General features: G+C 46.9%; 1 protein-coding gene across 1 annotated transcript; it reads right to left on the bottom strand.

The window, feature by feature from the left end:
* Positions 1-6,774: 6,774 nt before the first annotated feature.
* LOC121458912 (aldehyde oxidase 4) lies at positions 6,775-38,740 on the bottom strand. Its single transcript, XM_041668299.1, has 28 exons — positions 38,647-38,740; positions 38,421-38,565; positions 38,114-38,206; positions 36,194-36,345; positions 34,460-34,553; positions 32,570-32,679; positions 31,285-31,469; positions 29,169-29,331; positions 28,437-28,529; positions 27,586-27,755; positions 27,166-27,280; positions 26,200-26,322; positions 24,482-24,578; positions 23,024-23,148; positions 20,751-20,884; positions 19,599-19,686; positions 19,212-19,298; positions 18,846-19,037; positions 17,577-17,804; positions 16,444-16,539; positions 13,923-14,051; positions 12,228-12,302; positions 11,809-11,861; positions 11,280-11,394; positions 11,078-11,143; positions 10,269-10,454; positions 8,264-8,431; positions 6,775-7,086 (listed from the first exon to the last, which is right to left on the bottom strand). The coding sequence occupies exons 2-28, from the start codon at positions 38,560-38,562 to the stop codon at positions 7,033-7,035; spliced, it is 3,333 nt and encodes a 1,110-aa protein (XP_041524233.1). The 5' UTR covers positions 38,563-38,565; positions 38,647-38,740; the 3' UTR covers positions 6,775-7,032.
* Positions 38,741-67,432: the final 28,692 nt, after the last annotated feature.

Here is a 67,432-nt window from a genome sequence, read left to right as displayed (position 1 = left end):
ATGGCTGGGATCCTTCTTGTGTCTCAGGACTGAACGTTTCCTGATCACCTGATAGCACCCTTGCTTCACGGGCAGTGTTCATTATTCCTGCTGTTCTTCTTTTCCTCCTTCTCTACGCAGAGTCTCATTGTGTAGCCCTGGTTGTCCTGGAATTCACTCTGTAGACTAGGCTGGTCTTGAACTCACAGAGATGTGCCTGCCTCTCCCTCCAGAGTGCTGGGATTAAAGGTATGGTCTGCCAGGCTTGTTCCCCCATTGTTTCTTCTTCTTCGTCTTCTTTATTTTTTTGGTTTTTCGAGACAGGGTTTTTCTGTAGCTTTGGAGCCTGTCCTGGAACTAGCTCTTGTAGACCAGGCTGACCTCGAACTCACAAAGATCTGCCTGCCTCTGCCTCCCGAGTGCTGGGATTAAAGGCATGCGCCACCACCACCTGGCCTTCTCTTTACTTCTTAACATTGTTACTGGGTACCATTTCTTTTTGCTTTTGCTTTTTCTACTTGAACAGAAGCTCCATGAAGGTGGGGATGTGATGCTCAGTTCTCCATCACATGACCAGGGCCTGTGAAGTAATTATTAGATGATCGGACAAGGTTTCCCCACATCTGCAATGACTACAGACTTTCCTCTGTCTTTACTTGGTTGCTCCCACTCTACTGTTTGCTGCCGGAACAGAGGGGACGTCCTGAGGAAGAGACAGTAACCCTGGAAGGTGAATGAGTGTTGAGCCCTGAGAATAGAGGATACAGGATGGGGAAGAGGAGCCATGGAGACTTCTGCCCTTCCTATGGTCATTTTCATTGAAGGGGAAACAACGCACGAGTTGCTTTAAGGGTTCACATGCTGTTCAGCCCCCTCCCTTTTGGGTGAGGGCAACTTGTATCTGCAAAGAACACAGGGTTGCCATGCTTGGGAGTTTCCAGGCTGCCGGTGATAGAAGCATATGTATTGAGGAGCCCCCAAAATACTGATTATGATAAGCCCTCCAAGGATAGGCCTTCAGAGGAGGAAACACTTTGTGCACTGAAGTTGGATTAGGGTGTTAGATTCAGGAGGTCTGAAAGTACTTAGGTAAACAAATGGATTAAAGTTTGGGAAACTGAAAACTGACCTAAGTTCTCCAGAGAAGTGTTTTTCAAGCAGAGCAAACTTTTGTTTGCATGAAGTCTTGGGATAGAAACAGATTGGGGGAAATGGTGCGGCTGTAGTCAGGGTGAGGCTACAAGCCTCTGGCTTTCACCCCTGCCACAAGCTCCCATGGTGTCCGGCTGCTCAGTTTGGAAACTGTCCACTTGAGAACGAGCAAAAGGCTCTGTGGTGAGCGGGCGAGATGCACATAGTTCTTAAGTCTTTCTTTACTCTCGGGTCTTACTTAAGACAATGGGATAAAGCAACCATTCGCTTTCCATACTTTTAAAATCTTTTAACCTCTTATTTATTCTTTGACCATTTTAACCTCTTATTTATACATTTGTCTACAATGTATCTGGATTTATCCCTACCCCAATCTCCCTCTCTATTCTTCCCACCTATGCCCTGAACGCTACCATTCCCACGTTTATAGCCTTAACTTTTCAGAATTTTGTAACCCACTGACTCCAATTAGAGGTACTAGAAGACTAAGCAGTCTTGGCTTGATCTCACGCCCTAAGGTAACATAACTATGCAGATAACCATAACTGCTGTGAGTTCATGGGTATAATGCCCGAGGCATGTTGATAACATAGCCCTTTTCTGAAATGTTCCCTGGGCATTGTGGGAGGGGTTTGATATAGATGCCCCATTTATGGCCCAGCACTCAAAATCACTTATCCTTAGCACTTTGGCCAGTTAATAATCTCTGCCTTGACTGCTGTCCAACACGGAAAGGCAACACTAGTCTGGGAGTACAAAGAGGGAAAAGGCAGTTAGACAACATACAGATTTAGTTAAATAACAGTAGGATATAAATTTAGTTAAACAATAGCAGTAGGCTCTCTCCTAGAGCCTATGACGTCTGCTGCCACGGGCTTCTGATCAGCTTCACTTACAGCACCAGGTGTGAATTCCCTACTGTGGGGCACACCTGAGATGGAATGAGAAGACAGTGGGTGACCCCGTAACCGTCATGCCACCATTACATCACGGGCACATTTTGCTTGGCACGTCAGTATTGAGGTGTCTAACGCTCACTGTCGGGATAATACCACTGAAGACTTATTTTCCCAGGGGTCTGCATGGGGCTGTGGAAACAAGCCAGCAGTGGGGAAATTTTCAAGTCAGTTTTGAGTTTGACTTCTCTATGTCTATAAAAAAAGTATGTTGCATCTTCAGTAATGTATACTGTACTTCTCTAAAGGTAGACTCTGTGTGTGTGTGTGTGTGTGTGTGTGTGTGTGTGTGTTTAGCTGGTGACGGAACCCAAGTCTCTCTCTCTTTTTTCAACACAGGGTTCCTCTGTAGCTTTGGAGCTTGTCCTGGAACTAGCTCTTGTAGACCAGGCTGGCCTCGAACTCACAGAGATCCACCTGCCTCTGCCTCCCAAGTGCTGGGAGTAAAGGCGTGCGCTACTACCGCCTGGCTGAACCCAAGTCTCTTATGAGACAAGTACTTTCCCACTTAGTTACATCCTAGACCAAAATTTCTCTGCTTTTCAACGGATTGCTCTATGTGGTGAGTGAAACTTCTCTATTGACCCAGGTGCTCGAATGTGTGCTGTTGAAAAGGTCCGGCGATTTGTATGACATGACCAAAGCCCATTAAATGAGACGTTTGTCCTCTTCCCATGTTTTTTTTTTTTTTAAATGGTTACTAAGTACTTACCAGAATAGTACCAGATTTACATTGCACCTACAAACTGGTTGATTTAAATGTATCTGTAACCAAAAGATCTATCGAAAATGCCACATGCTTTGCCTGAGTTTCAGAAGCTGCTGAAACTTCATTGTAGCTATTTTATTTCCTCTGAGCAGGAGTCTAGAGATTTGAATGTTTCCAATTTCCAGGCTGGGTTGGAGATAAAAGACTTGAGGCCACTTGCAACCCCCAAAGACAAATGGTCTGTTTTACAAGGTTCTCAGAACTCCCCCCCCCCCCCATCTCTATCTCTCTTTTTCTCTGATGGAATTTCATGTATTTTGCTGTTCAGAGTGTGACTTTAAACTCCTGATCCTCTGGCCTCCCCTCCTGAGTGCCAGGATTATGGATGCTTCCTGCCATGCTCAGTTCGTGCAGGGGCTGGACCCAGGGCTCCATGACTAACTAGGAAGGCACTCTCCTAATTGGACCACATCCCCAGCAAGGTAAATTTTCCCTGAGGGAAAATAGTCATCTTGACACTAAGATCTCTAACAGTAGAGGGCACAAACCTGTATTTTCAGGGGACTGAGAGGCAAGAAGTCCTTTACTGGTTTAAATGCATCATCAAACAAAAAGCAACCTCATTAGTAAAAATGAAGGGAAGTCTAAATGGATAAGTTCAGGGTTTTTAATAATGTATAATATGCATGTGGTGGTGGTGCAAGCCTTTAATCCCAGCATTTGGGAGAGAGAGGCAGGCAGATCTCTGAGTTCAAGGCCAGCCTGGTCTACAGAGAGAGTTCAAAAGCTCTCTCTCTCTCCCTCCTTTCCTCCCTCCTTCCCTCCTTCCTTCCTTCCTTCCTTCCTTCCTTTTTTTGTTTTTTTGAGACAAGTTTTCTCTGTGCGATGGTCCTGGCTAGCCTGGAACTTGCATTGTAGACCAGGCTGGCCGGTCTGCCTCTGTCTCCCAAGTGCTGGGATTAAAGTCACGTGCCACCACCACCTGGCTCAGGATGACGTTTTCACACATGCATGTATAAATTCTCAGGAGGAGTGGCCCCTCACGAGCCCTCACCTGAGAAGATGCTGAGGGCTGACCTCCTGTGGGTCTAAGGGAGCTAATCACAGCTGCCCTGAGTCAAGAGTGCCAGCCTGGAAGATGGCGCTGCACTTCCTCCAGCTGCTACAGTCTCTACATACTTTCTCCTGGAATGCTACCTGAGGTGACGGAGATGTCCCGTTCATTTACATTTAACGAGGTCTTTCCAGTCTCTCTAATTTCTGCCCAGCGCATAAAGAAGCCCTGAAGAGCTAGCGCATGGGCACAGACACAAAGAAGCCCTGAAGAGCTAGCACATGGGCGCAGACACAAAGAAGCCCCGAAGAGCTAGCGCATGGGCGCAGACACAAAGAAGCCCCGAAGAGCTAGCGCATGGGCGCACACAAAGGAGACCTGAAGAGCGGGACTAGCACATGGTAGCGCATGGGCCCAAACACAACCATGTAGAGGGTGACATGCCGGATACATCACGTCCACATAAAACAGTAGCTGGAGCTACCTGCTCTGCCAATGGCCTCCCCAGCATTGGGCTCTGAGCTGGGTTTCCGGTACCACACGTGAATCTACTAATGTGGACTCCATCAGAGAGTTGTTCCCTGAAAGCAGACCTGCCGCTACTGATCAGTGGTCTCGTCTCCTGGGTGATGTTGCCAGTGATGTTGCTCTGAAGAGCCGCAGCTGAGACCCCCAGTCTCACCCCCAGCGCCTAGCACAGCTCCCTCAGAGGGCTAGCCTCACAAGAAGGCTTTCATTCCATTTTCAAATGTCTTCCTCTGTGTTCTGTGACCAAAGCGTGTTATGTAATCAGATTATTGTTGTTGTGCAGATGTAATGAGTTTGCGGGTTAGGTTCCAGGAAGTGTAGATTGTTGGGGGGAATTAAAAGATTAAATACTTAAAGGCACATGTAAACACCCACACCTTGGAGTGGGATGCAGCAACTGGTGAGCCTTCCTCTTGCTGGTCTGTGCTTTCTATTTCGGTGTAAATGTGGTATATGCGTGTGTGTGTGTGTGTGTGTGTGTGTGTGTGTGTGTGTGTGTGAGAGAGAGAGAGAGAGAGAGAGAGAGCATGCACATGTGTGCCTTCAAGGAGGCCAGAGGAGTGCACTGGGAATCCTATTCTATTCTTCTCCACCTATTTCTTTAGGACAGAATTTCCCACCTAACTTAGTGCTAGGCTGGGAGCCAACAAGCCCCAAAGCTTCCACAGTGCTGGGGTTGCAGCAGCATGAGCCTGGCTGGCTTTCTTTGTGGGTGCCAGGATCTCAGGTTTTTATGCGTGCACAGCGAACACTCTGAGCCCTCTGAGCCACCTCTCTGGCCCCCAACCTACTTTTTTGACCTGGTCTCAAGCATGCTAACAACACAGCTCCAGTCGTTTGTGTCTACAGAGGTTAGATAATGGGAAGCCTTACTGCTGAGTCCACAGGTCCTCGACAAAAGGCTAAAGTTCCTAAGAGAGCTCCTAGATGCATTTCCTTGGGAAAGATGCAATGTAAGAAGGGTAGAAAGGGGGCTGGAGAGATGGCTCAGTGGTTAAGAGCACTGTCTGCTCTTCCAGAGGTCCTGAGTTCAATTCCCAGCAACCAGTTCAATTCCCAGCAACCACATGGTGGTTCACAACCATCTGTAATGAGATCTGGCGCCCTCCTCTGGTGTGTGGGCATACATGGAGGCAGAATGTTGTATACATAATAAATAAATAAACCTTTAAAAAAAAAAGAAGGGTAGAAAGGAACCAAAAAGAAAAGGAGCCGAGTGGTGGTGGCACACGCCTTTAATCCCAGCACTCAGGAGGCAGAGGCAGTTCGAGGTCAGCCTGGACTACAGAGTGAGTTCCAGGATAGCCGGGGCTACACAGAGAAACCCTGTTTCGGGGGGAGGGGGAGTTGGGAAGAAAAGAAAAAAAAGTAAAGGAACTTTGTGGATTTGTGTTATTTTTGGTGGTTCTGACTTCACCCTTTATCAATTAAGCCCAAACCAGAACCACATAATCGTGACCCTGGATTGATGCTCAGCTCAGTGTGGTCTTCTAGGAGGGGAGATGCTCTATCATGTACAAAGTTCACAGTGAGCATTGCCATTAGGAAGCTTCTGATGGTGTTTTCCATCTGCTTTGTGTTATCATGACAAAACACTAGAGGCTTGATGCTTCATGAAGAAAAGAGGTTTATTCTGGCTCCTAGTTTAGAGGCTTGGTCACATGACTGTCCATCTGGTGAGGACCTCCTCTCTGTCCTGGGAGCTGACAATGGCTCATACAGGCAGGGAGGAAGCAGGAGCTGAGGAGGGGCCAGGCATGGAAACACCCCCATTCCTCCCTCTCAGCATCCATCCCCTGACTCCTCACTTCTGGTTAGACTCCGCATCTTTCAGTTGACACCGCCACCCTGGGGACCAAGCTCCCAGCGTACACATTTGAAAGGAGCTGCATTCAAACCAGCTCAGATGAAGGAGGCAGGTGTCTGCACTGTGGGGGGCCTGAGTGTAGACACAGCTCTCAGCCAGGAACCCAGAGAAAGTCCCCCCCCCCCCACCGCCTACCCCCCCTGCACATCCAGATTCCCCAAGGGCTTAGGATTTGCCCTTGCGACAATGTTCACACCTCAGGCAGTGGCAGACACTGTAAAGTGGGGTTTTCGGGTGTGCTGGTTTTGGGAGACTCCAACTCAGAGAGTTTCAGGATGGGTAGTTTTCTTGGGTTTTGAGCAAAGCTGTTGGAACAAAACGTAAGGAGACCCTCCTAGGCTACCCCAGGTTAATGGAACATTGCCAGGTTTAAAAACTTCCATGATACAGATTTCCAGGATAATAAAAACTAAATCAGAATTTGATTCTTTTTTAATTTTATTTATTTATTTATTTATTTATTTTTGAGACAAGGTTTCTCTGTAGCTTTGGAGCTATCCTGGAACTAGCTCTGTAGACCAGGCTGGCCTCGAACTCACAGAGATCCGCCTGCCTCTGCCTCCCGAATGCTGGGATTAAACACGTGCACCACCACCCCCTGGCTCAGAATTTGATTCTAAGTTTTGTTAACCCTGTTTGGTGAAAACCTGCACCCTAAAATGTAACCATGCAATAACCTAATCACAGACAATTACTCAAAGTAGAAAACCATGCTTGGCAAGCTCAAGTCAATGCATGCTGCTCCGATGCTGTGTGTTTGTTTATTCATTTCCTCAGAGGCACGAGGTTAAGACACATGGATGGACCAAGGCGTGAATGTTGAAGGGTCATCTCTGGGAATCTAAAAAGATCAAAATAAAGAAGGTTCTTGTTAGCAAGTATTATTCCACAAAAAATGTTATGATCTGAAGGCCATCTGAAAACAGAACTAAGTTGATATCAATTTTTCTTTTTATCAAAGTTATATAATTTTTCATATTTACTTCAACCATCCAGTCACAGGTTTATCTTCTTTTTTTAAAAAAATATTTTTATGGTTTATTTAACTTTATTTTATGTGCATTGGTATGTAGGTGTCAGATCCCCTGGAACTAGATCTTCAGACAGTTGTGAGCTGCCATGTGGGTGCTGGAAATTGAACCCACATCCTCTGGAAGAACAGTCAGTGCTCTTAACTACTGAGCCATCTCTCCAGCCCACACAGGTTTATCTTCTTAATACATATCTCACACAGGTGCTTATATTTTTGAGGTAGGGTTTTCTGCAGAGTTGAGGTTGGTCTTGAATTTGTGATCCTTCTGCCTCAGCTTCCAGAGTGTGGGGATTACAGGTGCCTGGATTTTGTCTTTTCTGTTTGCTTTTGGTGTCGGGGATGGAATCCAGGGCCTCTTGAATGTGCTCTGCTGCTGTGCTATACCCCAGCTCTTACCCTCTAAACTGCTAATGTTTGGGGTGACCTGGAGCCATGTTCAGCATTGCAGTCTCCAGACCACACTGTGCTATCGGATTTTATACCCATGATTCACTGGGGCTGCAGGAGGCAGGGCCGTGAAGAGATGTTTTCTGGGACCATCCTGCGTGTAGGTTTTGCAGCTGGCGAATGGAACCGTGTCCTATCTAGTACCTGGTAGCACGGCACGGGAAGGTATGCCTAGAAACCTGGTCATTTCCTTTCAGTTACTTCTATGTGTTTGCTTAACGGATATTTGCTGTGTCATTGAGCAGGCCAGAGATCTTGTAAGTGAGGTAATGAAAGGCAACATCAATTGCATTTTGATAAAATATTTAGAGAAGCAATCAGCCACATCCCCTTGCTATTAGCGCTCTTTTTCTTTAGAGCCTGAAGCAAGCCAGCGCTTGCAGACATTTGGAGGTATGCAGGAAATGGTGAGTGAAGGCCGGAGGGGAATTTTCATTGGGAAAGATGGACGTGGCTGTGATGTTGTCATGGTTACAATATCCATATCCAGAACACTGAAGTCCACCCATGGGGTGAGGACCATACAGACGTCCCTTACCATGTCGGTAAACTGATCTGTGCAGCTCATACGAATCACTTCAGGTGTCGCCGGGCTGTTCATGGGGAAGGTGCCACTCATGCCTCTCTCCCTGCGAGCAGCCGTCACCGCGTCGTAGATGGCAAACAAGACTGAGGACCCTAGGAACATTCCAGCCTCACCCAACCCCTGAGAAAAGCATACAAAGTAGTTAGAAATGCAAGATGCGTTAGGTTTAGTTTACGTGCACACACAGACACACATAGACACAGACACACAGACACATAGACACAGACACACACACATACACACACAGAGACACAGACACACAGACGCAGACACACACAGACACACACAGACACAGACACATAGACACAGACACACACACAGACACATAGACACAGACATACACACAGACACATAGACAGACACACACAGACACAGACAGACACATAGACACAGACACACACACAGACACATAGACACAGACACAGACACACACACACACAGACACACACATACACATAGACACAGACACACACACAGACAGACACATAGACACAGACACAGACACATACACACAGACACACACAGACACATAGATACAGACACACATACACAGACACAGACACACACAGACACACAGAAACACAGACACACACACACACAGACACACACAGACACACACACACAGACACACAGAAACACAGACACACACACAGACACACACAGACACACACACACCTCTTTTCTGGCTTTATCACTGGAGTATATCTGAGTTATTGAAACAAGAGGGTTCTTATGAGGACACCTGGTGAAAATGCCATTGCAAACAGGAAAGCGGGCATCCAGAAACACATGCCTTCCTACCGAGTAGATCCCGGAAGACCATGCCCTTTGTGTCTTCGAGGGTACCTGTCTTTTCATTAATTTTTTCTCTTGCGGTGTTGGTGGCAGAACTGAGGCCCTCGTGTTGGCTGGGTAAGTGCTCTACTACTGAGCTACCCCCTGGGCACCCAGGTTGTTTGCCTTTAACTCAAAGCCCAGATGGAATGACCATAGTAGAGGGTGAAGCAGTTGGCTGTCCTCACGCGGCCTCCTTGGCACCAGCTGGGTGTGTTTGAACAAACGGGGTGAGGGCATTATGCGTCGAATGATTCACCAGCGAGCCTTAAAACATTATTTTTCTTTATGCACATGTATGTGTGCCTGTGTGTGGCTATGCCGCATGTACGAGGATGTCTGCAGAGGCAGGAAGAGAGTGTCCGGTGCCCTGGAGCAGTGACTTAAAGCATGGGGTCAATACCTCGAGCACCAGCAGCTGTGGACATGAAGAGTGAAGAGCCAGAGTGGAGTTAGCTGAGAGCCCACCCCGGTTTGTAAGGGTGTGGGAGAGACTGCAGGGAGATGGATTTTACAGGACAGGAGTGGAGGCTGTCAAAGAGGGAGACGTGAGATGCTGGACTTTGCTAGTGACCGCGGTCTAGTGGACCATGATGCCCAGAGACTTCTCTGCAGACCTCACTGGATTCCAGGTTGTTTCATGTTTCGGGGTTAAGACTCCACTTGTGTTGAAGAGTCTGTGAGATCACCCCTCTGCCTCGGGGACTTACAAGTCGAAGGAGAAAGCAACTCCAGAGGCCCGTTTCATGATCTCTTGACACAGGAGGCTGTTATGGGCTGAATTCTGTCTCTCATTAAACACGTGTGTTCAAACATTCTCTCAGTCCTTAGAATGCGGCTGTGTTCAGAGATAAGGTCTCTGAAGAGGTGATTAAGTTAAAATGAGGCTCTTCTGTTAGACCCTTGTCCAGTGTGAAAAGGACACAGAAGAAAGCCGAACACAGATTGGCACAGGTGACCATCAGTAAGTTGGAGAAAGTTGGACAGAAGAAACCAAGCCTTCCCATGGGGACTTCAGGGCCACAAACCTCGACGTAAGCCTCCAGGTTGTGGGATTTTTGTTAAAGACAAATATCGCTGGGGTTTGCTATCTCCAGTGAACAGAGAGCTCACCCTTCCTTACCTTGGACGAGTAGATGGCTATGGGGTTTCGCGAGTGCACCAGAGAGACGTACAACTCTTCCGGTATCTCGGTGACGGTGGGGATCTTGTAGTCGTCTGGACCCCGAGAGTGGAGCACACCCTCCGGGGAATATTTCAGCTCCTCTATGGTGTAGAACCCCATGCCTTGGACAAATGCTCCCTCCACCTGTGGGCACAGTTTTGTGGGTGTGAGGTCTATGAAATCGGCTGAACAGAGGCTCTGGCGGGAATGAAAGCGGAGCTCTCCAAGTCACAGGAAGTCACTCTCAGAAGCCAGCTCGGCGGCAGCTTTGACCAAGTGTCCCTAAGAAGCTGGTGCTGCCATCTTGCCTGGCTTCATTCTTTGGGACCTCATGTTGTCTCTTCGGTCTCCCAAATCCTGTTAGCATGTTTCCTCTTGCCTCCAAGTCTGTACATGTGTTTACATGTTCTCCTGACTGTTCTCACATAGGCCACCTCAACATGTCAACCTGGAAAACTCCTGTTCACCCTTCAAGTTCCACACAAACAGGGCCCACCTCTCTGAAGCCCCTTCTCCCTCCCTCCCTCCCTCCCTTCCTCCCTCCCTCCCTCCCTGTCTTCTTCCTCCCTCTTATAAGTAAGGTAATGAAAGGCCCTCCCTTCCTCCTTCCGTCTTCTTCCTCCCTCCCTTCCCTTCCCTCACTTTTTCCTCTCTCTCTCTCTCTTTTGGGTACAGTTTTCTATGTAGCCCAGGCTGACCCCAAACTCACAATCTTCCTACAGATGGAATTGACAAAGTCCCTTTGGGTGTGTCTTGGAGTCACATACCTGTCCAATGTCCAGGGCAGGGTTTATGCTGAAGGCAGCATCCATGAAGATGTCGGTCCTCAGGAGCTTCACCCAGGGAGGAAACAGACAGCAGACAATGTTATTTACTGAGAAGGGATTAAGAAAACAGAAAAACAGAAACCCAAGATTGTGTTATTCCCAGTAGACAACACACAACAGTGTTTGTGTGCCCCTGTGGTACCTTGTGAGCACCTGTCAGGCAGTCAACTTCGACCTCAGAGCAGGCTGCACCATAGACATAGTAGGGGTAAGCGTCACCTTCCTCCTTCTCCCAGTCCATGTTTGTCTGGTAGCCTCTGTGAGGAGAAGACAGAAGAACAAAGGTGTTTTCCCCTCAGGGGTCTGCCTGCAATGCCACTGAAGGTGATGGGGCAGATGGGATACAGGGGTCTGCCGTGGAGTTGGAGGCCTGCTCTGCTTTTCCCTTGAGGAACTGGATAGCTGGGGCTTGAGATAGACTTTGAAGAGACGGATGGTCTGGTGTCTGGTGCTGAGCTGGGCCATGGGTGTGTAGGATGGAGCTCCACAATTGTGGAGCTTCTCGGTGGGTAATGGCTACCATGCCAGGATCTTCTGTGTCGCGCCCCCCCCCCCCATTCTTTCCTCTCCCTTCCTTTCCTACTCAAAGGATCCTATGAGCCATAGACTTAATACCAGTCACGCACGATGGTTGCCCAAATACCATACAAGTCGGATAAAAGCACCATTACTTGAAATATCCGGTGGCCGAGAGGCTGATGGATTCTTCAAAGGCTTTTGCAACCTGGAAAAGATGATCCATCTCAAAGAAATAGAAGTTTACGGACAGTAACAAAAGGACCTTCCATATTGGACTTGCTTCTGGCTTGTACTAAGGTCTGCCCTATAGCCAATCCTGCAGCATAGGGGAGCAGCCCTGGTGGGTCGTATTTTAGAACTTGGGCTGCTTTGTGGAGTGCTGGCTCTGAAATGAAGTCAGATCTCGGTGAACACACACACACCTCCTATCATTCTGAAAAAGTGGAAGAAGACGCCAAGCTCTGGACGGGTGCTCCCTCCCCCTCCCCCGCCCCAGTGCATGCATTGGGGACTTTGACCCATGTGTGTGGCCTTGCTCTTTCCTGGCTGGGGTTGTAAAGAGGACACTCACCCATTCCTTCCATTTTCCCTTAGGGTTTTTCCTGATGATGGGACGAAGACGGTCCAGGAGAATTTGGCAGGCGTTCTGAAGAGGGAGTGTTTAGAGGACATTAGAAATTGAAAGCACGGAGAACAGGAAAATTTCAGTGATTCAGGGAGATTTTAACGGTGGTTGTTTCATAGACTTGGTTTCTGTCTCTTGTAGGATTTCTTAAACATGAGTAGCGTGTGGCCTGTCTTCAGGAGGAAAAAGTCCTGTGGCATTGACTTGAGGTTAGCAGTGTTGTTTAAATGTGAGCTAAGTAGAGGATCCTTGAAGCTAAAACTCTTTTGTGCATATTTACACAACCAAAACAATGAGTGTGCACACCAGTCTACACACTAATAAAATGATGAGTGTGCACACCGGTCTACACACTAATAAGATGATGAGTGTGTAAACCAGTCTACACAGTAATAAAATGGTGTGTGTGCACATCAGTCTACACAGTAATAAAATGATGAGTGTGCACACCAGCACACACACTAAGAAAATCAAAATAGCGATACTAAATTGAGAGCGGATACTGCTTTGCTGGAGCTGAGCTGTGGAGCGTGGGAAAGTGCGGGCGTTTGAGCTGGGCGTGCTAGCTCTGGGTCAGTCGCCAGAGGACAGATCAGCTTTCCTTCCACTCTTGTTTAAATGGCCGTGAGTGTCTCATTTTTATATCTCATTACGTTTACTTTTAACAAGCAAGAGAGTGTCGGTTACACATGCAGCCCATCTATACCCCTCCCTGCTCTTGGTTCCTTATCTCTTTATTTCTAGTGGTTTCTGTCTAAATTTGCTTTAAAGTAAGGATTTCCTAATGACAAGATAGATAAAAATGTCGTGTTAAAAAAGGAGAAGATGTAAAACTGGATACCAGTTGATATTAATTAAATATATATATATATATCAATTGAAAAAAGCCTATTTATTTATTTATTTATTTATTTATTGGTTTTTCGAGACCGGGTTTCTCTGTGGCTTTGGAGCCTGTCCTGGAACTAGCTCTTGTAGGCCAGGCTGGCCTTGAAGAGATCCGCCGGCCTCTGCCTCCCGAGTGCTGGGATTAAAGGCAGTCTGGAAACTTCCCTTTCCACCCAGGTGTGGTTATTCTGGAGAGATGGTCTTTGAGGGAGACTCATAACCCACGGACGCTTTTCTAGAGTTTGGGAGTAGAAAGGGAGGAGCTCACAGCTGTGATCACTAACAGTTCTTGGCTCGAGGTGACATTTGTAGACTCAATTTTCCAGAAAAGGAAACGGGTTCCTAAAAAGATTAACTTTTTGGCCCAAACTCTTCATGAAGCCAAAATGGGACTTCCCTGCATTGCCCTGCTCTCCTGGGATTCTGACAGAAGGCAAAGGGAGACTCTTGAGCTAAAACACGGGTCATGGTCAACAGCCCATGCAGAGAAAGCACCAAACATCCCCAGAAACCTTGACACGGAGCCTCGGTTCTGCCAGAATCTGCTGAGTGGACTAGAACTTGGCCGCTTGTTACTTCTGCCTCATCCCCCCCCCCCCAAGAAAGAACAAGTGTACAGCGCTGGGTGGTGGTGGTGGTGGTGGCAGTGGCGGCGCTGGGTGGTGGTGGCGCATGCCTTTAATCCCAAAGAACAAGTGTAGCGAGGCTCCCTCACCTCTGTGCTTGGCGGTTGAGAAACGAAATAAAAATCACCTGGACGGCCTTCCCATTGACATCTGTCCCCAAGGAGCCCGCGGTGAAGACAGCGTTGGGCACCGTGACGGTGCTGGTTTCCGACAGGTGCACGTAGGACTGAGGGATGTTGAGCTCGCGACTAGCCACCTGCCGGAGACGGAAAGAAATAGCATTTGCTTTATTGATCTGAAACCCTCTTCCAAGTGAAAGTTGACATCTTTCTAGAGCCAAGCGTGAAGCCTGACTGCCTTGTTACAGGGACAGACGCCGAGTCTCGGTTTTAAATGGCACTGTCAAGGACAAACTCCTCTTCTGAGACAGATGGTTACTAAAGAGCTTTTCCGTGCCTCCTCGGGTGCTGGCTTTGGGGAAGCCACACAATGGTATGGCCATGGCATGCGGGGTTTAGAGGGTACGAGGAGGTTGGCGTGAAGCTCTGGGTCCACTGTTCGGCTTGTGCCTCCTCCTGCTTATCTACAGATGAGTTAGCAGGCTGCTGTCCTCAGAGACACTTCACAGGCTGTAAGGAAGTACGGCGGCCAGAGAGGGTTCTGGAACACTGTGTGGTTTTCTAGTTCTAAGAACCTTATCAAATCATGTTTATTTTTAAGGAATTTGTCTTCTCTCTATTTCTCACGGGGAAGTTGTTTCTTATTGATGAGCATTTTTTTCATACACATTAGAAACCAACTGACCAACCAATCAACCAGCCAATCAAACAAACAACCAACCAACCAACAAACCAATCAACCAAACAACCATGTTTTAGGGCTGGCAGGATAACTCAGTGGGTAAGGCTGCCAGCTGCCAAGCTAGACAACCTGAAATCCATAGGGTAGAAGAAGAGAACTGATTCTCTACCCACTGCCTTCTGATCTTCACTGTGATGTTGTGCACGTGCACGCACACACATGCACACATACTCTCTCACACACATACATTCTCACACACATACACACTCACACACACTCATACACACTCACACAGAAACACACAGAAACACATACTCACAGACACACTCACACACACTCACATACACACACACACTCATAAACACAGACACACACTCACAAACATATACACTTACACACACTTTCATACATAGACTTGCAACACTCATATACTCTCTCACACACACAATATACACTCACACACTTACACACACTCATATACAGACTCTCATACCTATGCTTACTCATACACTCACACACTGATATATGCTCGCACACACGCTCGTACACATATACACTCACACATTCTCTCTCACACACACTGTATACACTCACACACACACTCTCATACATATGCTTACATATGCTCATACACACTCACACACATAAACACTCACACACACACTCATACACACTCATACACACTCACACACCTATACACTCACACATACACACTCTCTCTCACACACACTCATACACACTCACACACCTATACACTCACATACACACTCACACACACTCATACACACTCATACACACTCACACACATATACACTCACATACACACTCACACACACTCATACACACTCACACACCTATACACTCACATACACACTCACACCCACTCATATACACTCACACACCTATACACTCACACACATACACACTCTCTCTCACACACACACTCACATACACTCACACACCTATACACTCACATACACACTCACACACACTCACACACCTATACACTCACATACACACTCACACACACTCACACACCTATACACTCACACATACACACTCTCTCTCACACACACACTCACACTCACACACACAACATAAGGAAGTCAGTGGTTTAGGTGAACATCTAAAGCCATGGGTTTGTGGGTCTTCACACACACGCCTTTACACTGTGTGACCTTCTGTGCCCCCTTCTCCTACCATATACACGTCGAATTCAGATGTCACACCCAACAACTGCTATCTCACATCAAGGCAAAGAAAGGAAAGCTTCCCACTGCGATGATCTCGTAGGGAGACGCTTTGAGTGATCTGGGGGACAGTGGCCGGCCCTGTGAATGCCTAAGTAGGGTGTAGACTCTTCCCCCTCCTTCCCCCACCACTCACTTCAAAATAGAAGGTGCTTGGCTTGCCCCAACCTCCAAACAGATTGGCAGCGGTGCCTACAGCGAGCTCAGGTTTCAGCCTCACAGCAGTGAACTCTCAAGAGCTGAGGTTTTCACCAGGTGAAGGAGTCATTGTTAACGGAGGACCTGAACAAACACTTTATTGCTTGAGTTGTCGCCACACGAATTGAAAAAGTTTTATCTTTGGAGACTGATATTTCCCCCCTCCAAAGACCCACGGACTCAATTCTTTTAGTGCAGGAAGAATGATATCAAATTTCCTTTGTTTTAGCTCCCTTCCCTCATCCGCTTGCATTTCTGCATCCCTGCAAGACGGAATGAGTCTTACAATTGGCTTGTGTGTGTATTGTGTGGGCTCTCTCTGACTCAACATGGGAATAACTGGCCTGGCGCCTGTACAATCCAATGCTTCACAACGGGGAGCACAAAGGCTTGCCTCACCTGAATCATTTTGGTGTACAGGCCTTGTCCCAGCTCACAGCCCCCGTGAGTCAGCAGAACCGAGCCGTCCAGGTAGATGTGGACCAGAGCGGCGGCCTGGGAGAAACAACCATCGCACCAGTTTGGAAACTGAGAAGAGCCAAATGCTGTGGGTTTACCTGAGGTTGCTGGACGAACCACGTCCTTTGGTTTAACCAGCCTCTCATCTCTCATTGCCGATAAGAGAGCTGTAGACAACCCCTTGCAAGACACCCTGGGTCTGAAACCATCAACCTAGGTGTGTGAATGTGTTTATTTCCCTTCCCTCCGTTCTTAGCACCTGTCTCTTCAGGGCCTCAACCTGGACCATGCTTTACTGTTCTCTCTTTAACTTGACATGCCCGACTGGAACCCAGATGAGTAAATTTCCAGGCACACTCCTTCGGGGTGCTGGAGGACATGGAGATGGTTTCTGCGTCCCAAAGGCTTTCTTTTACAGCGATGGTGGGGGAGGAACAAGTCTCCCAAGGTAGTTAGTCCTGCTCAGCCACAGCTGGCAGTGTAGCCTGGATACCCAGGTTTAACAAGCTCTCCCATGCAATGTTAACGATGGTCAGGTTGGGGACCCATTGGCTTAGCCTGTATTCTTCACTTTGTCCATGGGGGACTGGAAGCCTAGAGAGGGGGCTAGCTGGCCAAACCCAGGTGCCTAGCGCACGAGAAAGTATTAATGGGGGTTGAAAGCGAAAGAGCAAGGTAGAACTTGAACTCCATGAGAAGCCAGTCACGGTGAAACTAGAGAAGAGGCAAGAAAGGGATCTTTTTGTTTATCCGAGTTCACTCTTGAAACTTGGCTTGACGTTCCAGCACTCATGTTTGGGTGTGGCTTCTCAATGGGTCTCTCCACCAGGACCTTACTGTGGATGCTTTCCAAGGCCCTGCATACTGCATCCCAAACGTCTGTCCCAATATCCATGGGCCCAGCCTTTGTCCCTGCTCTCTCCTGCTAAAGGGAACTAACTGCCCTTCATTTCTTTGTCTCCGGTGAGGGATAGCACAATTGCTTGTCATTCCCTTCCTTGTGCATGAGCCCTTTTCAGAGAGCCAGGCATTTGGAGACGGAGTTTGTGGAGGACACAGCTATTCTGCCTTACCTGATTGTAGAAGGCTATAGGCATCCCAATGCTATACTTCATGGGGATGACAGCAAGCCCCTTCTTCTTCCAATAATTCTTCTTGTTAAATTCCTCTGCAGCCTGCCTCCTAGCATAGAATGAGGACTTCTCCAGACATTCCTTCCAGCATCTTCGCAAGGGCTCTGGGTTAAATGTCTGCTTATAGGCTGTCTTGCTAGTTTGCTTGTACATGTTTATTTCTTTAACCTAAAAGGTGAGAACATGCATGCGTTTTTGTTACATGTCTGATATGGAGAAAGTCTGTCTAAAAAAAAACCCTCAAGAGTCAGGCGGTGGCGGCACACAGCTTTAATCCCAGCACTAGGGAGGCAGAGGCAGGCGGATCTCTGGGAGTTCAAGGCCAGCCTGGTCTACAGAGTAAGTTCCCGGACAGCCAGGGCTACACAGAGAAGCACTGTCACAAAAAACCAAAACAAACAAACAAACAAAAAGCAAAAAACTAAAAAAAAAACCTCCAAACCCCCAAATATATAAATATGCAAATGTATATGTTAACAATGATAACAACAATTAAAAAGCCAACAGAGACTACCAACAAATACCTCATGTGCTCCAGGCTCTAGTTTAAGTCTTAATTACTCCCAATTATTCCTACTTGACCTCTTTAGAGTCTTGCCCATGCCAGACTGGACCTCATCCACTAAGTTATGTCTCTGTCTCCCTTCAAAGCCTTCAACTGTGGCCGGATGCTGCACAAAAGGCTGCGATCCTCCTCCTCAATTTCTGGTAGAGTTTCACACAGACTCTGGACTGACTTTGGCAGGATGGGACCATACACCGTGATGTAGACAGAGGCCTGAAAAGTGTTTGTAGCTTAGGGTATGCCGCTTACCTGAAGCCCTTGGGAACTCTGCAATACCCTCCCTCCATGAGAGTGAATCTGGGCTAGCTGACTGAAGGATGAGAGACCTGGGAACACACTTCTCAGATGAGACATAGCCAGATAAGCCAGTCAAATACTCATCAGAAATGTCAATAAAGCCACTTTTGAACCATTGAGCATCCAGTGAGCTGGTCCAGACCAAAAGAGCCCCCAAGTGATTCACAGAATCAAAAGAAATGATGCCATTGCTTGAAGCTACAGGCTTGACCCTACTACAGTAGAATGTGTTAACTGATCATGAACAATGCATTGTATTTTCTTGAAACTATACGTAGAGATTGGAACTCGAGATACAGCCCAGGCGGTATATCCAGGGCTCTACTAGCAGGGTTCCGATCGCTCACCTCTTCAGGGAGTAGGTTACATTTAGACGCCACCGCGGTTACGTAGGCTTCAACTACCACTGTCGCCTGAGGGAAGCCGAATCCTCGGAAGGCGGTGTTAGACGGTAAATTAGTTTTGCAAGCCCTGCCCCGGCACCGAAAATTTGGGATAGAATATGCATTTTCAGATTTCAGCACAATGAACTCTATCACCTGGATTGAAACAAAAATGTAACGTTTCCTCTGTCATCGAGATCTCAAGCCACTGACTTGACGTTTATCTTCAGCTCAAACCCTTTTGCAGAACCGGTTAGTTGTAAGACAAGGGTTTGTGCAGCTAAGGTAAGGACCACAGGCTCCCCTGCCCCCCCCGGAAGGTGTATTTACCATCTCAGACTCATCAGGGGTGCACCCTCCATTGATGTAATACTCCACGTCAGCGGCCTTGATCTCCCCGTTATTCATGAACCCGATCTGCAAAGGGGTGCGAAGAAGACAACTTTCTCAGCAGTCTTTCCTGGCAGTCATACGGTGCCGGGCAGAGACACCCACCACCACAGTTGTCAGCCTGTGCCTAGACCCGTGCTGTCGATAGGCTGTGACAATTGCCAGGGAAGCGTTATCCTAAGGCGACGCAGGAGGGTCTGCCTGTTTTAGGCAGCGTTCTAATCCTCCCTTTTAAGAGGTGTGGCATCCAGACACAGTCTTTAATGTGGGTCGCTTGGCAGAGGACAGGTTCTTAGGCAGACTGCTGAGTTTGTGGGTCTCACTCACTTTGTATTTCCCCAGGAGCGGGTGTCGGCCGGCAGTAATCAGCATGTCAGCGCTACGCTCTAGGATAAAGCGGATTGGGCGGCCAGTCCTGTGGGAAATAACTCCGTTACAAAGCCTCGTCCTCCATCAAGTTGTAGACACACAAGATGGGGAGGGGGAAGAGTCTTGAAGTAATTAGTTCAGTGGTTTTACACGGATAGTAACATGTCCTAGATGACGCCTTGGAAGTAGTGGGCAGATTGGAATTAAAATAATTATTCTGGTTTAGTCAACTGAATATTTGCATAGTATGATGATACAATATTTGGTTATAAATTATTCCCATTTTCTTTTTCTTTCCTTTTTTTTTTTGAGCTTGCTTTGTAGACCAGGTTAGCCTTGAGCTCACAGAGACCAGCCTGCCTCTGTCTCCTGAGGGCTGGGAGTAAAAAACGTGAGCCTGGTTTCCTTTTTCTTTCTTGAGGCAGGATTTTATTACACAGCCCTGGCTAGCCTTGAACTCTCAGAGATCCACCTGCTTTTTGCTTCTGTCTTTGCCTCTTAAGTTCTGGGATTAAAGTGCCTGACTAGTTTGCGTGTTATAGAAATGAGTCCCACGATCATTTTGCATGTGTATGCATAAAAAGGTTTTGTTCTGAATTTCACTTTCAGAGAATAATGGGGGCATTCACAGCGCTGCGAGGGGATTGCTGAGGCTAAAAGTGGGGGCCTAACTCTCTGGAGATGTTAGTCTCCTTATGTACAAAGCCCTCCTGTAAAGTGTCCGTGCAGGACTCTGGCTTCCAGCTCCAGCCAAGCTGCTGTGTTCATTCGAGGAGACCCTCTCTATAGCCGGAGAGTACAAACAAGCTAAGATTCTCACAGATTCTCCTTCTGTATCAGCAGCCTGTGAGTTCGCCTGGGTAGGTGCTATCTTAGTTGGCGTTGGTAGTTACAATGTTTCCCAGACAGACCTGCGCCAGGGTTTGCTTTCTAATTAGAGGGGCAGAGACTAAGGGAACACGGCCCTGCGGCAGCGTGCAGCTGGCTTCAAAACAAGCTGCTGTAAGGCTGGGAGTCTAATTGTCCATCCCGCCAGCTTCAGCTGAATTGCAGGCTGAGATGAGAGGTGGGGTGTGGGGTTGGCTAGCTGATGTTACAGAGGTTGCTTACTTGTTGGCTGCCACAGCAGCGATAGCTCCCAGTAGAGCTGGCTTGGTCACTTTGCCTCCAAAGGCTCCTCCGGCTCTTTTCATGTGGCAGGCAATTCTACTCCTCGGGACCTTCAATGCTGCAGACACATATTCCTGCAAGAGAGAGCCCCGTGGCCACCTAAGTGTGAGTCCATGGTTTACCTTCTTGCAGGTGTGCTGTTCTGATTCTCCAGTCCAAACAACACCTCCATTGATACAATTGGAGCCACCATAGTCTCGTCCAAAAATTCCAGCATACCCAAAGAAAACTCGATCCATCAGGCAGCCACTCTATATTTCCTATTAACCTCTCAGTACCCGGCAGCCTGGAGACTGTGTCCACAGACAGGTCACACCGCAGAGCTATACAGTATGTGGTCTTTGTGACTGATTTCTTTCACATAGCATCTTGCTCTTTATGGATGAATAATATTCCACTGTACGGAATATAATTATCTTTTTTTCCTTGTCGTTTGTTAATGGACAGTGGATTGTTTCCAGTTCAGACTCTCGTAAGTAAAGCTGTTATGAACGTGTGTCTAAATTTTTAAAATTAAAAATGTTTAAATTAGCACACAAGGTGTTAGATGTGTATGTCTTCACGGGCATGCTTCTATTCCTCTTGGCTGCATACTTAGTCACGGGACTGCTGGGTCACATGGCCACTCTCTTTCCAGCATTCCGAGAGACGGCAGAGCTGTATTCCAAGGCAAATGTGCTGTGGGGCCATCTTGTACACTGTAAATATGTGTTACCCTCACTGGTTAATAATAAAAAGCTCACTGGCCAATAGGTAGGAGGGGTTTTTCAGGGCAGAGAGAATGCTGGGAAGAAGAAGGGTGGAGTCTGAGGAGATCCCCGTGAGAAGCAGAGCGAGCAGGATGGGGAGGACGTACTTGAGGTAGATGAGCCTCGGGGTAGCACATAGATTGATAGGAATGGGTTAATTTAAGTTACAAGAGCTAGCTAAAAACAAACCTAAGCTATCAGCTGAGCATTCATAGTTAATAAAAGTCTCTGTGTGGTTATTTGGGAGTGGCTGCTGGGATACAGAAAAACTCTGTCTATATAAATTTGCCGTTTTTTCATGCCTGTTGGTAATTTATGGAAGTTCCAAATTTCTCTGCATTCTTCCAAACACTGCCATCTTTTTTTTTTTTTTTTTTAAGTCATAACCATCTTAGTGGGTGGCTTTGATTTGGGTTTCCTTGGTCGCTGATGACGGTGGACATCTTAGGCTTACTAATCATTTACATAGTTTCTTTGTCCAAATGCCCACTCAGATCCTTTCCTGGGGTGGTTTTTGTTGCTGCTGGACTATGGTAGCCTGTGGCTAGTGCCTACGGGCATGCCTGCTGCTGTGGAACTGACTGAATGTAGCCAGGAGGTCTCGGTGGTAGACGACAATGGTGATCTTGGCCTTTGTGGTCCCAGAGCTCCCAACCGGGGACATCAGAAGTGCTCTTGATTACTTTCTGCAATTTACAAGAAGGGCTATTGTTGCCCAGCAACTGTCAAGAGCTCACCCAGCTGCTTGAGGGTAAAGCTGCCTCTGTCTGCTTCAAAACTGGAAACTGTGGAGGCCACAGGCCTATCTGTGTTCAGAGGCAAGGCCATCGCCTCTCCATTGCCTCGAATGGAGACTGATAGCTCCGTTCTGACCCACAGCCCCCGCTTCAGGACACTGGGAGTCAGCTCCCCTGCACGCTATCAGAAAACCCTCAGCTCTTTGCGCCAGAAATGCTTCTCAGGATCCTTTTCTCTAATAGAAACTTCAACTGTCTCCCCGGGCTTGGCACTACGCTAGGGTCAACGACTCTGTTTTGAGAAAAAGACATCAGAAGGTTTTCTTCAGTCCCTGGGTAGATCCGTTGCTCCAGTATCAACCACTATTGCAGGACTAGAGTTTAGGTACCGCCTTTTGAGCCGGCTCAAATGCTTTGAGAATGCAGCTGCTTTACCCATGAACTGAACCGTGATCCATGGGCATATTCACATAGGAGGACCACACTGGGAAGTTCCTGTTCGACACCCAGACTTGACTTCCCTGGGATTGTCACACTGTTATTTGTTTGACAGGGAAAGATGGACCTTGTCTTATACCTTGGCATGTTACTAGATTTTTTGATGACTTTTAAAGGCACCTGCCCCGTGTTTATTACGCTGGACTCTAGTCCTGGTCAAGTATGCAGGGAACTGAAAGACAGGAGTGCAGAGAAGCTCATCCCAGAGTCTCTGCAACACCCTTGTTACCTGAACGTGGGTTGGGAACTGTGTTCCTAAGTGTAACACCATCTCTTTGTCCTCAGCTTGCGGGATAGCCAGGATACTTTGCGTCTCCATGTAGAAATGTTCCTGGCCTTCCACGTGGATCTCACCTGAAAAGCAAATACACAGGACAATGCTTAGACACAGGTTTCGGCATGGGAGCTCTGTTTGTGAGCAGTGATTCACATTGTGAGACTGGAAAGATGGCTCAGTGGTTAAGAGCACTGACTGTTCTCCCAAAGGACCCTGGTTCAATTCCCAGCACTCAGCATGGTGGCTCACGACCCTCTCTAACTCCTCTTTTAGAGGATCCTATTCCTTCTCTCTCCTTCAGCACAGGCACACACATGTTGCTTAGACATACATGTAGGCAAAACACCCATGCACATAAAATAAAATGAAGAAGAAGGGGAAAAGTGATTTGCACTGGCTTGTGGAGCTGGGCATCAATACCATTGGGTTAAAAGACCTTTGCTGTCTGTGCCCGGTAGGTTGAGCGGACCTGGGTTAGTCACTTTGCCTCTGTTGGTCTTGGCTCCCATCTGTTTAGTGAGGTGGTTAGGCTTGTTGTATACTGAACTTGAGACCAGTCCAGCTACCCACCCAGGCTCAGTTGTCGACCTGGTAGGTTAATTTGTTTAAAGTTTCAATCCCAGTGTTCTCAGCTGCAAAAATAGGCAAGCTAAAACAACACCAAGACTGCCCACCTGAGTCAGGTGACATTAGCAGGTGAGATAATGCCACATGCCTGAGTTAGGTTCAGTATATCTTATCACGCTGTGCACCGCATTAGGAGATGTATGTAAATACTAGAAGACAGTGTTCCGCCTGTCCTGGTATGAGAGAGGACCTGCGGGCAGAGGGAACCTTAGGCGCTTTTTTTTTAGATAGATAGAGAAATGTAGCTTCTTCCTGTGTCTGTTTTTTCTCAGTTGCCTTCAATTAAAAATAATCCCTTTGCTAGCGTGGCAAATTTTGAACATTTTATTCAGTTTTTTAATTAATTAATTTATTTATTATGTATACAATTCTGTCTGTATGCCTGAAGGCCAGAAGAGGGCACCAGACCTCTTTACAGATGGTTGTGAGCCACCATGTGGTTGCTGGCAATTGAACTCAGGACCTTTGGAAGAGCAGGCAATGCTCTTAACCACTAAGCCATCTCTCCAGCCCCTTTATTCAGTTTTTATTACACGTGTGTGTGTGTGTGTGTGTGTGTGTGTGTGTGTGTGTGTGTGGTTTCTGGGCACTGGAAATACTGTGTATGTTGATGCACGAAGTATTTACATAGCTTTGTATTTATGTAAAACGCATACAGTTAGGAACTGATTGTCATTTTAGGTTCTGTTTAACAATGACAGAGACTTTCAGTTTTCTCAAGCCAGACGAGCTTCCCGCTTCAGAAGCTGCCTCCTCTTCCTGGCTGCTGATGGCCATATGTACCTTCAATGACTTGGTCCACATGTTCGAAGGCATATTCCACATTTCCTTGCTCAATTTTTTTCTCAGAAGACAGAAAGGAATTGTGTTCGAGGGCTTGCTGCAGTGGAAGATGAAACCGAAATAAAATCATTTTTTTTTTTTTTGTCCTAATGAGTCATTTGTCCCTATCTGAATTTCACACTTTGTCAGAGCTTTACATAGAAAGACGATTGGAGGCTGCCATGGAGTTGAGCCTTCAGAAACCGATTTAGACGTATTTGTGGACTATCACGAGTCGTTGCCAATGGCTTCTGAGGAGAGCAGAGGGGAATACAAGGGTATATACACATGGCCCCACTTCCAGATTGCTGACTGACTCTCTGAGGCGGTTTAACGACTAAGGTATCATCTCTGGAGCAAGGCGAGTTTATGGCTGAGCAAAGAGGGGTCAAGAAGAGGCAGGTAAAACTCGGAGTGTTCCAGAATGGTCTAGAATGGACGGTTTGAATTGGATCGGAGTCATTTTAAGACAATGGTTCTTCAAAAACGAGGGGCCAGAGTGAGAAGGAGGCAATGCCGGCTGGGATGAGGGTTCTTGGTGAAGAAACAATGGGCCGTGGCAGAGATAATGAGTTTGGAAGGAGGGTTTGGGCAGGACTGGGAGTGGCCTTCATTCTACACCTTGTGACACTGCCTAAGAGGACAACTGTAGATCAGGAAAGAGGACGGTGAACCCTGAGTGTTAGAAAATTAATGTCCTGAGGAGGAGGGCTGCAATGGAAGGCAGGAGCCTCTCGAAGAGACCATTATGAAAATAAGTTATTGAGGATGGGCCTGGAAAGCGAGAACTTTAAGAGAGGAAAGGGCTCAAGGGACAGTTAAAGCCTCATTAGTAGCTAAACATGAACCTGATGACTGTCAGAAAGAACAGGGACAAATCCAAGGGTGCTCAAGGTTGCAGCCTCCTTAAGCCTCTGCCTGTCCATCCACCTTTCCATGGCTCCAGCATCCAACACACAATCCTGAGCATCTGCTATGAGGTTAGCGCTCTCGTAGATACGAACAACGTGAACAAAAAAATATAGTACGGCCTTGCTATCATGAATAATAGCAGAACCTAAATGGCAGCACACATCTCCTGGAGGCGTTCCACACCAGAGGTGCTGGGATTCCCGTCTCTAAACGTCTCAATAACCTTTTGGTGTAGGTGCCCAAAAGTTCCGAGCTGGGGTGTGGAAAGTCTAATTGGTTTGCCAAAGTCTCTATTGCTGCTCAGAGGCTGTCTAAGTACAGTACGAACTCAAGTTATCTGTCTCCTTCGCTTGTGTGTAATCAAAGAACACGCAGAGAGGCAGGGTGCCCAGTAGCTGGCAAGTGTTAAAACTTTCGTGAATTCCACAGGGCTCCAGACGGTCCCACTCACTGCCTGTGGGCAGGAAGTCTTTTTCCTGGTGTTAACTTTCTGTATTCTCAAGCTAGGCCGTGGCCAGAGGCCACGGGAGAAGCGGGTACAGGGTGCTTCATTTTCACAGATCCCTGCAGAAGAGCTGGGGAGAAGAGGGGGTTTAGACAGGACAGCCTGACTTGAGGTGCAGAAAGGTTACTGGGGGCTGTACTCTAAACCTACAGGTGGCACTGGTTAAATTATAGTGGAAGCACAAATTATTTATTCCACGACTCGCTGATTGAATTCGCTGAACATGCCTCCCCCGTTATTCCAGAAGATGGGCGATGCCTACCTCTATTGTGATAATCACTGGCTCTATGTCGTCATAAGCAATCCTCACTCGCTTAGCCGCTTCTTTTGCGTGGGCATAGGTATCCGCGGCCACGGCACAGACGATCTGGCCCACGCAAATGACCTGCAGGAAAGCCACGCATTGTTAAAGCAGGCTCAGGGGCTGGAGATGTGGCTCAGCTGGGACAGTGCTTGCCTAGCATACGTGAAACCCTGGGTCAGATCTTCAGTGCCACGGAGGTGTGTGGAGCACCCGGTTCCATAGTGGGTTCAAGGCCAGCCTGGGACACGTGACATTCTGTCTCAAAGCCAAAAACAAAGCCAAAAACAAAGCGCAGTTTTTCCAAAAGGAATTAGTGGTCCACATTCTTACACTGCCTACTGATGTTTTGGTGACCAAAAGGGAGATCATTTTCTTTTCTTTGTTTTTGTTCTCATTTGACAAGGTTTTTCTGGGTAGCCCTGACTGTCCTGGAGCTCCCTCTTGAACTCAGATCTGCCTGCCTCTGTCTCCCGAGTGCTGGGATGAAAGGCGCGTGCCACTGCACCAGGCTTAGGAAGACGGTTTCTCCTTATGAAAATCATACGTTGGCTTGAGTGGAACTGATCAAAGCTGCTCGTGCCCAGAACGTAGCTACTGGAGTTTATTGATCTGCCCTCTGTTTTCTGCCCACCTTCCTCCTTGTTCCCACAGAGTGACCCAGTCACCCTGTAATTCTTCTTCCTCTCGGTGCCTTATCCTTTCTGTTGCTTAGGTGACTTTCCCAACGGTTAGAAGCCTTCCTTGAGAGGACTTCAGACTTTTTGTTAGAGTCTCCAGGTGAGTCAAGAGCTCAGAGGGAGGGGGAGAGTGACCGAGGCCAACCCTGGGCTTCTAGAGAATGAAGCTCTAGATGTTGGAACCACAACCATCGATTTTGACGTTGGAGCAGAGTATGAGGTCACAGACCACACACGGATCACGCACCTCATCCTGTGCATAGAAAATTTCTCCACTGTGGTTATTTTCTCCTGGAACGTCTTCAGCTGTAATCACGTCAACCACACCCGGACATGCCAGGGCTTCGGACGCATCCAGTGATCTGGGAGGAAGAACACGGGAGGATAACAAGGTTGCAGAAGAAAGATCCCAGTCCAGGTCAGACAGGGAACTCTGTGATGAGCACCAGAACTAAATCACAGCGTAACAGTCTTAGCTGAAAAACATTGGCAGGTGTTCTAGCTTCAGGGCCATAGATCATTTATAACTATGCTTTAAAAATGGCCGCTTCTCACCCAGAAGAGATGATTATCCCAAATTGACGTCAATGTGAAATAAGCTCTCAATTTGGGTGTGAAATAGTGAACACATTTAGGTAGCAGATGGCATCACTGTGCCGTTCCTTACGTGATCTTTGCGTGGGCCCTGGTACTAGTGACGACAGCAAGGAAGAGTTCTTGGTCAAGGGGAGGCATGTCATCGATAAAGATAGCTTCTCCTGTGGCGTGTTTAATGGCCGACTGATGCATGACAGGGTGCCCCACCGGGTCTTGCTGGGGTTGGTTGGGATCCACACACTGTTAGGAAAGAAGGCAAGATATTTGACCTCAGACCTGACGGTCGGGCCTGCTGTGTTTGGCTTGCTTACAGTCAGGAATAACTAGAGGCAACTAGATAATCAAGTCTGTAAATGGAGATCGGTAAATAGCTCTCGAGTATACGGTAAGGGATCTATTCTGGTTGCAATACCCTTCTGCAAAGAAGACAGCGTTTGTGCCCTCGAGAATTCTTCAGCCCTAACTAAGGAATTAGAACACACACACAAATACATATCAAAATAATATGTTCTACTTCAGCTTGCAACGAAGCATAATTTACACAACCAAAAAAAGCATAATAAAAATAGCCAAGGTCCTGGGAGATACGGGGGGGGGGGGGGGGACTGTAGCAAAGCAGGGAAGGGCTTGGGAGCATGTTTAATGCTGAGCAAGAATTTAAAGGGAGGTCAGAGATCCACAGAGTAAAGGGGAATTTTAGGTAACAAGTCTGAAAAAAGTAGAGAAGCAAGATTCAGACTCTAATTCCTTGAGCAAGCCATGCAAACTGTACACGCCTGACCATACATGACATTGGCTGGCTTTTTTTTTATAAGACTATTTATTTACTCATAATAAAGTTATTGAAAAGAGAGGCGCATGAATATAACATGTCTTATCTGCATGTATTGATTGAAAAAAAAAAAAAGAAGCCCTACCCACCTGGAACATCTGAATTCCTTGGGGAGTTTCTATGGGGAAGTCGTCCAGAGCACTCACGAACTTTTCTGGGATGTCAGGAAACTTCTGGGGATCCTGAAAAAGTTACTCTGCGTTCAGTTTTACAATCTGAGCTGCCGTCTTGAGAAACAAGTAAGAGACAGAGTGACCCAGGCTCATGAGATGGTTTCGGCAGGTAAAGGCGTTTGCCATTAAACCTGACGTTCGGAGTTTTATCCCTGGAACCTACAAGGCGGAAGGAGAGGACTGACCTCTCTGACCTCTCTCTCTCTCTCTCTCTCTCTCTCTCTCTCTCTCTCTCTCTCACACACACACACACACACCTCTATAAGGAAAAGTTTAGAAAGACACACACTAAAATATTTGCAGAGGTTGAAGATGGGTGGCAGGATTGCACGTAATTCTCCCATTTTGGTTCTAGTTCCAAGTATTAAAATATCATTTTTCTTACTTCAGTAAGAAAATCTTTTTTAAAGAGGGAAAGATGCAGTTTGCCTACGGATGACGTTTCCTTATGGTTGGTCAACCTCATATGGCGCGTTAGCATTTATCCCTCAGAGGGAGTGGTGTGGCTGCTCCCTTCTGAGACCCAGACTGAAGGGAGCAGGAGCCGCAGGACCTCACCGCAGCCCCGTTATGGTCCAGTCCGAGCAGGGCTTGTTCCCTGTGAACAGACCCAGGCGACCCCGGGGCCCAGAGAAGCAAGCCATTTACCATTTTGTTCAGCCACCGGCGCACTTTGAGGTAGAATTTGAAGAGCAAGCTGACGATGAGAGTCCGTCGGTATTCCACCATGCCGCCCTGGGCTGCTGCTGGGATGCGGATCTCCTCCAGAACCCACCGGCACGCATCGCTCAGCATCTGGTCGTCCCATTGCCTGGCAGGACGGGAGATGAACGTGTCACAGACGACGTCACCAAGGCTGGACCAGTTATGGTGAGCGGAGCCCCTCACAGAGCAAAGCTGTTTGTTCCCTGCCTTCTGTAGCTTTGGAGCCTGTCCTGGAACTATCTCTTGAAGACCCGTGTCCTCTGCCTTCTGCAAATGCCTTTCCACGTTCTACCGTGAACTGACCCACCAAGAGCACCTCGCCAGTGATGTGACCCTGGGTGTCAGCCGCCAGACCAGCGGCTCTCAGCTTATGAGTCACGACCTGAATGCACACACCTGAGACCATTGGAAAACGCTGATATTTACATTACAATTCATAACAGTAGCCAAATTACAGTTATGAAGTAGCAACAAAGATAATGTTATGGTTGGGGGGGTCATCCAAACAGGAGGAACTGTATTAAAGGGTCACAGCATTAGGAAGGTTGAGAGCCACTGGTCTAGAGCCACAGGCCAAAATGAAATTCTTCCCTTTATGCATTACTCGGTCTCCGGTGTTTTGTTAAAGTATGTTACAGCAAGCGGGCAGGCAGGCAGACACCAGACCACCGGGGCAAGAAAAATGGGGTGTGACTCTAGTTATCGTCTAAGTCCAAACAAACTGTCCTTAAGACAGCCATTAGCTTTCTTTTCTTGTCTCGTCTTTTCTTTCCTTCCTTCCTTCATTCCTTCCTCCCTTTCTTTTTTCCCTCCCTCCCTCCCTTCCTCCTTCCCTCCCTCCCTCCCTCCCTTCCTCCTTCTCTCCCTTCCTCTTTCCCTCCCTCCCTCCCTCCCTTCCTTCTTCCCTCCCTTCCTCCTTCCCTCCCTCCCTCCCTTCCTCCTTCCCTCCCTCCCTCCCTCCCTCCCTCCCTCCCTCCCTCACTCCTTCTCTCCCTTCCTCCTTCCCTCCCTCCCTCCCTCCCTCCCTCCCTCCCTCCCTCCCTCACTCCTTCTCTCCCTTCCTCCTTCCCTCCCTCCCTCCCTCCCTTCCTCCTTCCCTCCCTCCCTCCCTTCCTCCTTCCCTCCCTCCCTCCCTCCCTCCCTCCCTCCGTCCCTCCCTCCCTCCCTCCCTCTTTTGAGGCAGGATCTTTCCTAGCCCAGACTGGCCCCCAGAGTGCTATTCTCCTGCCCCCTCCCCAAACGCTCCACCACACCAGATATCCCTTAGTTTCTTCAGCATCTGATCTAAAAGTTGCCAAGTGTTTCTTTCTGTGTCTTCCTCTGTCTTTTTTTTTTTTAAAGTTGCACAAGCCAATAGGATGGATTTATTTAGGTTAAAAAAAATTGACCCTGTAAAAAAACCAAAGGTTTCTGAAATCTGGAGCCTGGCACACAAGCCCAGCGAACAACAGATTAGGACTGAACAAGTCACAAGTGGAAAGTTTCTAAGGTTATCTTGGAAGTGAGGGTTTCGTTCAGTATCCAAGGAAAACCACACTAAATCCCACTTACTGGGAATGAGCATAAATGGGTAAATAAAAACTATGGCAAAAGCACTATTTGGAAAAAATTAAAAGCAAAACCCAAACCAAAAAATCTTTCTTGTTGCTAGCCAGCAGGAGTGTGACAGGAACAGGGCTCTTTGACCTTTCAAAGATTCCATCTTCTTGATGTGGCTTAAACACACTTTTTATCTTCAGGATTCAGTATTAAGGATATTTGTTTATTTTACAGGTTAATTACTTAAAAATCATATCTACTCAAGCTAAGCAATTTCTGCAATAATTGTACAGAAATCTGCAATAATAGAAGAATATTTATATAAAATATTGTTTGTATAAAATAGAAAATGTTTTTGTAAAGTATATTTATAAAATATCAAAACGATTTATAAATGATGTATTTATATAAAAATATATATGTTTATAAAGTCTCAGAAAGATTTCCACGGTATAATCTTAATGAAAATTCTTCAAACAGAAAGGTCTGTGCATGGCAGCCCAGGTGGGCTGTTGCTTACCTCCCAATGAGCTGCTTGCAGGTTTGGCTCGCAGAGACCACCGTGGGGGCCACACTTCCGAAGAACATCTGGAGATCCTTGATGGTGTTTGTGCCTTCTTCAAACTCCACGCTCATGCCAGCGTTGACAATGGCGACGGCGTTTTCCTGACGTTGGGCCAGCCGGAGGCCTGCCACAAAGTGCCACTAGAGACAGAAGAACACTCAGGATGGTTAGTGCATACCACCCGGCAACTACTCTGATTGTGTGTGTGTGTGTGTGTGTGCGTAGGTGTTTGTGGGAATGTGCACAAGTGTGTGGTGGAGGTGGAGACCAGAGGTTAACATCAAAGTTTTCTTCAGTTCTCCCCATTTGGTGGAGACTCTGCTGTCTTTGTGTTACATTGCCTCTGTCATATAAACATCACCGTGCCTTAAGCATTCAAAGGTGCTCATCTGCTAACACAGCCTCAGACCTCAGAGAGTGCTGCTCCTCTTCTGCTCCGTGCTACGCTCTCAGTGTTGGTCCTCGGATGCTGTGACTGGTTTGGTCTGCCCATCCCTTGCTTCGTCCTCTTGCCTGGAAGTGTGCCCACCTCCCCACAGACCCAGAGCCTATTACAGGCTGTGTTGGATCCCGGCTGCTGTGTTGTGCCATGTGTCCGTCTGTCTGTCCATCCGTCATCGCTGTCGTTGTTATGTAGTGCCCCGCCCCCCCCACAGGATCCATTACGCTGACTTCCAGCCCAGAACTCCTTCAGTTCTTTATCCACTCATTTCCAGTCCTTGGCAATTTTAAGTTTTGTTTCCTATTTCAAACTTTCCCACTAGACTTAGGGAACGCTAGGCCTTTTAGACTCTTGTCCTGTCTTCAGGGCTCAGTACTGTGTTGTAGAAGCAGCAAGAACTTAGTACATAAATAGTTTCATTTAAATCGCCCAGTTGATAACTATAGGTAATTGACAAATAGCTATGATAAAGTTTCAGTTCACTAGAGACTTCTATAGCTGACAGGGGCTATAATTTTACAGACTCCCAGCTAAGATGCATTTTCATCTATAACCACAGTTTCCACCCACACAGAAGTTTCTGCATTTGGAAGGCCAGCGTCCCTTTAGGAACCCCCTGAAAAGTCACAGGTGGCCCTTCCGTAGAAACAAGTGCGATGGTCATTTGGGACTCGATCCCTCACTGTGGGTGGCCCCAGACTCTCTCAGAAGCAATCATATGCAATAGAGAGGCCCATCTGTTTGGAAGCACAGGGCAAGGGGACATGTGGAGGCAGGCTGCAAGTACAGGAAGCTCACCTGGGTAGTGTATGGGATGGAGACAGACACCACCACCCATTCTGGCTTCAGGTTGGTCTCGGGGGACCCCTCAAGGAAAGCGCCATTGAAAGGAATCTGCTGTTCTCCTTCTGTTACAGAAAAAGGATCTGGATGAAGACACATTTACAAACAGGAGACTACACCATGAGTATCTGGAATGTCTGGTGTGATGAACTGGTGTGGGTTAGGAGCCGGAGTCTGGGGAACTGAGTTCTGCCCCGAGCCTGGGCTGCCTGAGGCAAGTCATGTGAACTTGTGTGTGTGTGTGTGTGTGTGGGGGGGGGTGTTCCAGGCTTCAGAATGACACGGTTAAACCAGGTGAGCTGAAAGTTTCTTAGCCCATTGCAGGCCAATTGGCTTAAAGATCTTTAATATTATTGGTCAACAACCCGCTACAATGTATAACATTTCACAAATGAGAAAGGGGAGATCCAGGGAAGTTAAACTACTTTCCCAAAGTGGCATAGTGGAGTGTATGTGTGGACGCGCGTGTGTGCATGCGTGTGTGTGTGTGTGTGTGTGTGTGTGCATGTGTTTGTGAGTGTGTGTGTGTACACATGGGTGTGGATACACATGTCTGTGTACATATTTTGTACATGCGTTTAACAGCCTTGTTACATCAACCATGGATGCTGTTCCCCGGGTTCTCTCTACCTTGGCTTCTTTTGAGTTAGGGTCTGCCACTTGGCCTTGAACGTGACAGTTAGGGAGACTGACTGCTCAGGGATCTGCTTGCTGTCCCTCTCCAGCTTCTGGGATTATAAGAGCTCCACCATGCTTGGCCTCCCCCCCCCCCCCGGTGGGTTTTGGGGATTAAACTCATGCTGCTTATACAGCAAGCACTTTGTTATGAAGCTTCCTGTCCAGCCCCATCTCATTTTCTTTGGTTAAAATGATAAGCATGTGCCCTTTTTTTTTTAGATAGTTAAAAATCATTGGAATCACTGTTTTAAATTAAGGGAAGAGAGTTTACATTAGTAGCACTGTGAATAGCAACAACTTGCTTTTATTCCCCTAAATTTAGATTATTTTTCTTTCCCAAAGCTTATATTTGAATAAAAAGGAGTAATGAGTAGTATATAAAAACTGCCTTCTTTTCAAAACCAAGGAAAGAAATGTGTCGTAAACCTTAATGCTGCCGAGAAGCCTCTTAATCTTTACTCTGTCTTTTGCATTTGTTGATTTATTAATTGTATGTACGTGAGCTACAGTGATCGTGTGGAGGTCAGAGGACAACCTGCAGGACTCTGGTTCTCTCCTTCGACCACGTGGATCCTGGGGATCAAACTCAGGTTGCCAGGTTTGACAGCAAGTATTTAATCCACTGAGCTACTTATGACATAAGCCCTGATTCTTTTTTTAAACTTCTTTGATGCTATAATTTTGATTGCTTATAGATCAAATATTTAAGAAAAATATCAGAGACATTAATCCAGTCTATAGAGAGCAATTGGAAGGGCAGCAAGGAAACCACAGCTTCAGGTTTGAGGAAATGTTTGAGGCTCAGAGGCCAAGTAAGATATTCTTAAGTTCCTCCTTCCTTCCTTCCTTCCTCCCTCTCTCCCTCCCTCCCTTCCTCCCTCTCTCTCTTTCTCTCTCTTCTCTCTCTTTCTTTCTTTTCTTTTTTTCCCCTGTTTTTTTTTGAGACCTGGTTTCTCTTTAGTTTTTTTGGTGCCTTTCCTGGAACTAGCTCTTGTAGCCCAGGCTGGCCTCGAACTCACAAAGATCCGCCTGCCTCTGCCTCCCAAGTGCTGGGATTAAAGGCGTGCGCCACCACTGCCAGGCTTGAGTTCCTATTTCATAATATACGACTAGATCTCTGCAATATTCGTAAGTATAAAATCAAACACCCAAAGCTTGGCCTCTTACCTTTAGACATCACATTGATTGTAGCATTTCCTGCTGCTAGAATGGGGTTGAGGTCAGAGAAATTGGGCCGGCTCACCATGTGCCCGCCTAAAGACTAATAAAAAGAGGACATCAGAAAAAGCTTCACTCTGTTATCGGACAAGTAAAGAATCATGATCATGTACATAGAGCTATTGCATACATTTTAAATTTTTCCCTTTTGCTCTGCAGAAAGATCTGGGGTATTTGGAAGCTGCTAAATCATCCAGACACCATGCCATGCTTATCTCTCACTTCTGACCCACCTGAACGACACAGTCACAAAAGCACCTGTGCAGGTGAGGAGAAAAACAGTCCTAACACACATTTGCGTCTGCTCAGAAGCCTTCCTTGATATACGTGCTCATTCATGAGACAAGTAAGAGGGGTGAATGGAGACCTAGAGAATGATGCCAGCCTCATTCATAAAACCGAGTAAGAGAAGTGAGTGGAGACCTAGGGGGTGATGTCAGCCTCATTCATAAAACCGAGTAAGAGAAGTGAGTGGAGACCTAGGGGGTGATGTCAGCCTCATTTATAAAACCAAGTTAGAGAAAGGAATGGAGACCTAGGGAGTGATGTCAGCTTCATTCATAAAACTAAGTAAGAGGGGTAAATGGAGACCTAGGGAAAAAGTTAGGGGGAAAGTGATGGTATAACACACACACACACACACACACACACACACACACACGAAGTCCTATAAGGGAGAGTGGAGAGCCTGCAGTCCCATAAACAGACCTGGAGTATGGTGCATTTACATTTAGGATAGCTGCCAAGCTGCAGAGAAACCCAATGCTTCTCTGTAGCCTTAACCCTTCATCAGAGTCTGCATGGGACAGACTTGAACAGGGGTCTTTAGGGGACTTACGGGAACAAGTTTATTGAGAAGAGCAAGGTCCTTCACAAAATGGACATAAAATACGGATGTAAGAATATGTGGCAGATTTATGAATCAGTAGAAAGCCAGAGACAATGATGAGAAATCCATGTCTGCTGGGCTGCCACGTCCTGATGGTTTGTTCATCGTGCGTGCAGTAGGGAGTGGTTTTGAGCCAATTACCCTGAAATCTTAAGTAGTGGAAAATGCCAGCAAGTGAGGCATCTAGACACCTGGGGATCCAAGGATGTATGCACAGGAACACATGTCAGGAATGGACATTGGTGCAAAGGTGAGAGAGAGCCAATCAGAAGAGCATCTGGGAAGGCAGCATCTTGTTAGCTACACGAGCTTCATAGATGGCCAGAGCTGGATGGGACTCTGGACACAGTCTCATGTGGTTGGTCTTTGTTTGTTTCGCTTTTGTTTTTTAAGACAGGGTTTCCCTGTGTTACTTTGCTTGTCCTGGAACTCACTCTGTAGACCAGGCTGGCCTCAAACTCAGAGATCCACCTGCCTCTGCCTCCTGAGTGCTGGGATTAGAGTCGTGTGCCACCACCGCCTAACTTTAGCTTCTGAACTCAAGTGACTTCAGTTTAAGGACTTCAAGTGGCTTCCCTAGGATAACTGGAACAAGAATCTGTGCCTCTTTTGATGGCATGATTATCATGATCACTTTAGACACATACACACACCTCCCCCAACACATACACTTGTGATATCTGTCATTTGGAACACACACACAAACACACACGCTCACACACATACGTGCATACACACAAACACACACACGCATGTACACTGTGGCTTAGCTTATAGAACAATAGATAGCATACAGCCATATTCCTAATCTGGGGCCCTGCAAGCGTCCTCAGATGCTTCAGGAGGGCATGGAAGGTCTTGGTCTTCTCCCTTGGTTGCTCTGAAACCAGGAAATCCAAGGCATCTTTCAACTGTGCCAGGCTCTGTCCAGCCCCTATTGTTGCCCCTGAATGCAAAAGATTAGAACATCAGATTATAGTAAGCGTGCATGCCTGCTTCTAAATAGATCCACTCTTAGTGCATTTAGTTGGGATGGCAACAACTGATGATCATTAGGGATACTTCTAGTGATTTGCTTTATTGTGATGGCCAGCATTCAAGTCTACTTGATCAGATAGAGGAGAACCTACAAAATTGTAAAGCTCACACTACGCGTATCTGAGGGCATTTTGAGAGAAGATTAACTAACGGGAGACTTCCCTCAGGGTGGGTAGCACTGTCTTATAATTTGGGGTCTGGGATGGAGAAAGAACACTAAACCGTAAAGAAAGAGAACTGAACATTTGACACTCTCTGCTTCCTCAGTGGGGAAGCATTGTAGCCTGCCAACCCCCAGCCCTTGTTCTCATGAGTTTGATACTCTCTGTTTCCTCACTGTGGAAACATTGTAACCAGCCACTCCCCAAGGGCTTGTTCTCATGAGTTTGATACTCTGTTTCCTCACTGTGGAAACATTGTAGCCAGCCACTCCCTCAGCGCTTGGTCTCATGAGTTTGATACTCTGCTTCCTCAGTGTGGAAACATTGTAGCCAGCCAACCCAGTGCTTGTTCTCATGAGTTTGATACATCCTCACTGGGGAAACATTGTTACCAGCAGCCCCTCCCCCCCCCCACCTGAACTTGTTCTCATGAGTTACTCATCACAGGATTTGCAAACGCGCTAACAGGGTGTGGTTTCAGTAGTGTAGTCTACCAGGTCTAATACAGTCCACAAGAGAGGGACTAAAAAATTCTCAGTATGTGCCCGGCACCAATTAACCTACTGCACATAAAAAAAAAAAAGCAATTCTTTTTATCTATGGCATTAAAGTTTTATGGCGAGTCCATGAGGGAAGCAGTTTCCTGCTCCTAGGAGCAACGAACATTAGTTGGAGCAACAAATGTAGCTCTGTGAGCTCTGTTGTCCATCTCTACACTCTCGCCAATGACCTTCCCTCACCTGTTGATATATTCTAACAGTTAAGAAAAAATAGTGACAAGCCACCTGACTTAAGACAGACACGTCAGACGGATAGCAAGAAATTACCCAGTTGGTTTCTTCACCACGCTCATTTTTTTTTTTTAACAATTTAAGCTTAGTATTTTTAGCTCTTATCTATTTAATTGCATTGCATGTGTCCTGGTGTATCAGGGAGCCTTGTTTGGGCATTCTCGGCAAAAAGAAGACAGACGAGATCTGGACCTGACTTGGGAGGCCGGGGAAATCATTTAGGTCATTTGATTCTGAATCTTCCATAGGGTTCTGGAGATTCCAAGGTATGGGATAGGTCTGTCTCCTAGGGCTGTCCTAACGAGCAAAGAGAGGTCATGTGAATGTACCTGGCGACATGTGAAAAGAATGAGCATTTTAAATCTCGTGGTCAGGACTGTGTGTGTGTGTTCATGTGTGTGTGCGCACATGCATGGGGACGCATGTGTGTGCAATGAGCCTCAAAAGAGAAAATGTCTTAAGGGTTTATTGGACCAATCTTTCTGTACTTGGCTAAACTCTTTGAGCTCTTTGGAACCTTCTTGCTGTCACGGCTTCAATGACAACGTGACTCGGTGACCCAGTGAGTGAGATGTCCTGAGGACACACTTATGGTGAACACATAGCACATGCCCAGATTCTCTGGACGAAGAAGCGAAGCCAGGACTTCTGTGAGGTGTTGCTATTGTCACTGGTGTCTCACTGAGCCAAGGCTGATGCCCCATTTGAAAACCAAACCACTTACCATTTTCTGTGTTCTTGACCAAGTGCAGTTCTGGAAACCGAAGTGGGGATATAAAAACTGGATGAAATTCGCCTTTAAATTTAATACTGGGTCCTTAAGGAGAGAAACAGGAAGCAATTAGAAAGTGATCAGTGGGTTACTGGTACAACAGAGTAAAAACTATCATGTATAGAATTTATTTGCAAAAGAAAAAAAAAAACCTTAAAGGACCCTGAGTCCCATGAGTCAAAATGAGCCTCGCTTATGGAGAGTCTGAGGAGGGGCTTCGGTTACCTGATCTGAACGAAAACGTAGGAATAACACATACCCACTGCGGTATTCCCCATGACAAGTGGGGCTTTCGGGTAGCTAGCTTTGAGTTCCAGAAGGTCTTCCAAGGTCACAGGCATGAACCAAGTAGTCCTTGGCCCTCGGAAGGTCAGCCTCCGCTTATCTGGGTCTTCAGCCATTCTCTGCAGAGAAGAAAAGCCATGGTGCTTTCCAGGGATCCAAAGGGCCCACGGGTCATTCTAGCCTTCTTGGGCTAAAACTACCAAATCGACGAGACCATATCCCGCGAGGCATCTAAGAGCAGTGTTTATACTCGTGGAGTAACTGTCTCAAAAGGTGCATCAGATAGCGCAAGTGCCTTGATCCGTTCCAGTTCTGGCCTGCCGTTGAAGAATTAGGATCTCCACCCCAAACAGCCCCTGAGGAAGAACTGGCTTCTCAGGAGATTTACCGCACGGCTCTGCTAACTTGCCTCACTGCTAAATTTACGTGAGGTGAGGTGGAGAGAAGCTGAGAATACTTCCCCCTTGGTTCTGGGGAAAACTGTAGGTAAATGCATTTCCTTGCCCTTGCCTCCTGGGTCTTCAGCAAATTCGCCCTAGGACACGTCCACATGCCAGCCCTTGGACACGCCCACATGCCAACCCCGTGTAGACAACCTCTTCACGGAAACTCTTCCCAAGTGATGCTAGGTCATGTCAAGCTGACAATTAAAGCCAACCGTTCCACGATCCATAAAAAAATAAACTAAAAACCTGACTCATAGCCAAGGTGTCTTAAGTTCTCACGCTCTGAGGGGCACACGGCACTGGGTTCTGAGAGGTCAGGGTAATTCTCTGTCTCCTGTCATGGCTTCTCCTTGGCAGTAACAGGAGTCCAGACCTACCACAATGTGCCTTGTTATTTTATTTTTTTGCCTTTTCTTTACTAGGTTGAACCAGTGGCTGGCTGATAGAACAGTCAATTCCATTGTCCCAAGCATCATTTTATTCACATTTTCCTGTTTTCCAAATTGGCCTTAAGACACCATCAGGACCTGAATGACCCTCACTGACTCCTCTATGCTCTGCCCTCGGGATCTCCAGCTGAAGGGATTCAGTCAACGGGACTCTGAGGTCCTAGCAGCACCGCTCTTTGCTCCGATTTGATCGCCTACTGAAAGAGCTGAACGAGTCCCTAAAAATGACTCCATCGTGGAGGGCACACACCCGTCTCTTAGTAACTAGAGAGGTTCTATAGTGTGATACAAAGAGGCCCGTGCCATGCCCTATTGTGAGACGGGGAAAGCATAGCAACTTACGATCAGCTCGGGAGGAAATATTGGTTCCTGCGACGGGTCCAAGGGCTGGAATTCGTCTTTGTCGTACAGTTTGGTACACATCTGGACACCATGGAACACAACGTAAGATGGAACGTCAGAGCTACTGAGAGACACACAGCTGTATTTGAGTGTGGCATTCCCCCTGATAACCCGATATGAAGCAGGGTGCTGGAGTCACAGGGCTCCCTCAAGAAGAATTCTCCTGTCGCTCCCAGGACTGAGGGGCGGTGCCTAAGTCCGTGGATGAGACTCTGGATTTCTCAGCTGTCAGAGGTGAGCATTGGCCTTCCTCCTGTATTACTGTATTTCTACAAGCACAAAGCTGCCTGATCTGGCTAATATTTGATTATCAACTCAACAGGCGCTAGAATCCTCCAGTGGTCGAACCTCCAGCCACGTCTGTGAGGGAGAGTCTGGACTGGGCTAATGTGTGTGACGCCATCCCATGGAGGAAGGGAGCTGAACACCAGCATACATCTCTCTCTCTCTGGATGCAGTGTGACCAGATGTCCTATGTTCCTGCCGCCAAGCCTCCCCCTCCACTGCACTCTCAAATATTTCTGCCTTGTAATGATAATGACCGAAAAGAAATGTATCTAGATACACTTGGATTTTTGTGGACATTTTCTGAGTCAATCCCTAAAGGTATAGGAAAAACAGACACTTACTTTTTCCTCTCTACTCACAAAAGACCCCTCATCTGGATCCATACAGCACTGTCCAGGTCCTTTCATTTGGCAAACAGTTGATCCCTAGGGAGTATTGCAATTTAAGGCAACTTTGCGGTCAGCCCTTTGAATGTGATGCCTGAGACCCCCCTATCGGTAACCCCACCTGACTGGTCTGTGGATTTCTCACTTCTGCTTTTGGCCAAGAGGAAGGAGGTCTGGTAGCATTATTGCTGTCTCATCTAGTTAGACTGATTCCCCAGATTCCAGTTAACATAGGTAGCAAGGCCTGGAAACAGCAGGCACATGCCTGCGGTTCCAGTGCTTGGGAAGTAGAGGTTGGAGAACTGGGAGTATGTTAGATATGTAGAAGGTTAGAGGCAAGCCTGGGCTACAGGAAACCTTGTCTCAAGAACAACAAGAAAAAAATTCAAACAAATCAAAAATACATAAGCAAAAACAAAAAGCAGAGGGGCTGGGATGTATGTAACCCAGTGGGGTAAGCTGGTTGTAAGAGCTTGGTTAGATGCTTCATACCACAAGGAACAGCAAACATGCTCAAACCTCTCTGTGATTTTGGGAGGTTAGGTAGCAGGCTATTTGGCTTCTGGACAATTAGAGAAAAATAAAGAGAGTGTGCAAATGTGCTCACAGCAGGGGCCGCAAACTGTCACTCTGGGATGGGCGGGGGACACACATGGGATTGGAGCCCATGGGATCAGTCACTGAGGCTTCCCACCGGATGTGAGAACATGCAGGCTAGGTCTAGTGTGGTGGTTAGCCCATGCAGAGGGCTTTTATCTTTACAGCAGCAGTGAAGTCTTGGGGAGGCAAAAGTGGATCCCAAATACCATATATTTCAAGACTGTCTGCCCCCATATGCACTAATCGTATTTTCCAGATTTCTCTGTCCTCTGTTCTTAGCTTTCACAGTGATTCAGGTTTTTGGCTCACTGCTGTTTTTTGGTGCCTGGTGGTTTGATCTGATTATGACTGGCAAATTCCTTCCTGGAAGCTGTCTTTCTGCCCCCATAGTGGCCCGCTGACCATGGCCAACATTCCCTTCTTTGCAGGATACTACAGTAGCTCATGCTCTCAATTCCCACACTGTGCCTCCCAGGCTTGTCCTTCTCACAGGCAGGGACTTCACTTCCTGTGAAGTTCTGTGCTCACGGTATTACTCCTGGCCTGGGAGCAATGTCTCTGTGTTGGCTCACAGCTCGCAGTCTAAACTCTTCAGCCCCGAACAACATCCTTTCTTTTAGTTTTTAGCACTCCCGGCATACCAACTGTTTTCTTCCTTCCATTTTTACTCTGAGCCTTGGACACTGGGCATCTTTTTCTGTTTTCAAGCAATTCTCTTCCTTGTAATTTTTCTACTGCTCTTTTTGAAGCAACTCATTTAGTCCAGAGCTTCCTTTCTCCGATACGTTCTCTGCCTTTTCCTACCCCTCAACTCACTTCAGCCTGTGTTCCTTCCGTATGCATGCCTGCTGGATATATAAGCATTTAATAAATACCTGTCTGTCTTTTCTCGCCCTGGCCCTTTTCTTTCTTGCTCTGGTGATTGAACCTGGATGCTAAGGGCTTACTCATAAAAAATATAACAGTGTCTTACACTCATGAACTCAGTGTGGGTACCTGCACAGAACGGAGTCCACCAGCACAGCACTGTGGATGAGGTGGGGACTCATGATATATCATCCCTTCCTGAGGAACTGCAAGCTATTATGTCTGCTGGGAGAAGGGAGCCCGGCTCCTCAGCAGCACAACCACCAGATGGCACCCTTGCTCAAATAAAAGACCCGACTCATCCGCGGTCTCGTAAGCAACCCTAGTTAAAATGCGGGTCTAGGGTGGGTGACCCAGAAAAAAGACATGAAGGGGGACATGTTGGGAAGATGAAGGTGTTTGGCAGTACTGGGGTGAGGTAAGAGAGGGTCATGGAGGGCATCACGACCAAAGTACATTACATACAGGTATAAAATTGTGGATGAATAAATACAAACAAAAAAAAAATATAATCAGTAGGCGTCTAGCAACCCCCAGCGGTTAGAATGGGCAGTGTGGAGTTCTTCTGGAGAGAGTGGATAAAAAATAGGCTGTTTTATGTAAAAGTCTATTCACACATTAAGTCAGCAGAATATTAACCTACAGCATTTTAACTTACCGGTGAGAAGGTTTTCACACTTTCTACAATTGGTCGGTATCCGGTACATCGGCACAGATTACCTGGTAATTAAGCAAAGAACGAGTCAGGTCTTTAGGTCTCAGACAGAAACAGACTGCACATTTATGTTTAGTGTTTTCGGCAAAATAGGCAAATTTATCCTTGCTCTGAAACCCAGCAAAACTCTTCGAATAAACGTTTCCCCTGGAGATGTTCGTGAACAACAGGTCAGGTGACTACAGTGTATTTGGAGACACTAGAGAAACCTTCACATTTCCCCACTGACTCTTCCTGCCTTATTTCATGCCTGTCCCCTAAACAGAATACCCATTGTTGTCATGACTTCCTCACAGCCGTGGGAGGACCAGTTTTCTCTGCCAGCTGGCTCCATCATGATGATCAGCCTCACTACAGATGCTACGCAATAGAGTCAGGAGATCACGAGCTGGAGCCTCTGAACTGTGTGTCAAGGCCAATCCATTCTCTTCATAAGTTAATTATCTCACGGAAAACTGCCTAACACAGGGATTGTTCTTGGGGGGTCTCTGGCTCTGTTCTTGGGGGAATCCTTTAGGCAGGACTATTCCACTGATTGTCTGAATCCAACAATGGGCGTGTTGGGTCACTTTTGAGTTCACCTTGGTTTACTTGTTAGGTCATAAATTGGAGACGCAAGACTGCCTTGGAGTTTCTTGAACCCACTATGAAAGCACAGTGCATATTCAATAGGTAGCTACTTTCAGTCAGTCAGCATTTCCAAAACACGGTTAGAAGCAGGGGGAAAGCTGCCACCCTTAAAACAGTGTCTGAATCCAGGTGTGATGGCCCACGCCTTTGATCCCAGAGCTCAGCAGGCAGAGGCCAGCCTGGTCTACAGAGTGAGTTTCAGGACAGCCAGGGACTACATAATGAGATCCTGTCTCAAAAGTTTGAAAATGTTTTATGCAAATTTTACAACCAGTTTGAACAGTAACTGTGAAGAGGTCTTAATAACACAAGGAAATTCTTGCAATTTCTTTGACCCTCAGAGCTCTTAGTAACTCCACTGGGTGCTCAGTGCTTCACTGAGTAATGAAAAGATCACTGATTGTACACGCCATTCAGGCTTGGTTAAAATAACAACCAAAACCATTGGACACAGCAGTTAACCAGAAACTGAAAATTTTGAATGAAGAAGCTCTTGAGAGAAAATACTAAGGAACACCTGTGTGCCAATTCCAAAAACACTGAAGTTGAACTTTGAGCTAGTTTTTTTTTTTTTTTCCGCATCTTCTCCTCATGATGGAGTTTTCTGCTGGTATCATTCGTGGAAAGGGATAAGGAACGGCCTTTCAGATCAATGAGCTGGATCAATACTGTTAATAATACCTGAGATCTCATATCCTGAAACTAGGAAGGTTTGCAATATAAACTATGTTTGTTAACGTGTCTTTTTAGGTACAAAGTCAGAATTTTTATACTTAGATTTATCACTATATCTTGGGAATTGAATTGCTCGCTGCTTGCTTTTGAGCCACCCCACAACCAGCCCGCACATAAAGATGTACAGTACCTGAAAATCTCTTTCCTCTTTTCTTTGTAGGATTGATTTTAGTAAGTAATGTTAGAGAGTTATTTTGACTAGTTAAAACACAAGCAACAAAGCCAGGCAGTGGTGTTGTATGCCTTTAATCCCAGCTCTCAGGAGGCAGAGGCAGGTGATCTCTGTGAGTTCCAGGTCAGCCTGGTCTACAAGAGCTAGTTCCAGGACAGGCTCCAAAGCTATAGAGAAACCTTGTCTCACCCCCTCCCCTGAAAAAAAAAATACCATTAAAGCATCAATAAAAGAAAAGGTCTTGTAATGAAGCCAGTATTGCCTCGGCCACCAGCCTCAGGGCTGCAGAACCAAGATGGTGTCCGTCTGCCTCAGCGTCTATCCAAGGAGCTGGGCCATCTATCTTTAGTTCCCTAAGCAATGCTTGCCAAACAAAGCCTCACCTCCAAGTGCCTCGGTGATCTGATCAGGCGTCGGTTCTGGGTGGTTTCTGAGCAGCGTGTAGATGGACATCACCATGCCAGGGCTGCAGAATCCACACTGTGTGCCATGACACTTGGCAAGCCGTTCCTGAGAGACAGAGGTATGCCATTAGCGCATTAGACCTTTGGCCTTGCGTGCTAGCCAGCAGCACAGCATCTAAACTTTCTGAAAACAACTTCAGGAGAAATGTTTGCCTCTGGAGGAAGAAGATCAATTTCTTGAAGTCAGATACATGTATTTCTTGGTAGATACATGTATTTCTTGAAGTCAGATACGTGTATTTCTTGAAGTCAGATACACGTATTTCTTGGTAGATACACGTATTTCTTGGTCAGATATGTGTATTTCTTAGTCAGATACATGTATTTCTTGAAGTCAGATACATGTACTTTTGTTTAAAAAAAAAGTCTAGTAACAGAGTTATTCTCATGTCTGCTTTCTTCCCCCCCTCCCAGTAGCTCACTCACTCTATCCTCTATCCTTTGGATGATTTATTCAATTTTCCTTCATCTTTACCATTAGGCCTGCAATTTACAGAATAAATGACTGTGTGAATCATTGAGCAGGCTCTGGACAGGCGTCTTCATGCTTTTTCTTATTTAGAGACTTTTTGGTGTATTAAATGTTATAATGTATACATTTTAAAAATGGATGTCTCCTTTATATTGTTGGGCTAGTCACACATTTAAATCATGCACATTCAATCTCATGCAGAGAAAACAGTGGGGAAAAATGCCAATGTATTTGCTCTGTACAAAATCTCTAAGCCAGGAAGCTGCCAATGGAGCCAGATCTGTCACTCAGTCCAGCCTGTCTGTCGCTACATGCTCACCTAGCTGACTTGAGTATGATCTGAGTGCTCTCAAATGAATGTTCTGCCCCCCGCCAAACACCATGGCTCCTATAATGAGAGTGAATATTCTGTCTGTGGCTTGACAGAAAGTACAGACCTTATTTTAGTGCGAGGGGACAACCTGGCTGTGTTGGATTTGTCGCTACACGGCAGTTGTGTCTGCTGTGATAGATGTCTAGGCTGTAGAACCTGCTGGTGGTGTGTTTAACACGCGGTTCTCCCAGCGAGACAGAGCCTCTTCTTTTCCAATTTTTATTGTACAAATACCTCCACTACCACTGCAAGCACAATTATAAAAGCCAAGGGCGTCTAGTTTAATTTGACTTAAGGCTATATCTAAAGACAGCCAGCGGAAACCTTGCAAATTTAACAATCAGCTTTCCCAAGCTAGGGCAAGCCCACTCCAGGGCACCACTGACCAGATGTGACTCACGTCCCATCAAGACCTGGGAGAGTTAAATCTACTAAACATCAAAGGAAGCACTTTTGGAAGAAAAGTGAGGAGAAGCGATTGCAGGGTAAGATCTACAGAACACAGTCGCCTTAGCTCACGGCTGGAATGGACAGGTCTCCCTGTGTGGGGGGGAGTGGGGAGATGGGAGGGTGTCAATGACGTCTCTGTGTTCCTGCTACAACCTTTCAAGGAAGGATCCTTCTCTTTCTACATTCTGCCTTTAAAACTCAGCCAGCAGGAGTTCCTGCTCAGTCACAAGGAAACAATGCTGCCCCGTCTTTGGACAGCCTTCCCAACTTGAGCAACCACCCTGCTGATTTTAATTGTAGCAGGTACTTGGGTGATGTTCCTGGAAGAAAAATCTCACACATAGCTGAATTCTTATCAGCATTCCACCCTTTGCGACAGTGAGGAATGAAGAAGTCTGTTTTCTATAAACTTTGGTCTTCTGCCTCATTTTCTTCTTGAGTAAGACTGCCCTGGATTTTTAGTTACTGGTAAGTACAAAGCTGAGAAGGTCTCTTAGACAGTAAAAACACAAAGGGTTTCGAGCTTGGAGAGCTTGGAGAACACATCAGACTGTGGGCCATGCCTGTACCATCTTGGAGAGCTCGGGAGAACATATCAGACTGTGGGCCATGCCTGTACCATCTTGGAGAGCTTGGGAGAACACATCAGACTGTGGGCCATGCCTGTACCAGCGTCTGGTCCCCATAAAACTGTGATCTTACCTGCACAGGGTGAATCCTCTTTCTGATGCTTCCCACGCCTTCCACTGTGGTAATGGCTGCCCCGTGGAGAGAACAGATGGGCACCAGGCATGCTGTCACTGGGTAGTGGCTGGGATGGGCTTATGTAAAGAGAATACACTGAAATCGTGGGTCATGGGTGACAATACAGTTATTTCAGTCCAGGAGAACGGCAAGGCTGTATTTCCCCATCCATAGAGAAGATGCCCTAGATAACCATAGGCTTCTGGCCATGCCTAAAAAGAACTTACATATCCCATGCGGAGGAAGTAAAAGAGGGGATGCTTTCATGTTGGACTCCTAGGTGACCTTCCTTTACCTTTTCTTATTTTATTTTCTTTCTCCTTTTAAGACAAGTAAGGAAGTTTTTTTTTCCTTTGGATCGTAAATGTCACTGAAGGCCTTAGCCTGACACAAAGAACCACAGGTAAGTAAGGAATACCAAGAGGGGGAGAAAGAGTCTTCCCCAGGGAAGACCACTCTTCTCTGGTTATCCGATCCCAAACGGTCAGCCATGAAAACACACGTATACAAGTTACATTGCAGGCTGAGAAGGTTATATTTGGGAATTCGTATGTGTATATAATTCCTTCCTGCATCTCTTCCTTTTTGGTTTAGCATGTGAGTGTGTATGTGTGTGTGTGTGTGTGGGTGGGGAGAGAGAGAGAGAGAGAGAGAATAAGTGTGTGTGTGGGGGGGGGAGAGAGAGAGAGAGAGAAAGCATAAGTGTGTGTGTGTCAGGACGTGTGTTGTTTGTGTGCGCAGAGGTACGTGTGAGTGAGTGGATGCGTGTGTGCATGTGATGCATGTGAGTGTGTATGCGGTCATGTTTGTGAGTGTGTGTGTGCACGTACGCACACATCTTTCTTTGCCCATCTCCCGTTCTGTTTTTCTGACAGCGTCCCACCCCTTTCTGCTCTCCCGAAGTCCGTGCTACCTTGCAGATGGTCTGGCTGAGAACCTGCATCTACCACGAAGACATTCATAAAACTTAATTTTTTTTTGCTGCTCTTTCTCAGTTTTAAACATGGGTGACAATCCCACTCTTTTGACATTGTTTGGAGAACTAAATTTGATGACATATTTAATATGTAAGCATTTTTTTTTTTTTTTTGATTTTTCGAGACAGGGTTTCTCCGTAGCTTTTTGGTTCCTGTCCTGGAACTAGCTCTGTAGACCAGGCTGGCCTCGAACCCACAGAGATCCACCTGCCTCTGCCTCCCGAGTGCTGGGATTAAAGGCGTGCGCCACCACCGCCCGGCTCTTTTTTTTTTTGTTGTTGTTGTTGTTTTGTTTTGTTTTTCGAGACAGGGTTTCTCTGTAGCTTTGGAGCCTGTCCTGGAACTAGCTCTTATAGACCAGGCTGGCCTTGAACTCACAGAGATCCTGCCTCTGCCTCCCAAGTGCTGGGATTAAAAGCGTGAGCCACCACCGCCCGGCTAATATATAAGCATTTCGAACAGTGTATGACATTCAGTAAGCACTCAGTTATTCTGCCAGCATCTTGCTATTACTGTTAGTACACCCCATAAGTTATAACTCTGGAGTTATAGCCTTCTCTGAATGGTAAAGCTCTGTATAGAAACACCTGTCAGACAATCCCCTAGAGACAGCGCATAAGGACCCTGGATGTGTCCTCAACTAATCTGCCACTTCCTGCCTCCTCAGCTTCTCCTCTTCCAAGTTCTATGGTTTGTGAAAGACACTGTCCACCCATCACCCAAGGCGAAACCTTAGCAGTTACACTAGACAACTCCACTGTCACCTCCACCACAGAGAGCAGATTTGTATTTTCAGGTCAAGATGACACAGCTAGGTTTGAGTAATCACTCTCTCCTCCTGGGAAAAACGACTCTTGTCAGGGTGTGCTAGGGCCTAAATCTCACCAAGACTGCGACTCCACCCTAGCCGTTCTTGCAGACACTTCTCTGACCTCCTGTTCAGAGAACAGCAACTATTTTACAGCAACAGAGAACAGAGCGCCGAGAGCTCAGAACACAGGACAACTAAGTCCTGCTGGGCAGAACGTGTATGGAAGAGAGATGGAGGCAGGGTGAGTGTTGGAGACAGGAGGGGAGGGTGCATAGTTACAGGGAAAGTGAGGCCTTCACGGGGAAGTCTCCTTGTCCCTCCCAGATACGCCCAGAGCATAGCCAGGCCCGAGAAAAGGATACTGAATCTTCTTGCTCTTGGGATCATATCTTGACACCATCACCGTGCAGGCGCCACAGCCTCCTCCCCCACAGCCATATTTAGTGCCTGTGAGACGGACTGGAAGGAGGAGAGTCAAGGAAAAGGGACCTGAGTAGCTTCGGCTGTTCCATATCTCTCCCTTGGATGCCGATAACAAGCACGGTGCTCAGGAATCGTGTACCGCGCTGGTCGTGCGGCTTCTTGCTGAGAGAGATGGCTCAAGTTGCTGCCCACCACCCAGCTCACTGATGAAAGCTGAGGAGGAGCTAACCAGCTTTTTGAAAACTGGGTCCCATGGCATTTCCGAACATAAGAATTTCCAACTCATGCCGGGCGATGGTGGTGCAGGCCTTTAATCCCAGCACTCGGGAGGCAGAGGCAGGCGGATCTCTGTGAGTTCAAGACCAGACTGGTCTACAGAGCTAGTTCCAGGACAGGCTCCAAAGCCACAGAGAAACCCTGTCTCGAAAAACCAAAAAAAAAAAAAAAAAAACCAAAAAAAAAAAACAAAAAAAACAAAAACCAAAAAACAAAACCCAAAAAAGAATTTCCAACTCAGTTGGAAAGCTGATGAGCTAGTAGTTGGGGGTCTAGCTCATTGGTAGAGTGCGTGATTCCTGAAGCCATGGGTTCTATCCTCAGCACCCACAACAACATTAAGCAATAAAAAAAGAACTAGCAGATGCTGGATATTGCGATTTATACTTACTATTACTAGGGCTTGGGAGGGCTGAGGCAGGGGGATTGCTGCGAGTTTGATGACAGACTGGGTAACAGGGAAACCCAGGGCAGCCTGGAATACACAGAGAGACTCTGTTTCTTAAGAGCAAAACCAAGAAAGGAGATGCCGTGCCATTCCCAGTGGGTGTAGGGCAGTGCCTTGCGGTCAGTGTGCATGTATGTCTGCCGTGAACCACGTGTGCATTCTGCCTGAGCAAGACACACAAACCACCTGAGCCTGATGTCATCAGCTCAGTGTTTGCACCCAAATGCAATGTGGAAAAGCTCACGGCTTCTGCAGAACTCAGAACCGTGGGCCATGGGAGATGAATCCATATAGCGCCCCGTCTTTGGATGCCACAGAAGGTGGTTTGTGTAAAGAGGCTCAATTTTCTCTGGTACAGCAGGATTTCCTTTTGCTTCCTTATGGAATTAGAAAACATTAATTTGCGGGCTGAGGATACAGAACAGCAGTGGACCATGTTTTGCTCACATGTGTGCAGTCCTAGGTTCAATGCGCAGGTTAGTGAATACAATAATAACCCTGACTCTGGAGCCAGTCCTAATCTCTATGTCAGATGCTTGCATATTTCCTCAAAGAGAGAACAAAAGATGTATGCAAATCCTGTTTCTTTTTTTTTTATTCTTTTTAAGGTGCGCCCAGGAACCTAGCAGAATTGGCTTGGGACCTTTTCTGGGTGCAGTTTAAAAGGATCGTGGGTGGAGCCGGTAATTGGCTTGGGCTGTGGTTGAGTCATTGTCTTCCCTTGTTGGCTGCCCTTGGTGAAGAGCTGCTGTCAGGATACTTCCTGAATGCCTGCCTAGCCAAGGAGTTTTTTGCAGCCTCCCCAGGAAGGCTTTGCATACCTGACTCTGCTCTTTAATTCTGAGCGGGTTAAGGCAGCTCAGGACTGAGAGAGAGGGCTGGAGGCAGTGTGGGTCCGACCTTAACGAGCTCCTGTGACTAGGGCACAGAAGGCAGGGAGTGGTTTGTTACTGCTTTGGGAGTCTGGAAAGTTTCAGGTCAAGAAGTCCAAGTGCTCTCTGGCTCAAAGGTGGAATTGAGCCTTCACTTGGTCAGCATGTGACATCATGTGACATCACATGACAGTCTGTGATATCACATGACAACACATGACAACATGTGACTTCCTCTAAGACCTTTGCTGTCTGGACATCCACCAGCTGGTTCCAAAAGTCTTTCTGCCCCCACAGAAATCCCTGATTGGTCCCTTCTGCGTTCTATTGGCTCATCTTGGAGCTCCTCATTAGACCACATGGCCAGATAAATACAGGACTCTCAGTTAACTCTGAGCTTCAAATAAACATCCGATAACGGCGTAGGACGGGTGTGTCCTACGCAATCTCAGCCTGAAGTGGCTGTGCTTTGTTTTCATAAGTGCCACATACAGAAACAGGACTCGGAGTGAGCAGAAGCCACGCGTTGTAAATTTGAGTTTTGGTCCTTCGCGGGGAAGAGATTTCTCACTGCCCTCAAGATGGACAGACAGCCCTGCAGCATCCTTAGAAGCTGTCTTAGGCTAAACAGACAGATAACACGTACAGGGAACATGCCACCAGAGTGAGACCCTGTCCCTTTCTTCAAAGTTCTCGTTGCTCATCTCTTCCTTTTCTGTCACGTGTATCCGTCCTCACGGTCGGCTCTCAGCATAGCCAACAAAAACTGCGTTTATTTCTCTAAAACAAGATATTCCTTCTGGTCCCGTGCCTCTGTTCAGAACATCCCTGGCTCCAGCACTTCAGCTTTGGCTGAAAAGTTGTGTGCTCAACCCTAGTCTTGTCTCATCCTCTCCATGACAGGCTGGGCATCCTTTCTTATGCTTCACAACATGGCTCCAATCCCTTCCCCCTCGTGCCTGGTACGGCCGTCTCCTTTGCTATGATGGGCCAACGGCAGTGCCTGCATAGTTCTGAATACTTAGTGTTCCATAAAATTTGTCCTTTGGATAAACACAAACTGTTGTTTTTATTTGCTTGTTTTTAAGATAGGTCCTTGTGGTCCAGGCTGGCCTCAAATTCACTCTACAGTTTAGGAGACTTGTCTCTCCCTCTCCTGTGTACCCATGCCTGGTGTTTAAAATTTAAAATGATTTTTTGTTTGTTTTTTCAAGACAGGTTTTTTCTGTAGCGTTTGAGCCTGTCCTGGAACTAGCTCTTGTAGACCAGGCAGGCCTCGAACTCACAGAGATCCACCTGCCTCTGCCTCCCGCGTGCTGAGATTAAAGGCGTGTGCCACCACTGCCCAGCTTAAATGCTTTTATAAATGTTGAACTCACGTCCTTGTGCTTGTAAGACAGATACATTACTGACTTACTGACTGAGCTGTTTCCCTCACCCCAGTGAGTACATGTGTTTAACTTAAAAAATTATTGCGGTCTCTGGGGAAGGATAGGAGACAACCACGTATTTTCATGACCCAGCTCTTCTCAATTGATGATATCCACATGGGAATAGTAGGTTATGCTATGACACTAAGGCCAGAGCTTAGGCTGGAGAGATGGCTCGTGGGTAAGGAGCCTGCTGCTGAGCCTGAATCTGATATTGATGCCTGAACTCGTGTGGTAGAAGAGAGAACTCACATCCTTAGTGTTGTCCCTTGTCTACACTCGTGTTCTGGGGCTCTCTCTCCAAATGTGAAAAGAGACAAAATTCAGGAACCTAACAGCAGAACTGGAGGACAGAACTTATGCAAAATGTCCTTGCTGTTTATATGTTTAAATGACTGTGTGTGTCTACCTGTTACACATGTGTTTACATGCCTGTGTGTGTCCACTGGTTACACATGTGTTTACATGCCTGTGTGTGTCCACCTGTTACACATGTGTTTACATGACTGTGTGTGTCCACCTGTTACACATGTGTTTACATGCCTGTGTGTGTCCACCTGTTACACATGCGTTTACATGCCTGTGTGTGTCCACCTGTTACACATGCGTTTACATGACTGTGTCCACCTGTTACACATGTGTTTACATGCCTGTGTGTGTCCACCTGTTACACATGCGTTTACATGCCTGTGTGTGTCCACCTGTTACACATGCGTTTACATGCCTGTGTCCACCTGTTACACATGTGTTTATATGCCTGTGTGTGTCTACCTGTTACACACGTGTTTACATGCCTGTGTCCACCTGTTACACATGTGTTTACATGCCTGTGTGTGTCTACCTGTTACACACGTGTTCACATGCCTGTGCCCACCTGTTACACATGTGTTTACATGCCTGTGTGTGTCTACCTGTTACACATGTGTTTACATGCCTGTGTGTATCTACCTGTTACACATGTGTTTACATGCCTGTGTGTGTCTACCTGTTACACATGGGTTTACATGCCTGTGTCCACCTGTTACATATATGTTTATGTACCTGTACATGTCCACCTGCCTTGTGACACATGCATTTACACGCCTATGTGTGCAGCTCTATGCCAGCTCGTGTAGAGGTTGTGTAACTACAGCACCAGCCACTAGCTAGTGCCACTCCCTCACTGTTGTGCTCAAACACAAGAAACTCTTCTCGGAGAACTGTTTACCAATGTCTGATGAACACTTCACAGGAAAGGGAAATCCAACCCCAAAGGAAAAAAAAAATTGAAAGGTCAGAGGTGGAGATCTGAAAGAATGTCAGAATTCGGAAACATATTTATCAAAGTTTGTTTTCTCTGCCAAGAATTACGCAAGGGTGTAGGAGGAGTCAGTTAAAAAGTCTTGTGGGGACACCATCATCGGGGACACGCCCTGCATGTTTGGCAGGACACAAGTTTGCCTAGAGATGGTTAATCCCTGGGGTGAATGTGGGCCTCAGAAGTCACGAGGTTGTTGGCAGAGTAGGCACTCACGGTCCCCGGGAGGGCAGAAATGCAATAAACAAACATGAATCTATAAGTCTATTATGAATCCATACAGCCGTTTTTGGAGCTCCAACTAGAAGCCACAAACAGAGTGCAAATCATTTACCTAGAATGGCTGCAGGTGGCTTTTCTCATCATTATGTTTTAAAAGATTTATTCTTATTATTTTTATTTATGCGAATGTGTCTATGTGAATGTGTGCTGTGTTTTCTTCATGTGCACGTGAGCACACCTGTTGAGAATAAGAGAGGCCCTCAGCTCCCTCTGGTGCTGGGAGTGTGAACTGCCAGATGGTTGTGGGCAGTGCGATGTGGGTGTTGGGACTTGGGGAGGAACAGTATGGGCTCTCACCACTGAGCCACCGCCCCGCTAGCCCTTCTGAGAACGCTGAGCCGTTTTCTACCCCTTTACCGTCAAAGGATATGAACTTTCCTCAGGTAGAAGAGCAGATTCACTTCAGGGTCAGGGCTCTTCTCCACGACCTACAGTGTGAAACAAGGGGAGGGTTGAGGAAGATGTTGTCATGGGTCACAGCAATCCAAGCCTCTGTAGGGAGGGCGTGTTTACAATGTGGGTGGCTTTACAGAAATTTCTCGGCGATTCTTGGAACCAAAAGTTTGGAGAGACAGTTCTTCACTTGGTAAAGTCAGGAGGAAATGCTTGTCTGAATTCTCCATCCATCTACGGCAAGCATTTCCTCCTGACTTAGCCGGAAAGAATTGGAAACAGACGCGCAAACATGACTCTGATCACTCACAGCCACAGAAAGTTGTGCAAACATGTCAGCAGAGAAGACCAGGTAGTACCAGGGCCCTCGCTTCCCAGCTCTATCAGGGTGTGAGGGAGAGCCACGTGGTACTCTTCACAGCTCCGCCCTCAGCTGAGCGCCAAGTGTTACTTCAGTTGGCACTTAAGAAAGCCCGCTGGCCTCCAGACCTAAAGGAACCCAGCCAGTCTCTCTGCTGCGGACTGTCAGGCCAGATGGGGAAAGCGAGTCAGAAGTAAAGCAGCCTGGAACCCAGACGTGGAGCTATGGGCACCTTCCTCTGCGGCGCTTTGTGGGCTCATCGCCTTTGCGCATGGCAGGCAAATGAACCGCCGGTCTCTACTCCACACCTCCCATTTGCAGGTCGCCTTCTAAAGTCCCCAGAAGATTTACCAATGCAGAGATTAGCCCAATACCCACACTCCAGGCTGTGTGTGTGTGTGTGTGTGTGTGTGTGTGTGTAGGGGCCTAAGAGCAGAGGTGGAGCGTCCGAATCTCATGTTCTTTTACACTCTTAACTGTGAGAACATGGAGATGATTGTCAAAGCTGGGCACAAGATAGCAACAGGGGCTGATTAACCTGAAGAACAGCCGCCCCTTCTTTCCTCTGTCCCCAGATCAAGACCTGATGACGCCTCAGGCTTGTATTTCTTGCAATAGCATGTCTGGTAAAAACCTGTCTGCCCCTTCAGTCCTCGTGTTTGCAGTGACTGTCACACAGGTGGACTGCTGTCCCCTTCAGCCACGCCTGTCTCAGGTCCAAGGAGGACAGAGTAAGGCAGGGTTCCAGAAGAAGAGTGAGGTTTGAATCGGAGTGATTAAAAGACTGTCAGCTGCAAATCAGAAGTCAAGCAGCCAGCATTCTCAGCCGCTTGAAAAAGATCTCGGGAACTGCGTGAAGGAGCAAACCTCTTCTTAGCAAGCATAGGAAACGGGGAGCAAGGGCCTTAGCAATCGCCGGTGTGTACTGAAAACAACCCAGGGACGGCAGCAGGAGAGTAGCAGAATGCTGGAAGTCAGCCCTGAGCAAGCGCCTGCCTGTATGCCAGCTATCAACAAGACAGATGTTTTCACAGAGAACACTGGGCAGTCCACTAGCTGTGGGGAAGGCAGTCTGTACTGGAATTTGGAAAGCCACCAGGACGAGCCTAGCTGCGATTTCCACACTCCCTCAGCAGCTCTGCTGAGTGAGGATGGTTCATGCAGCGGAGGGAGGGCTTGGCGGGGGAGGAACAGAAAGGTAGGACAAAGCCATGAAAGGTAAACCCGCCCTAGAGAGCCATGCATTGGTGAGGCGTGTGTTCAAAGAGGACCACGTACAGATCCAAGACCGGTGCTGAGTCCCCAAACAAAAGAAACAAAAAGAGGTTTGCGTCTCCTGCCACTGCTTTTGCAAATTCAGAAGCCAGGCATTTGTGCCCCACAAACATGGCCTCTCTCTGCGTGGGCACATGAAAGGCAGCTGGAAAAGAGACCATTTGACATGACCAAAAAAGCGTATGGGGGAGGCGCAGAGAAAGAAAAAAGCCCCCGCAAGTGAGGCACCTTGGGGAGACTGTGGAGTGATGGGCATTGATGGACACCGGGTCTCGGCCAACTTGAGCCCAGAGTCTAAACAAAGGAACCGGTTGTGGCCAGAACACCATCTTCAGGAGTGTGTAGATTGCCCCCCCCCTTTTGACATCTACAATTTGTCCTAGAAATATGTAAGATAAAAATGAGCTAAAAGCACCTGCACTTCAGTTATGCATTGAAGAGACTGGAAACTCACGTTTGGGAAACGTGTATGTGAGCATTTTAGCATTAAAACATCAAAGAACATTAAAAGACACATCAACAAAACTCGTTCCCCTTCCCCCCCAACACTGACCTCAGCCTTGCAATCCCCAGACTGTCAAAAGTTTTACTTCTGATGTCCTAGGCTCTTTTGGGTCAGCCCATATTGCTACACCAGGTTTTCTTTCTGTTCTGCTTTTTTCCTTTTCATCTGTCTGTCTTTCTGTCTGTCCATTTCTCTCTCTCTCTCTCTCTCTCTCTCTCTCTCTCTCTCACACACACACACACACACACACACACACACACACACACACACACACATTCTGTCTTTACAAGTTTACAAAGCTCTCAGAAATGGCCTTTTCTAGACTATTTGACTGGAAAAATTGTGAAGAATTTTTGCCTTTCTTGAAGTTTTGTTTCTTCCATTAGAAAACTCAGCAAAATAGCAACCCCGAGGTGTAGGAAACAAGACTTAACAAATTACTAAAATAGTATTTAATTTTACTTGTTTTTTTTTTCTTGTTATCTGCCACACACAATTAATATAAATTCTGACTACAAAGTACTCTGCCCTTCCCATATGCTTGTTTTTCCTCTGTAGAATGAGGTCGAGAACATCTCTTGGCTCTGTCCTTTGCAGAGACTGCCTAGCTACTGCACCACCTGCCAGGGAGCCTCTGCCTCCAGGGTGATGGGCTCGGCTGAGAGAATTGCTATCATTTGATACCATTTGAGATTCATTGGCTGTTGTTGCCCCCAGGGTCCTGCCTCTTTCCTGGGCAAAGGGCATTAGTGAACTCAGGTGGAGCTCATATCTAAACAACACAGAAAGAACCTCGGCTGCTCACCCCTGCAGCCTGAAGCGGTCCTGTCAGAATTCACGCTTGCCGGGAATAAAATATTCCTTTCGATTCCGAGTGAGGATGAAAAGCAAGCAGATTCTCCACGGTTTCACCATCTGATGTGAAAGTGGAGATAACGACCGTGTTTACAGTTGTAGCCCTACCAAGACTCTGAGGAGAGGCGCCACAGAGAAGCGACTTCACCCTCTCCGTGAAGAAAACTTACGCATGCCAGACACTTACCTTTCTTCCATTCACAAAAAATATCAGCTCGTCAGAGTCGGAAACGGAAGGCATCGTGTCGATGGAAAAACCAAAAGATGCAAAAATGAAGTCAATACCCCACTGGCAAGTGTATCTGCCTGTCTATCACGGGTACACCAGAGCAGGGACTTGGGAGCTGACCAGTCCCGGGTAAGTCAAAGCCAACGGCACAACCCAACACTGGTGAGATTTATAGTCATGCTGCCAGCCCTGCCTGCCTGGCCCACAGAGGCTTGGCAACTCTTGGCAGCATCTGGTTCTCTCTCTGGCACAAGTGAGCCAAGCATTCCTATGGCCGTTTGAAGTCGGAGACTGGTTTTTCCACGTTGGGTTTGGAATCAGGGGCTAATCTATGAGAAGTGACTTTTAAAGAGACGATTGCAATTACGTTTAAAAAATTAACAAGCCTATTAACTAATTCCAAGCTGCTCACATGAGGGAGACTGATGCCTTCTCTGGTTTCTCGTGGGTTTAACTGCGAGGGAGGATTGTCTCATGGATGTGATGAAAGACCTCAAGTACATCTTTAATTTTTTTTTTTTTTTTTTTTTGGTTTTTTGAGACAGGGTTTCTCTGTGGCTTTGGAGCCTGTCCTGGAACTAGCTCTTGTAGACCAGGCTGGTCTCGAACTCACAGAGATCCGCCTGCCTCTGCCTCCCGAGTGCTGTGATTAAAGGCGTGCGCCACCACCGCCTGGCTCATCTTTAATTTTTTAAAAAATATTTATTTATTTATTATGTATACAATATTCTGTCTGTACACCTGCAGGCCAGAAGAGGGCACCAAACCCCATTACAGATGGTTGTGAGCCACCATGTGGTTGCTGGGAATTGAACTCAAGACCTTTGGAAGAGCAGGCAATGCTCTTAACCTCTGAGCCATCTCTCCAGCCCACATCTTTAATTTTTTATTAATTCATTTTATGCACATTTTGTCTCCATGCGTGTCTATAGACCCCAGGTATGTCTAGTGATCATGGAAGCCTGAGGGGGCATTGGATTCCCTAGAACTGGAGTTACAAATGGTTGTGAGGCAATATATTGGTGCTGGGATTTGAACCCTGGTCCTCTGGAAGAGCAGCCAGTGTTGTTAACCACTGAGCCAACTCTCGAGCCCCTCCACTGTGTCTTTAAAGCTCGATTATAACAACCTGCAAATAGCTTCTCTGCTCTTGATTTTTTTTTCTGTACTTACTTGTTCCTACTCCCGAAAATCTGAGAATTTAAGACAACAAATTATTTCAAGGTTCTCATGCTCAGTAAAGCCCTAGATACAAATATATTTGAAATCACTAACATGCACTCAGGTTTGCTGTGGGCTGGAGGCTGTTCTCACTGGTTGGGAATTTTGTATAATCTCAGGATAGTATCATTGTCACCACCATCACCACCACCACCACCATCATCACCATCACCACCACCATCATCATCACCACCATCATCACCACCACCATCATCACCATCACCACCACCATCATCACCACCATCATCATCACCATCACCACCATCATCACCACCACCATCACCATCACCACCACCATCACCACCACCATCATCATCATCACCATCACCACCACCATCATCACCACCATCATCATCACCATCACCACCACCATCATCACCACCATCATCATCACCATCATCATCACCATCATCACCATCATCATCACCACCACCATCATCACCATCACCACCACCATCATCATCATCACCATCACCACCACCATCACCACCACCATCATCATCACCATCATCATCACCATCATCACCACCATCATCACCATCACCATCACCACCATCACCATCACCATCACCACCACCATCATCATCATCACCATCACCATCACCATCATCATCATCACCATCACCACCACCATCATCATCACCATCATCATCACCATCATCACCACCATCATCACCATCACCATCACCACCACCATCATCCTCATCACCATCACCACCACCATCATCATCACCATCACCACCACCACCATTATCATCATCATCACCACCACCACCACCACCATCACCATCACCACCACCATTATCATCATCATCATCACCACCACCACCATCATCACCACCATCATCACCACCACCATCATCACCACCACCACCACCACCACCACCACCATCATCACCACCACGATCATCACCATCACCACCACCACCACCACCATCACCATCATCACCACCACCACCATTATCATCATCATCATCACCACCATCACTACTTTATAAATGAGAACAATGAGACACGGAGATTTTAAGTGGCTTGCCCAAAGAGTCGGGTTGCCATGGAGTCTGCAGCCTTAACTTTTTCTAGGATGTTATAGACGTCTGGTGGGAGTTGGGCTAAGAAGCAGTTGTGCCAGGTTCCGAGGGCCCTGGAGCCACCGGGAGAGGTGTTCTGAGGGCTGGAAGTCATCATGGATTTGGGCAGGATGGATTGTATTCAGAATTTACAAGCTGCTATGGAGAGGGAAGAGCTTGGGGGAGGGTGAGCCGGAGCTACAAGTTATGACAGCGGCACAGTTGAGAGGTTCGGATGTAGACTTGATGAGTGTGGTGGGGGAGCAGGTGTCCCACTGGCTGTAGGTGTGTGGGAAGCCCAGCTGCAGAACCCAACAGCTGGCTGTGAGATTTTAAGTCCTATCTGCACAGGTTAAGTTTGAGATGCTAACACACACACACAGAGATACACACACACACACACACACACAGATACACACAGATATAAACACACAGACACACACACAGATACACACACACCACAGGTACACACACACACAGATACACACAGAGATATACAAACAGACATACAGATACTCACAGACACACACACAGATACATACACGTGCACACACACACTGTGAATGGCTGTTGGATACTCAAGGCTACCTTGTTTTCTTTTTTCTCTTCATCAGAGCAAGGGCTCCAAGTCTGGGGCTGGATTCCAATCCCAGCTTCTGTCAGGTCCACAGTTGGAGCTTACCATCTGCACAGACCTCTGCCTGCTGCCTTAGAGATTCCCAGCGTCTTCTGCTCCATGCTCCATGCTTGTCCAGGGACTTGGAATGTAAGAAATGGGGTAACTTCGGGAAATGGGCAGTAATGCAGTGGATGCAGGCAGGAGTGAGGCAGAGATACAGGGGTGAGGCAGAGATACAGGGGTGAGGCAGAGATACAGGGGTGAGGCAGAGATACATACAGGGGTGAGGCAGAGATACATACAGGGGTGAGGCAGAGATACATGGGTGAGGCAGAGATACAGGGGCAAGGCAGAGGTTTAGAACTAGGTGGGAAGGAAAGCCCCAAGAAGTTTCCATGTAGGATACAACATAGCATAATTTGAACTCAGTCATCCTTGGTCTGGGATTGGGGCTCAGTTTCTAGAGCTTGCCTAGCTTGCATGAAGCATTGACTCTGGTCTCCAGTACCATATAAACTGGCTAAGGTAGGTGACAGATTCCTGTAATCCCAGCACTCGGGAGGGAGAGGCAAGGTCAGGAGTTCAAGGTCAAGCTTTATTGCGCGGTGACTCCAGGTCAGTTTGGGATTCAGGAGACCCTGCTTTAAAAGAATGAAGCTGGAGATTTGGCTCAGAGATTACAAGTGCTCGTTACTCTTCCAGAAGACCCATGTTTGGGCCCTATATGAGGAGGCTCACAACCACTTAGAACTCTGGAGGCGCTCCAGGAGATCTGGTGTCTTCTGGCCTCGGTGGGCGCCCACACATCCACGACACACATGGAGACATATTCGTACCCGTAAACAAGATAAACTTTGCGATGAAAACTCTATTATTCTCATGTATAGAGAAAGAATTGTCACTGGTACTATCGGCACAGACCTGAAGCCTTTTCTGTATACCCCAGGCTAGAGGTGACACCAGCTTAGACTGCGGTGTGATGTGGCAGACTTAGTGATAAGTATGGAGGGAAAAGAACAACTTTTGTATGGAATCTGGGGACACAGCCAACTGGACCAGTTGACAGATTAGATAAGAATGGGGTAAAAAAGTAGAGGAGAGGACACAGGCATGAACAACTGGGTGGGGCAGTACCAACCGTGGAGATGGGGAGTCCGCTGTGGGGGTTGGTGGACAGGACTAGGGTTCAGGGAAAGGAATAAAAATGTCCTTTCTTGGATCTATACTGTTTAAATTGCCTTTCTGAGTCCCAAGGGTGTATGCCAGTGTAATACAGGAGTCTAGAGGACAACGGAGGCTAATTTAATTAAACAGGTTATCGATTGCATTAGCACAAACTCCTTGGGGACCGCAATGCACTAAGGACAAAGTGCTCTTTCTCTGTGGCAGGAGGATATTGTAGATGACTAGGTCATGTGCCCTTCCCAAGACTGCCTTGCCTACCCTGCGAGGTCAGGAGGGCATGCTGCCCCGCCTGCCTCCAGAGGAGAGGTCACAGCAGGCAGGCTCAGGCTGAACAAGCCTTTGATGCCTTTGGCAATGACTGTCGACAGGATTCCCGGAGAGAGTGCCTCAGACAAATATCCTCACCACCGCCAGCATCCCAAGTCCACCATAGAATTTTTGTTCTGCTGGTTTTCCTTCCTTTGTAGAGAACTGGGGCTTTGCACAAGGCAGAATAGGGCCTAAGGTGTGTGTGTGTGTGTGTGTGTGTGTGTGTGTGTGTGTGTGTACCTAAGCCTGCACAGAAGCTAACTTCTATTCAGTATTCAAGCATATGCCAGGCCATATGTCTCTCTATGCTGCTTCATTTAATCTCTGTGGTCTTTATGGTAACCTTTGAAAACAGGAATAGCAATCCTCACCTTATAAAGAATCACAGGTACTCAGAAAGTAGGTTACATGTATCGCATGTCCGCGCCTACGACCTCTGAAATTCCTTATAATTTTACACAGCCTGCTTCCTTAACTGCTCAGTGAGACAGATTGGTTCTCAGTTTCTTTGGGAGTGTCTGGTTTCCATGGGATATGAAGCAGAAACTGTCGAAGCTTTTTAAATGTCAGGGTGAGGGTCTGAGCTCGACTGGGCTGGCTCAGACTTGCCACTGATGGAGCCCAGTTCGTGGGAGGGCACCGCACGACCCTGCCAAGGTGCGTCAATTTTAAAGCCAGGCTATTTAGATGCTTGTTTCAAGCAAACGGGATGGCGGTGCTTCCCTGATGACCAGAAATGCTTACGTATAGAACTCTGCCTGTTCTGGAAGACTGAACAGTGCGGCACCCTTCCTGAGCCCTCGGCTTTGTTCAAGCTTGTACCAACAGTGTCCTGCTTCCTCCTAACATGTGAAACCTGCAACCACACCTTGAACCTGGAGCATTTCTTGAGCTCCTCTATAGCTGGTGGACTTGAATCTTTTTTTCCCTGTCCTAGTGGGGGTCATCCTAGTGGGGAGTCATTCTGATGGGGTCATCCTCCCCATGCTGAGAATTTAAGAGGTGGTGTTAGGGGTGTCATTGAGCATTCTTCAAGAGATGCAGAAATTGGGAAACATAGTAACATTATCCTGGGGTTTCAGACTACTCTCTGGGCCCCATAATCAGACTGGAACGAGCAGGAATTTGTAGGTTCCTGCATCTGATCTAGGCTAGGGTAATTCTTGGGGCTCCAGAGCGCTTGCTCGAGGCTGCCTGTCAGGTTTCCGTAGGATTTCATGAGCGGTCGAGTCTCCCCCTTTTCTCTCCAGCCCCCCCATCTTCTATTCCTGGCAGTTTTCTGCAGGGCTGACACGCTCTTTTGGGGTCCATGAAAATGTTCTCTGATCTTCTAAAGCCAGAACAAAATTGTGACATAGACTTTCTCAGATTACATTTGCCTTGTTGCCAGTGAAGCCACAGGATTTAGGGTTTTAGGGTTTTCTGAGGGTGGGGGGGGGGTACAGGAGGAGAGCTAGGGACCTAGAGGATCAAAAGTGCCGAGAGTCCAAGAGGGTCACAGCACAACCCTCCCTCTTCTGCCATATTGTCTGATAAATAGGCCAGTGCCTGCTGCTTCATCCACCGGCAGAGCCATCGGTAATCGGGACGGGCTTAATTCGGTGGTGAAACCTTTGTAGCACTGTTTATCTAGAAGCTTAAGCCCAAATCCCCAGATTTACTTGAAATAAATTGCTACACCTACTTTGTCATTGGCCCAATTCTTTTATTTCCTAATTGTCCTGGCTTCACGGGGGGGGGGGGTGTCTCCCATCCCTCACCACTAATTGTTTCGTGGTTTCGGGATCACATCTCCAGATCCGTGCTTTGTGAGGTTTAACCCATTTGTTCTTCTCACGAACATTCCAACGGCCAGGTGAGCGTGATTCGTGACTTTTTTCATTCGAGTAAGATTTAAATAAGATGGATTCAAATGCACGTTCTGCTGCCTGAGCTGCTGAACGTTGGGGTCGGTGCCATTGCGTGTGTGGAACACCCAGAAAAGGAGCCTTTCAGGACCTGATACGGCAAAGGGGTCTTTGTTTTTGGTTGTGCTTGCCATGATCTTGACTGTCATGACTGGGTTGAAGGATAACCTGGGTGGACGTCTGTATTCCTTATACAATCAGTACCAACACAATTAGTGGCCCACATCCCATCAGCGACTTGTTTTAGGGGTCTGGCTTTGTCCCTGTGTAGACTGGCTCTCCATCCTAACCGTGACCCTCACACAGGTTTCTCTGTGTTCATCTGCATGATTCATTACACATCTCCAGTGACCCAAACGATGCCTCACTACAACTGTTGAAATATCCCACTTATGATTTTATAAACGGATATTTTTAGAAATGAGTGATTGAATCCATGCTTGCATGAGATATTTATGGTAGTTCGTATTGACTCAAGTCTCTGTCGTGAGTTCATTTTCTTCCAGGCTCCTACTCTATTAGAGGTCTCAGCTTTTGCTTATATTCCCTCCGGCCAAAGAGTCTTTACACGTGAGATTCCTATCTGTTGTTTTCTACTGAGGTCTTGGCTTCTAATTTTCTTTACTTTTTAGCCAGGACTGTGCGATAATCAGCTGCATCAACACAAGCTTCCTGTATTTGTACTTTGTGTAGGTTCATACACTTTATGACTGTGTGGTGGTGAGGATGCCCACAACAGCAGGAATAGCTTGTGTTTACCATGTGGACCAGGCACTATCTGGGCATTAGCCCATTTAATTCTCAACAAATTTAAGGTCGGTACTAATACTGTCTTCATCTACAGATCAGGCTAACCTGGTGTCTCTTCCTACTTCTCAACACCACAGTGGCCATCACGGGAACTCAAGGCAAGTGAACCAGAGTGCTCACCTGGGGTACCTGGTGCTTTTACTATACTGAAGCCCATTCTTCCAGGTGAATGGAAGATACAGAAGTAATTAAATTTATGCAAGACCCGGAGTCAAGGAGGGGCATTGAAAAAGAGAGTCGGGCTTAAGCCTAGCACTTAGACCGGCAGAACAGACAGGATAAGACATCTTAGTCATCACAACCCGAGCACAGTTGGCTCTTCCCAGCTCGGGCACCATTCTGCTGCTCTGTGCCCTTCCCTCCTGACATCTGCCGTGCATGCCATGCTGTGTTCACAACCCTGTTGCCAGACTGATGGCCTAGGACGTTGTCCTCTGCTCTATACGGCCATTGGTCCCTTTGCTTCCTTTTCACCCACCTCCCCCTTTGCTATTTTCCTTTACTTTTTCTTGCGGTATCTTACACTTCTGTTCCCTCACATCTACCCTAGTTTGTTCTTTAATTCATTCTCCCTTTTTAATTCTTTGTGACAACAATACAACCACACTAGAAATTAGTGTAAATCAAATAAATGAGATATACAACCACAAATACCTTTTAGGACAAAATTTCTATATATTTGGGCTCAAGGAAGGAAGGACAACAGAATATAACGTTTAGAGAGAAGTAAATGACATAGTTATGCTTGGTGACACGTGCCTGGGATTCTCGCACTCAGGAAGCTAAGGAAGAGAGATTTTTAATTCAAGGTTGGTTTGAGCTACACAGTAAAATCCTGTGTCAAACCCAACCCACACAAACAAAAGACAAGACAACACAAAGCCTGTTTCAGAAATCTGTAAGATTCAACTACTGTCCTGATCTATATTTCAATAGTTTTTAATGTTAATTAACTAATTAATTTATAGGTATGAGTGTTTTATTTACATGTATATATTTGTGCCATGTGTGTATTGTGACCCAGAGACCAGAAGAGGGCGTTAGATCCACTGGAACAGGAGTGAGCCACCATGTGGATGTTGGGAATGAATCTGGGTCCTCTGCAAGAGCAGCTGGTGATCTTGACCACTGAGCCATCTCTTCAGCCCCTGAAATGTAGTAGGTTTAAATATTTCTATTAAATCCAATGATAAAAGAAAACTGAATATTCATGACAAAAGGCAGAAAAAGAAAAAATATCAAGAGAGAAATCAGGAAACAAAAGCAAACAACCATTTAGACAATAGTATAACTATAACATTGATTAACAAGGCCAATAATTTCTTTGCACATCTAAGTATATAAATACCTAATAATTCTGATTATGACTTGAGAAAATTCAAATATAGTATGAATAAGAACCATTATGTGCAACATTATTCTCAGAGAATTGTACTTAGGTATTAGCAAATCAGCACTGGATAAACACTCTCTAATGGGAAGAGTTGTTCAGTGCCCTATATAGATAACATGAGAAGCAAGACGGCCATTAGAAATCATGAAGACATTTGTGGAGGACCCAAGTTCACTTCCCAGGGTCTGCTTTGGGGAGCTCACATCGATTTGTAACTCCGTCTCCAGGAGGATGTGATACCATAGGCATCCATGGCCATCGGTACTCAGGTACACGTATTTCCCACCATACACACAAACACATAATTAAAAGTAAAATAAACCTTTAAGAATAATGAAGGCATGTATACACAGGACACATAGGACAATATGTAAGACATGTATGTGAAGGCATGTATATGTACGACATGAAAGCGAAAGGCTAATGTTTAGATAATGCCTAAATAATACCTAGCGTGTTCTTTTCCTGGAATCTTGGGGTTTTATTGCTGTGAAGAGACACCATGACCACAGCAACTCTTATAAAGGAAAACACTTAACTGGGTTTGGCTTATAGTATCAGAGGTTTAGTCCATGGGCATCATGGTGGGAAGCATGGCAGTGTGTGGGCCGATACGGTGCTGGAGAAGTAGCTGAGAGTTCTGCATCCAGATCTTAAGGCAGCAGGAAGGGAGAATGATACTGTCTGGCTTAAACGTCTGAAACCTCAAAGCCCACCCTGAGGGACACACTTCCTGCAACAAGGCCACGCCCACTCCAACAAAGCTACACCTACTCCAACAAGGCCACAGGGGTGTGTGTGTGTGTGTGTGTGTGTGTGTGAAGAACACAGAACACCCTGGCCCTGAGACCAGAGCCAAGGAAACACACTCCGCCCCTAACCAATTTAGGACTTGAAATCCAGCCAATCCCTGAACATGAAAACCAATTAGTCCCTGAGCACGAAATCCAATAAATCTCTGAGCTTGTTCCAAACTCAGGACTTGAGATCCTATCAATCTCTACTCTGAAAATCTTCACCCTGGAAAACTCGGCCCCTAAGAAACTCCGTATAAGCCTTGTACCTGTTGTTTGGGGCAGCTTTTTCCCATCCAGGCAGGGGCAGTCACTCTCCTGGATTCTGCCCTCCGGATAAGTCTCCTGAATGAGGTTTGCTGTAAAAACTGTGTTTTGCCAGAGCAGGAAGAAGCAGAGATGTAACAACTTTTACCAGAGCTGAGAGGAGCTGTAAGGTTGTAACGGTTCTTGCTAGAATGGAGCAGAATTGTTACTTTTGCTGGGAAACATTCCCTTAGCAGAGCAGCTGTAACAATCAGAGCAGAACTGTATCGTTTTGACTGGGGAAACTTTCCCTTGCTGGGGCAGAATTGATACCCTCAGGGGGAGGTAAGCGGAGCTGTAACACATCTCCAGAGCAGAGCCGAGGAGCAGAAGGGGAACCCATCTCTGTTGCAACAGAGTCCTTACATTTGCATTAGGGAAACCTTTCCCAAAGCAAGGACTTGGCTGGGGAAATGGTTCACCATTAGAACCAAGCTGTAACACTTACATTGAGATACCTTTCCCTTCCCAACAGTAGGTATCCCTTGACTTCCAACTGCCAGATACCTTTCTATCAAAGCTGTAACATAAACACACACCTCCTCATAGTGCCTCTCCCTAAGGATTTATGGAGGGCATTTTCATCCGAACCGCCACACCTGGGCTCCCGTATGTGCCCCTTTCTTGAACCTAAGAGCTCTTCTGTTGTCGGAGGCGGATGCTTTCATCCCCGGAGCCCTTAACTTCTTGCAATTAACTGGGTGGTATTTACCTCTGAGAGAGTTGTCTAGTGTGCCGTGAATGC

Source organism: Microtus oregoni, unplaced genomic scaffold (assembly GCF_018167655.1).
Source record: "Microtus oregoni isolate MIOR12 unplaced genomic scaffold, Mior012 000018F_ref0000195, whole genome shotgun sequence".
In the NCBI taxonomy this organism is placed as follows: domain Eukaryota; kingdom Metazoa; phylum Chordata; class Mammalia; order Rodentia; family Cricetidae; genus Microtus; species Microtus oregoni.
This window is presented reverse-complemented; position numbering and strand designations above follow the sequence as displayed.

Excerpts from the sequence above, each read along its gene's own strand:
- LOC121458912 (XM_041668299.1), bottom strand. The coding sequence starts at position 38,562 with ATGGCTGAAGACCCAGATAAGCGGAGGCTGACCTTCCGAGGGCCAAGG. Across the intron at positions 27,281-27,585 it reads AGGGCCCACGCAAAGATCAC|ATCACTGGATGCGTCCGAAG; the intron begins GTAAGGAACGGC and ends TCTTCCTCCCAG. Across the intron at positions 11,144-11,279 it reads GCCTGACAGGTGCTCACAAG|CTCCTGAGGACCGACATCTT; the intron begins GTACCACAGGGG and ends CCCTGGGTGAAG.